This window comes from Arachis duranensis, chromosome 5, assembly GCF_000817695.3.
Source record: "Arachis duranensis cultivar V14167 chromosome 5, aradu.V14167.gnm2.J7QH, whole genome shotgun sequence".
Taxonomy (NCBI): domain Eukaryota; kingdom Viridiplantae; phylum Streptophyta; class Magnoliopsida; order Fabales; family Fabaceae; genus Arachis; species Arachis duranensis.
Window position 1 is genome coordinate 20,738,479 of NC_029776.3, and position 72,089 is coordinate 20,810,567.

General features: G+C 32.8%; 4 protein-coding genes across 9 annotated transcripts; 2 read left to right on the forward strand and 2 right to left on the reverse strand.

Annotated features, from left to right (window-relative positions):
• The first annotated feature begins 819 nt into the window (after nucleotides 1–819).
• LOC107488674 (pathogenesis-related homeodomain protein) lies at nucleotides 820–11,021 on the forward strand. 2 transcript variants are annotated; one of them, XM_016109437.3, is made up of 6 exons: nucleotides 820–1,241; nucleotides 1,428–2,284; nucleotides 9,615–9,780; nucleotides 9,875–9,998; nucleotides 10,112–10,224; nucleotides 10,326–11,021. In XM_016109437.3, the coding sequence occupies exons 2-6, from the start codon at nucleotides 1,437–1,439 to the stop codon at nucleotides 10,689–10,691; spliced, it is 1,617 nt and encodes a 538-aa protein (XP_015964923.1). In that variant the 5' UTR covers nucleotides 820–1,241; nucleotides 1,428–1,436; the 3' UTR covers nucleotides 10,692–11,021. The 2 variants fall into 2 exon arrangements, with proteins under 2 accessions (XP_015964923.1, XP_015964922.1); XM_016109436.3 differs by having other exon boundaries at nucleotides 821–1,241; nucleotides 1,410–2,284.
• Nucleotides 11,022–11,182: 161 nt separating this feature from the next.
• LOC107488675 (uncharacterized) lies at nucleotides 11,183–11,881 on the reverse strand. Its single transcript, XM_016109438.3, has one exon. The coding sequence runs from the start codon at nucleotides 11,879–11,881 to the stop codon at nucleotides 11,186–11,188; it is 696 nt and encodes a 231-aa protein (XP_015964924.1). The 3' UTR covers nucleotides 11,183–11,185.
• Nucleotides 11,882–38,818: 26,937 nt separating this feature from the next.
• On the reverse strand, nucleotides 38,819–51,214 carry LOC107488676 (DNA repair protein REV1). 5 transcript variants are annotated; one of them, XM_052262101.1, is made up of 23 exons: nucleotides 50,871–51,213; nucleotides 50,653–50,782; nucleotides 50,266–50,381; nucleotides 50,107–50,183; nucleotides 49,466–49,980; nucleotides 48,801–48,938; nucleotides 48,436–48,568; nucleotides 48,257–48,345; nucleotides 48,071–48,121; nucleotides 47,785–47,988; nucleotides 46,771–46,890; nucleotides 46,237–46,329; nucleotides 43,498–43,557; nucleotides 43,310–43,396; nucleotides 43,049–43,132; nucleotides 42,873–42,945; nucleotides 41,909–41,977; nucleotides 41,592–41,660; nucleotides 41,131–41,427; nucleotides 40,967–41,040; nucleotides 39,757–40,328; nucleotides 39,337–39,397; nucleotides 38,819–39,199 (listed from the first exon to the last, which is right to left on the reverse strand). In XM_052262101.1, exons 1-23 carry the CDS (start codon nucleotides 51,044–51,046, stop codon nucleotides 39,155–39,157), a joined length of 3,333 nt encoding a protein of 1,110 aa, XP_052118061.1. In that variant the 5' UTR covers nucleotides 51,047–51,213; the 3' UTR covers nucleotides 38,819–39,154. The 5 variants fall into 5 exon arrangements, with proteins under 5 accessions (XP_052118061.1, XP_052118060.1, XP_052118059.1 ...); XM_052262100.1 differs by having other exon boundaries at nucleotides 40,967–41,037; nucleotides 41,592–41,662; nucleotides 41,905–41,977; XM_052262099.1 differs by having other exon boundaries at nucleotides 41,592–41,662; nucleotides 41,905–41,977.
• On the forward strand, nucleotides 51,064–54,038 carry LOC107488613 (protein FAR1-RELATED SEQUENCE 5-like). The gene is made up of 4 exons (XM_016109370.1): nucleotides 51,064–51,096; nucleotides 52,803–53,014; nucleotides 53,133–53,551; nucleotides 53,677–54,038. The coding sequence occupies exons 1-4, from the start codon at nucleotides 51,064–51,066 to the stop codon at nucleotides 54,036–54,038; spliced, it is 1,026 nt and encodes a 341-aa protein (XP_015964856.1).
• Nucleotides 54,039–72,089: the final 18,051 nt, after the last annotated feature.

The following is a 72,089-nucleotide window of genomic DNA, read 5'->3' on the forward strand; positions in this document are numbered from 1 at the left end:
AGCTGCGAACGGTACGCCGGAATTGCTTCCAACAACTGGATATGCGCGGAGACTGAGCGCTGCAGCTCAGGTCGGAGGTAACGGCTGTTCCAGGTCGCGTGACAATGCACTGGTCGGATGTTCAGCGCCGACGGTGCGAATCTGCTGCTGCCAGCGACTGTGAACATTAGCGAAGACGGGTGGGCGAAGCAGTTCTCGTCAGAGCTGATGCACATTGCGGGACAGGCGGCGGCGCGGCAGGGGATTCTTGAGCAGCGACAGTGGCGTATTTTGAGATTAGAGTAATCGACGGTCAATAAAAGTGAAAGGGGATAATTTGAATTAGGAGTTGGAATTAAAGTAAACGAGGGTTCATTGTATTTTTAATTTAATTTGAGTGAGCCAAACAACTCATTCTATATATTGTATAAATATCTCATTGTCTCTCTAGCGGGAATCAAAATTTTTTTGTCTTAGAATTATGAAAGTCGATGTGACAATTGTATAGGACACTTCATCAATATAGAGTTGTTAACTTTTTTTTTCCCTTCCTTTGCTAACAGAAAGAAAAAGGAGAAAAAAAAAACAAGAATACTAAATAATGTTTTTTGTGAGATTATTTATTCCAACTAAAGATTTTAGTGATGTTCTAATCCAATTGTTGGAGAACACGTAAGCATCTAATCGTTCCACGTAAGATTCAGCCGTTAAAAGTTCACAGCAAACCTAACAGAAAAGCCTAGTTGTTTAACAAAAATGATTAAAGGTGGTATTGTTCTTATCATATAAAGGTGGATCCTCTTTTCATAAAATGAACAGAGTCGGGGCTCCTGTTAAAATGATTTTGGTGGTTTCAGTTTTTATATATTTATTATAAATAGCTAGATAAATATTCAATGTTCAATTATTAATTTTAATATTATGGCAATGTGTTACTGGTGGGATGAAGAGGATGAAGATGGGATTGAAGATGGGTTGTAAAAGAATGAAGAATGCCGGGGTAAAGTTTGGAGTGAATGGGTTGAGTGTTTGAGGGGCTTATTGGTCATTCTGAAGTTGAATCAGCTTAGACAATACAAAATAGAAAGAGCTCGAAGTAGAAGGAGTATTTGATCATCGGACTTGGAATTTGGCAACTGGCAAGCAAAGACAGTAAAGACACGCAACCGAAGGAATTGCTTCCGAGCATCGAGTTCAACGCATCTCAACTCGGTTCACTTCTCCAGATCCAGATCCAAATCCAATCATCTCTTCTTTTTCACGTAAGGAAGTACAGCCACATGCTTTACTACTTGCAACTAATCTCGTTCAGCTTCACTTTGTAACTATTGCTACTTTTAGTTTACTGATCTAAGTTGTATCTTGAAGACTATGGCTATTTATGTTACAATTTATTGTGGTATTTAGTTCTTTTGGATTTATTTGATTAGGGTGTTCGGGTGGTGTAGGCACATCATATGTCAGAACAGATGCACAAATTTGATCCAGGAAGTCAGCAGTTTGAATTCTCAGAAAATACAAATCAGATTGGTTCTTCATGTTTAGAAAGTGAACAAAAGGTGCTAATCACTATGAAGAATAGGACTGTCTTTGATGAAAAGTTACATCAAGGTTCTGATAATATGAGAGGGAATTCTCTTATTCAACTATCTGCTCCTCCTCAATATGTTTTGGTAAAGAGTTCTCAGATTGGAGAAGGTTCTTGCGATAAAAAAGTTACCGTCGGGCCAGAACTGGCCTTTCGAGATTTATCCGATTATAACTTACAAAGGAAATCTCAACCAGCCTCCCAAAATGTTCAAAATGGATCCGTAGAATCAACTAACTCAATAAGTAGCCTTTTTGTTCAGGATCAAATGCAGCCGAGTCCTTCACAAGAGAACATGAGCTCAGTGATTGAACACTTGGACCTGCCTACTGGGGATGTTGCAGGAAATGATGGTCCTAACTGTTTACAAAGAAAGTCTAAAAGGCTGACTCAAATGAGGTTAAAGTCGGAGGACAGCAGAACTCCAAAATTACTGAAGGGAAAATATACACTCAGGTCTTCGAGAAGCAGTGACAGAGCTTTGCAGTCGCAGACTCGAGAAAAATGTAAAGTACCTGAACTAAGTAGCGACTTGATTGATGTTAAAAATGTTGGAGAGAAGAAGAGAAGAGGGAGGAAGAGAAAACAATGGGGAGGAGAGGGAATTATTGATGAATTTTCAAGAATAAGGAGTCACTTACGATATTTATTGAACCGAGTAAGCTATGAGCAAAGCTTGATTGATGCTTATTCTGGCGAGGGCTGGAAAGGATACAGGTATGTAAATTGTACCATTACCTTGTGCTCTAGTTAACTTGAAGTATTAATCTGCATTAGGATATGATTTTTGGAGGCTGATCTAGTTTGATCTCCTTTAATTCAGAATACTATATTATTTTGTGGTCATTTAGAATTCAATGGCACATTTTAAAGGTTTCAGGCTGAGTTATCCTGTATATGTAGAATGCTACTTTTATGAGTTGAGTGACTGTAGAAGTCTATGCCTAGAACTTTATCTGTTGCACTTGGATAAATCAGTTCACTGAAGTCTTAAGTCCCTGGATTTGAAATCTGTATTCAAATTGCATCATTTTTTTTTATTCATCAAATTCCTTAAATGTAAATATTTAAATTAACAAGATATAAATTGAACAAAAGCATTATTAATAATATAATAACATCTAATAAATTAATAATAAATTAAATATTAATACTCATAATATGATTGAGTAATATGAATTTATATTGTAATTCAAAAGCTTGACAAAAATACAAAGGATGATTATTTGAAATATAAAGATTGCAACAAAAGTTTTAAAAGTATTTCAGTGTAGGAGAGATTGTGTGTAAATGCGGATGCGTTACAACTCCTTCTCCCTCCCCCTTTTATAGTGGACTATCCCCTTTAATCTCTTACAATTTAATTCCTGATTTTACAAATCTGTTTGCTCTTCTGTGGGCTGATTCAGGGGTTCTATCTTAAACTTGATGTGTTTTGTCCTAGTTGAGAAAACTAGTAGCAGGTTTTGTAGTTCTGCTGTGATTCTGTTAGTATTTCGCTGATGACTTTTGTTATTTTTTACATGCGATGCTTTTGTTGATTTCTGAGCTGTCTTGACACTTCTTTTTCTGATGTTGGATAAGTGTCTATTTTTCTGATGATTCTAGGACTTTTTTTTAATCAATCTCTAAATGGATTTTGGGTGTCTAGTATGTATAGTCCTAGATTGGATTGAACTTCTTCATCTTTATCTGTTGGTTCTGCTTTTATTGTTTTTAGAGAATTATGAATTTCTTCTTCTGAAGTGGCCACTGCAAGGGCAACCATCATCTATTTTTTATGAGCTAAGAAATGAGTCACTTTTTTCTATGATATTTTTTCAAACTCTGAACTGTGGCTCGGGGGTTCTGCTCTTTTTTAGGATATAGTCATCCAATTATTGATGGTCTTTTTACTGATTAAGTTAAGGTCAAATTTATTCCACCATTTTACTTTTATGTTTCGAATTAAATATTGCATGCTTGAAGTGTCTTCATATCCTGCGGAGTTATATTCCCAAGTCATTATCTAGCATATTCCTATAGTGGGAATGAAGGAATCAACTTATATCCATCTAAAAATGAGGTTTTGATTTTGAAATATTCATAAGCCATGCTAACCTCCTTCGAAAAAATAACTTCTATTGGTCTGAACTCTTAGAATCATACCTGAAACCATTTGGAAAATGGTAGAGAAATTCCCTTACGAAACCATATGAATAAGGAGTGTGAATGTAATCATAATAGGACTAATATTGAGGTTCGAATTTTCTACTAAAACTTTTACAGTGAAAGAGAGGTATTTTCCATTCCGATAGGGTTATTACTTTGCTAATCTTAATTTGGGAGTATATTATATCTTTTATGGTTGGGTCTTTATTGTGAGTTAATTCAATGGATCCTGTGTCAGCTAAAATAAATTTATAAAAAATTTGGGTTTTTTAAACACTCACGGGAGGATAATGAAAAGTATTTGAAAAAATTGTTTTGTAAATGGTTCTTCTATCCATCTTGAACCACTCTTTTTCTAAAGCCATTATTTTTATGGGTACAGATTTTTCATGATAAGGATGTTCTTCAGATAATGGTTTAGTTTTAAATTAGATCAGATAGTTGTAATAATGTATATCGGTTAACTGTAAGAACTTCATGTAAACTCTTAGTTGATGTAGATGATTTTTCGCTCTTAACAACCTGTGACATTGTCAAAGGTTTAATGGTTAATTGTTTAACTTGTATTGAAGTTGCTGGTTGGTCAAGTGGTTGACCATAATATTCACAACTTATTTGTTTCTTGTTCATTTTTTACCTTGCAAAAATTTTCTTGTTAGAAAATTAGGCAATGCATTTGATTTACTTTTAATGTGTTCAATAGTAAAATCAAAGCATGATAATATAGCTTGTCATCTAGTAAATATTTGTTTAGAAACTAAATTTTTAACATCATTTTTACAGCTTTACAATCATTTAATAAGGTCTTATTGAATAGGTCTTCTTGAAAACGTAAAACACACAAAACAATGGCTAATAATTTTTTTAATAGTGGCATAATTTTTCTAGGTTGAATTTCATATACCAGAATGATATTTAACTATTTGCTCTTTTGATGAGTTTGGAAGAATTTGTTCAAATATTCCTCCGTATCCTAATTCTGAGGCGTCCATCTTGATGATTAGACTTGCCTTAGGATCTAGTATACTCAAACAAGGAATTTCTTTTACTATAGTTTTAATTTTTTGAACTATTTTGAATATGTCTTCTGTCCAAGAAGGAGGTTGTTTTCTTAATCTTTTATATAAAAGTTCACATAAAATTCTTATTCATGGTAAAAATTCGGCTACATAATTAAGACATCCTAAAAATCTTTGTAGTTATTTTTTGTCAATAATTTCATCCGAAAATTCTTCTACAAATTCAACAAATCTTTTAATCAGAGTAATCGTTCCTTAGAAAATTTCATACCCTAAAAATCTTATTCTTGTTATAAATATTTTTATTTTCTTTTCAAATAAGACAAGACCGTTTTCCTTTATAATATTAATGAATTTTTTTAGGTGTTGAATATGTTGGTTTATTCCTTTAGAGTATACAAGTACGTCGTCTAAATAAACTATGGTAAAATCTACATATGAGTAAAAAATATTAATAATAATTTTTTGAAATTCACTTGGTACATTTTTTAATCCTTGAGACATTACATTTCATTTATAATGTTCAAAGAGTACTATAAAAACTGTTTTATATCTATATTCTTCTTTTACTGATATTTGATAATATTCAAATTTTAAATTAAATTTAGAAAAGATAGTAGTATTATTTAATCTTTTAATTAAGTCATTTTTGTTAGATAAAAAATATCTTATCCATTTTAAGGATTTATTTAGACACTTGTAATTAATTACTAACTTTGAAAGCTTCTTTTTCGATTTCTGAGACTTTCATTACATAAAATTCTGTACAATTTTAAGGAGACTTTGATGGCATGATTAATCATTTGTTTAAGTATTCTTAGATTTCTTTCTTACAATACGTCAAGAATTCTTTGTTCATTTGAATTGATTTTGTTTTAGTGGGAATATTTTTTTATTAAAATCATCTTCATATGGTAGGAATATTTCATGTAATTTTTTATAATGAAAAATTTTGGATTTAAATTGCACAAATCTTTTTTTATCCTATCTTCTAACATTTTTATTACGGTTTGAATTTTTTCATTTTCTAATTGCTGTTCTATTCTTTTATATAAATTTTTTTTGGTTTAGAAAATTAATATGTATTTTTTTATATTAAGTTGGGAGATAGTAATTTGTTGTAGTAAATTTAATTCTCTCCTCTTGAGTTTTTGTATAAATTCAAATAGAATAAGTTGGTTTGGTATACAATAGGTGGTTATTCCATCTACATCTACCATAAGAGGATATAATAAAATAATGAAGGTATTTCTTAATATAACTTGTTGGGATATTCTTTTTGTCAATAAAAAGTAGTTAAAAAGCATACTTTTCCTTTACAAATTTTTGCTTTAAAAATCTTATAGTTTATAGTCATTTTATTATTTTCTGCTTTGACAATAATTTCAGTTGTTTTTTTATAATACTTGGTAGGTATTAACCCTTCCTGTATACAGTTTACATCTACTCTTGGATCTACCATAGCTATAAATTCAAATTTCTCTTTTCTGATCATTATTATTATAGGAGTATACCATTTCTGGTTAAGTAGTAATAGAGTAAAGTATCATTTTTGTCCCTAACGTTTGGAATAAGATTCAAAATTATTCCTAATGTTTTAAAATTGACTCAATATTGTCATGCCGTTAGAGATCTGTTAACGGAATTGACGGCGGGACAAAATTGAGACGGTTTTAAAACGTTGAAGACTTAAATAGGACAAAAACGTTGGGGACAAAAACGATACATAGAAATAAATTTACGATACATAGTTATTCAATTCTTTTTTAATCACATATAAGTAAAACACTTAATCACATTATTTTGATTCTAAATAAATTTATATTTTTATAATTTTACTCTTAAAGATTTTTACTCATCATGAAAAATTTGTAGAATGACTAGAATCACATTACTTTATATGTATTATTTTTTTCTACAAGTTTATGTATTAGTCATTCTATAGACATTTTATGATGAGTAAAAATTTCTAAGAGTAAAATTATAAAAAATAAATTTATTTAGAACAAAAGCAATGTGATTAAGTATAATTTACTTAGATGTGATTAAAAAAATGAATAACTATGTACCGTAAAAAATTGATATTATTGAAGGATAAAATTAAAATTTATTTTTATGTATCATTTTTGTCCTCAACGTTTTTGTCCTATTTAAGTTCCTAACATTTTAAAATCATTTCAATTTTGTCCCGTCATCAATTCTGTTAACAGATCCCTAACAGCAGAACAGTATTGAGTCAAGTTTGAAACGTTAGGATTTAAATAGAACGATTTAAACATTAGGGACAACTTTGAGACTTACCGCAAACGTTGGAAACAAAACTACACTTTACTCTTAATAATATTAGTTCATTAATGTAATTTTGTGGGGTTATGACTTTTTCTTCTTCCTCCATTAATTCTAATCGTTTTTTTTCTTTTTTGTAACTTTACTATGTTTTCTCCTTCTAACTTCAGTATTCTATAGTCAAAGAGAGATATTTTGTTATTTTAATTCAAAAATTTCGAGTTTCAACATTTTTATTTCTTCTTATAAATGTTTTAAAGAAGTCTCTTCTTTAGAAGTTCTAAACATGTTATATATCTTTGGGAATGGATCCTTTCAATTGTTAAAAAAAATTAAGAGTGTAAGGTGTAATCTCTAACCTTTCATTGCTCTATCTTTTATATTTATTTTTGGTCTCACTTATAAAATTAATGATGGAAGATCACACTTTACTCCCTCAATTGTTAAAAAAAATTGAGAGGATCCATTTCCTATATCTCTTTAATTTCTATTGGCCTTATTTCTTCTTTGACTTTTTTTTCTAATCAGATCATTTAATTGGAATATGAGCTCATCTTTTAAGAGAAAATCTTCTAATTTATCTATTATAGATATTAAAGTGCTTGTTTGTTCTCTGATTAATGTGTTGATTGACTTTTCCTGAGTTCTCGTAATTATATTTAAAAATTTTATACAACTATCACAACTACATATTCCTGATCCCAAACTCGAGTCTTCTTCTTCTAATTCAGAAGAATCCGAGAAAAATGGTATATTTAACTATTATATAAAATTACCTGAATCATCAGAAGAATATTCTTTTTCTGTTTCGATTTTTGATTCACTGTCAATTAGTATAGCAGTTAAAGTTTTTTTACTTCTTCATTATTAATTTTGTTTATTTTTTCTTCTATTTTGCACTTATTAGTGTAATGACGTGACTTTTTACATTTTCAACAAACTATGTATTTTTGGTCACTTTTCTTTTTATTATTTCATTTTTTTTGTAATTTTTTTTGGCTTATTTCTTGATATATAAGGTTCTCTAGATTGATACTTATGCTTGTTCTCATAATTCTTTATATTTCTTTTTTTAATGATTATATTTTAGTTGTTAGGTGTCTTTTCAGTTATAATGCCATACTATTGACAAAAATTTTTAAATTCTCGCTTACTACTCATATTTTTTTCTTATTTTTTCTTGTAATCTGATGTCAGTACATATCTTTACTCCAGTTTGTACTACTATATTATGTATTTGGCCAAAAGTTAGACCTTCATATAGTATTTGAGTACCAAATAGAAATTGTAGTTTTTGTAAATTTTTTCTGAAAAGAGTTTGAGTAGAGATGCTGCATCATCTCTCATCATAACTTTAGAGATGAAAACATCTTTATACCACTTATGATATGGTGGGACATCGTAAGTTCATTAGTTGGGTTCCTATTCTATTTTTAAAAATATTTGGATCTTTTAAAATATTTTTTATGATTGTAAAGATTAAGGTTGCTGTGGCGTTTTGTGTTTGGTCTTCTAGTTTTACACTACTTAAAATTAAATCTTTTTCAAGTAAGGTTAGAAAGTTATCCTACCATCTTTTTAATTGTCCCGTGAACTCTTTGGTGATCATGACTGCTGCTTTTCTATCACTAACTTGTTTTGCCTTATAAGTAGTTGCTGCCATGGTCATATTATACATTAGATCTAGAATAGTTTGTTCACTTAATCCATCTAAATTCAATTCTACTAAATCAGATCCAATAAAACTATTTTATACTAACTGTGTTCTTTCTTCAAGGCTTACGCCAGCTAGAGTTGGTCTTAGATAATAATTTCTGAGTTTTGAATAATATTAATTTTTATGTGTCATCTTATTAATTTTTATTATATTAATAATTATTTTTTCTTGATTTATAGACTTAAGTTTTTTCTTTAGCTCATCAACGTCAGGTTCCACGTTTGTTAGTTTAATTATATGTATATACTATATATAACACTACTACTAGAGGTTTAATATGCTTTCTTCAGAAATTTTATTTTCTTGGTAGAGGTTGACTATATGGATTGAGCAATGCCATTGCATGCTATTCTGAATCATTTCAGAAGTCAACCCATTTATAAATATCCAGGAAAAGGTTAAATTATTGAATTTTAATGTTTTTAATATAAATTAGTTCTATAAGGTTTAGTGGAGCTTGGTTAGTGGATACTGGATAGTGTTAGCTTTATTACGTGTGTAGTAATGGTGGTTATAAGAACATTTTAGGAATTAGAAATTGGACACCAAATAGCAGTTATATATATTTGCCAGATTCTAACACCCCGATTTCCTTTGGGACATGTTGTATGTTTTACAGTATATTTACTTATATGACATAACTTTTTGGCTCTAAGGTGCTTTGTAGTTTGTAATATTATTTTAGTTTATAGCCCCTTTCTTTCCTTCTTATGTTTGTGAGGGGAGTGGGGGGATATCTAAATTGTTGGTGGAACTTATATAATACTGGTTGCTTATGAGATGCTTTGGTTTAACCTGAACCCGGCCTAGAAGCAGTAACTTGGTTTAAAACTGAAGACTTGTATGGCTGTTTGACTGCATTGTAATTTTGCAGCATTGAAAAATTAAAGCCTGAGAAGGAGCTTCAACGAGCTAAGTCTGAAATTCTTAGGAGAAAATTGAAAATCAGGGATCTATTTTGGAATTTGGGTTTATTGTGTGCTGAAGGAAAGCTTCCAGAGTCTTTGTTTGATTCGGAAGGAGCAATACGCAGTGACGATGTAGGTTGATTCTTGACATGTCAATCTTAGAAGATCTATCCTATTATTCATTGTTCTTTGGAATTATTCACTAACTTTAAATGTTCTGTGGCAGATTTTCTGTGCAAAATGCGGGTCCAAAGAGCTGACCACTGATAATGATATAATTCTCTGTGATGGTGCTTGTGACCGTGGATTTCACCAATGCTGTTTAAATCCTCCATTGTTAACTAAAGACAGTAATATACTAACTTTTTACTCTTTTTTATTTGTTTTATTTTTATTTTTAATTTTGTGTTGATTTGTGCTTTTGAGTTATCGATCATTTAAATATATCCTTTTTGGGTTACAGTTCCGCCGGGCCATGATATTTGGCTATGCCCAGGATGTAACTGCAAACTTGAATGCATTAAACTTCTTAATGACGTCTTAGGAACAAGTCTTTCTATTAGGGACACCTGGGAGGTCAGTGAGAAAATTCAGAAATTTTTTTTTTCTGCTACAGTTTAGTCTTCATGGTTTATTTATTGAGTTTTTCATTTCTCCTTTAATTTGTTACTGTGCAGCGGGTTTTTCCTGAAGCAACAGAGGCTGCTGGAACCAATGCGGGCCATAGCCTGGGACTTCCTTCAGTTGATTCTGATGACAACGATTACAAGCCTAAAGCTCCGGAAGATGAAGAGGTTGAAGGTGGAGAATCAAGCTCTGATGGATCTGATTATGCTTCTGATTCTGAGAAATTGAAAGATTTGCATTCAGAGGATGATGATTATGATCCAAATGCTCCAGATACTGATAGGGGAGCCTCTGAAGAAAATTCAAGCTCTGGTTTCATATCTGATGACACTGTGGACGAAGCTCAAATGCTTGCACCACAGGATGATATTATGAAGTGTAAAAGCTCTCGCAGTAAAAAGTTCAAAGTTGGTTAGAAGCCTTCTGCAGCTGATGAATTGTCATCTTTACCAAAGCCAAATCTTGGCCAAGAGAGTTCCGCTACTGTTGTCAGGAAAAGACATGTTGGTAGTGGTTTTTTCCCTCATTAAAATTTACAGGTCTATGTAATTGTAAATTGTATAACAAAAAATAATCAATGATACAGGTGTCGCAATAAATAGGTCGATAATGCAGCTTGAAGGATGTAAATTAGTACATGTACGTTCGTTGTGTGGTTCGATATGTCAAAGTATGGCATAACTGTACAAGTAGAAGAGCTAAGCTAGTTCAAGAAGCAATATGAAAATCAAATTTTGTTGAAGAAAGTGGCCATAGCACATAACATGATGATTGTTGGGGAAGCAGTGAATGGCAGAATAGAAATCTAGTCAAATTTTCTCCACCACCAAACCCTGAATCAAAGTGTTAGGATACATGTGTTATTCTTAATTATTATTACTATTATGATTATAAATGTAATCTAGTTCTGCTAGTTGTTGGTAGTAAACTTGGCCTTGTAGTCAATCCAGAGCTGCGTAACGGGCTTGCCAAGAATCTGAGTGAAATAATCATCGCTATAGCTGGTCTTCATCCTGTCGTTTAAGTCGGCAACAAAACCATTCTTTATGGTATTGCAGTAGTCTAAGAAGCGAGCAGTGACGTCGTAGCCTTGGAACCAGTTATCTCCACGGCCCGGGGGAGCCCAGCCCGGTGCAGCATAGCCAGCCTTGAGCCTCACGAAATCCGCAATGCCTTCAATGAGACCGGAGGGAGCCTGGCCGTTAGCATTCCACTGCAAGAGATGAGTCATCTCGTGATATAGCACTCCTGTCAGATCCTTCTTTATGTCTCCCTGGAACCTCTCTATGTAGCCTGCACTCACATGGATCGCGTTGTTGTCGGCATATGCCACGCCATCGATGTTTTCGACTACCATGGTCACTTTCTGGACATTCTTCACATCATAATCAGTGTTTTGCGGATGGAAGAGCTTGTGTATGAAGTCAGCAGCATCGCTCAGAGTTTGCTTGGCGTAATCCGAGCCTACGTCTTTTTCGAAGCGGCGGCTGCCAACGCTGGATTCAGCATTGTTGGACACTGCATAATCCACTGCCTTAGTGCCATACACGCTAGCTGCCAGGGTCAGCAACAAGCATAGAACCTGCTTATTATGGTATCTAGCCATTGAATTATATTGAGGATGAGTTGCTTTAATAACTTCGTTGGGTTTTTAATTTGCGCAATTTCGATGGTTTACAACTACTTCCTTTATAGGAGGAATTTGGCGTCAAAACAGCTAGTAATACGGAGGTGTTGGATACATGACATTTATTGGTTAGTCTTTTCTTTGGTAATGGTTCCTAAATATTACTGCATATTGTTGTTTGGATTTATGTATAAAAATACTAATGTTGGTTGATTGATAGTCTAAAGTATTAAAATTTGCTAGTTCTGTAGTAATATAGTGATATTATGTTATTCACAATATGCATGTGGCCTTATTTGATGCCTATACTTCATGATCAAAAACAACTAGACTAAAAAAAAGTGGTGAACATGTAATAACTCATTTAAAACTTGTAAGTGACCAAAGCATAAGGCAAACTTGAGGTATCTGATTCAAGTACTGTTCACACATTTTTTTTTTTTAAACTTCAGTGTGAAGAAAACGGAAAGGTATTTTCGATCTTACAGTTATGACTTAAGAGTGAAAAGTGAAAACTATACAGACAAAGGGAAAAAAAGAAATTGATTAATATAGAGTTGTGAATGTAATGCACGACTCCTGTGACACCATTTTCAATTTTCAATGACCGCGTCCTCTGTGGCTAGGCCCAGAATAAGCCCCGCTTATTGAACCCATGAAGGTGAGGTTAGGAGCTGATGATGATTCATCTTTGAGAGGTCTCATGGCCACGGCATTCAAGGAGCTGCTCCAGAGCAGCAACATCATGAAGACACAAATAATGGTATTGAATGCCACCGCAACAGAACAAGAATAACCCTTCTTCATTTTGATCTTTCTTGCTGCTAGAGAAACTGTTATATTTTAGAATTGTGTGTATGTAGCACCATTAGCATTGTCACCTTTGCAATATATTGCTGAAATTTGCAGAAATTTGTGTTCTTTGACTTTGACTTTCGGATGATCATGTAGTTGTAGGGTTAGTGGCACAATTTTTCTTTCAAGTTTCAATGCCGAACAAATGAAAATTTGTATTTAAAAAACGTAAAGAGCACGGTTTATTGACTATGGAGGGATTTATGACTTGCACGAGATAAAATATTAAGAGTTAGTGGATTACCAGAAATGTGTGTGTATATAAGTAAGTGGATATTGGACGGAATTGAATAGAGCTAAGCCTCAGAGTGGTCCCTGAAGTTACACTCGTGCTTTAAAGTAGTCCCTAAAATTATTAATTACCCAAATTGGTACCTGAAGTTAGACGCCGGGACTCAGTGTTGTCCTTCCGGCACATTTCCTCCAGGTGGCGTCATCGGAAAGCTGATGTGGCTAATTTGGTGACACGCGGGCAAGGCTAAAACGACGTAGTTTTGATGGTGGCGCGTAAATGGCCGAAACGACGTCGTTTCACTTCAAAAGTTGGTTTTGAAGACTCCCCCATCAAACGTTAACGTAACGCATTGTCTTCCCTCCCTCAAAATACAACACAAACCCATCCTCCCCTGTACTCGTCAATGGCGGTGGTTGGATTGTGGTAACTGTTGCGATTTCTGTGGAGCACGACTGCTATATAGGATCAGATATCATCATCTGCCTCAAACGAAGACTGTATCGAAGGCCAGTCTCTCTGAAAAAGGTAAGGAAAAAAGGAAAAATATAATGTGATATAAGGAATGCTCTGTTTTTTGTTAAGGTTGTTAGTTTAATCTCTTCAGTAGTTAGAAACGATTTTTTGGAGTGTTATCTGTGGGTATGCATGTTTGTGTTTCGCAATATTTAGCTAGGGTTTGATCGCAACTAGTTTTCAGAGTGGTTAGGCTAATGAAAGTGTTGACTGTATAAGGGCTGTTTGTCATGGAGAAATGCTATTTCTTATCTATTATGCTTTGCTGCATTTACAGTTAATGTGGTTTCCAACTTGTTAATATGGTTGAAGATGATGAGGTTGATCATGAAATTTTGTTTCTAAATTGCAGATGGGAGATCCTTGGATTACCATCATATTTCACCATGGAGGCTTATTCGTCACAGAGCGTGATGGAACTGTGAATTACAGTGGTGGATAGATTTTTGAGTTGCCGAGAGTTGACGTAGACACTGTGGATGTATTTTTTATCCGAGACTACTATAAGACACTTGGGTATGACAATGTGACTCACTGTTGGTGGCTGGTGCCTAATAGGCCATTGCAAAGAGGGCTTAGAGCTTTGACACATGACAAAGAGCTCATGGAGATGTGTTATGCTGCTCAGACCAACAAGGGAGTTGTCCATGTGTATTATGAACATGGGGTCTCTGAACCTGTGTTTGATGAGAAAACAAGACTAGCATCATCCAAAGGCAAGGAGTTGATAGTGCTACCAGACCCTATTCCACATACATACCCCAGCATCAATGTGACAGCCAATACAATTTCCACCACATCACCACCGATTCCAACCTCAGAACCAATGAACACCACAATTCCTACTCCAACAACAATCCCCCCAACTATGCCTACTGGTAAAGGTATTTCAGGACCAAAGCATAAGAGTCACACCACTGCAACTTCTGTTAGTTATTCCAAATCACCACCCAAAGAAATGGCAGCACCCACAGCTGCTGCTCCCAGTGTTAAGCCCACCCCACCACAAAAAACAATGGCCAAAGCCACAGTTGCCACTACTTCTAAGCCCAACCCACGACCAAAAAGAATGGGCCAGTCCACTGCTGCTCCTACTACGAAGCCCAACCCACCATCAAAGTCAACGGCCCAGCCCACTTCAAAACCTGTAAAAAGATCAACATCACAAAAATCAAGGAGGTCTGATATACCAAAGAAAGGCCCTCAGAAAGTAAAGAATGCAGCATTACATGCTAGGAGGCCTTTAACAAGATCAGCTGCAACTGGAACTTTTGGATGAGCATCTGTTAAGGAAAAGGATCCTGAGACTGTGTTTGTTAGCTTGTCTAGTGAGGAAGAATCTTCAGACTCCCATGACAGTTATGACAGTGTAGAGGACGAACCGTATAGGCCTGCTGCTGATGATGTCTCTAGTGTGGAAGAAGACGTGGTTGGGAAGAGATCAACTGGAAAGAAGAGTGATGCTAAAAAGAGGACTACAACAGATAATAAAGAAGTTAATGAAAAGAGTTCAGTTATGCTTGAGGATGATGGGATTGTGTGTGCAGAGTCAGGGTCTGAAGATGATGAATTCTTCTTTGGGCCGATTCCGAAGGTTGGTGAAAAGGGAGCATATTATGATGCTCAAGATGGAGCTTATGATGACTCTGATGGTGAAGAGTCTTGGCACTCTGAGAAAATGAAGACTCCACCGAACTCTGAGGATGAGTTAGACGAGGTTGAGTCAAATGAAGTGTTTTCGGTATTTAGGGAAGGAGGAAGGTTTGGTGAGCTTAAACTAAAGGTTGGGATGAAATTTAATTCTAAGATGGAATTCAAGGAAGTTGTTCGTGAGTATTGTATCCAGGAGGGAAGGCGGATCTGGTGGAAGAAGAATGACAATTTAAGGATGAGGGCTGTTTGTAAGGGAGAGGAGTGTGGCTGGGTAGTATATGCTTCCATGGACAATGAGGGTAACTGCTGGCAGATCAAGACATTTATAGACGATCACACTTGTCCTAGAGAGACTAAGAACAGGCTAGCTAATAGGAAGTGGCTGGGTTGCAAACTGGTTAGGAAATTAAGGAAATATCCCAACCTTAGACATTGTGAAGCTGCCCAGTACTTTAAGAGCAAGTGCGACTTGGACCTCAACAAGTCTTCACTGACAAGGGCTCTAGGGGATGCTAGGGCCATAGTTTATGGAGATGCTACTGCCCAGTATGGTATGGTTAGGGATTACGGGTTGACATTACTGAAAACTAATCCTGGCTCCACTGTGCGTATTGGTGTTACACCTCATCCCAATCCTGATGAAGATCCAACCTTTGATAGGATGTACATTTGCCTTGATGAGTGTAAAAGAGAGTTCAAGGCTGGCTGCAGACCACTTATAGGGTTGGATGGGGCATTTCTAAAAACAAAACATGGTGGTCAAATCCTCTCTGCAATTGGTCAAGACGCAAACAATCACATTTATGTGATTGCTTATGCAATAGTGTCCATTGAAAACACGGAGAATTGGCGATGGTTTCTGGAATTGCTGCACCAAGACTTAGGTGACTACAAGCAACATGGTTGGTGTTTTATTTCAGACATGCAAAGGGTATACATATCTATTGCTAGTTATCCTAAGTAACAGTTGTGATTCTTAGATATACCTGCTGCTGAGTAGTGAATAATAGTAGTATAAATTGAATAATTGTTGTGTAAATTAAATAATTGTTGAATTGAATATCTGCTGGTTTATAAACACAAATCTATTTACTTAGATTGAGTAATTGTTGTATGCTGCATAGTTGATGGTTGCATTATAGGAGGTAGTATCTGTGTACTCAACTAAGCTAAGGTCCAAGTTGTGTAAATTAAATAATTGTTGAATTGAATATTTGCTGGTTTATAAACACAAATCTATTTACTTAGATTGAGTAATTGTTGTATGCTGCATAGTTGATGGTTGCATTATAGGAGGTAGTATCTGTGTACTCAACTAAGCTAAGGTCCAAGTTGTGTAAATTAAATAATTGTTGAATTGAATATCTGCTGGTTTATAAACACAAATCTGTTTACTTAGATTGAGTAATTGTTGTATGCTACATAGTTGATGGTTGCATTATAGGAGGTAGTATCTGTGTACTCAACTAAGCTAAGGTCCAAGTTGTGTAAATTAAATAATTGTTGAATTGAATATCTGCTGGTTTATGAACACAAATCTCTTTACTTAGATTGAGTAATTGTTGTATGTTGCATAGTTGATGGTTGCATTATAGGGGGTACTATTTGTGTACTCAGCTAAGCTAAGGTCCAAGTTGTGTAAATTAAATAATTGTTGAATTGAATATCTGCTGATTTATGAACACAAATCTCTTTACTTAGATTGAGTAATTGTTGTATGCTGCGTAGTTGATGGTTGCATTATAGGGGTAGTATCTGTGTAATCAGCTAACCCAAGGACCATGTTGATGTCACTTACACAACTTTAGGGACCACTCTGAGTTCATTAAAATAAAATTAGGGACCTTTTTGAGACTCGATTTGAACCTTTGTGACTGGCTTGTTGAATTTGCAGGGTCTAATTCATGCAGTTCAGGATGTGTTCCCAAATGTCCATCACAGATTCTGTGTATGGCATTTATGGAGGAACTTCAACAAACAGTGGAAGGATAATCAGCTTAGAGGTTTGCTTTGGGAGTGTGCACGGTCTACGACTCAAGAGGGATTTGTGGAAGGGATGAAAAAATTGGAAAGGCTAAATAAGGATGCTTGGAGTTATCTATGCAAATGGCCAAAGAATTCATGGAGCAGGACATTCTTCAGCATTGCACCAAAAATGGACAATATCTGCAATAATGCATGTGAGGTTTTCAACTCACGGATCAAGGACCCTAGAGCCAAGCCTATTATCACACTGTTGGAGGAGGTCAGGATGTACATCATGAGATCTATAGCCAGGAACAAGGTGAAGTTGAGGAACAATGACGGGATTTTACCTCCAATACAGAGAAGTAGGTTGGAAAAGATAAGAAAGGAATAAAAAAAATGGGTTCCCATGTGGTCTGGTGATGCAGATTACGAAATATTTGAAGTTCATGGGTGGCCTACAAATATGGCTGTGGACTTAGGCAAGAGATCATGCACCTGTGGTTTTTGGCAACTAAGTGGTATGAATTTTTTATGCATATTTTTTAATTTTTTTATTTTCGATTTGCAGTTCAAATTATGTTTATGTATGGCTGTGATGTTCTATGTAGGGATGCCATGTGTGCATGCATGTGCCGCTTTGGCCCGGGCTGGTAGAAGGCCAGATGAATTCTGTCATAGCTGGTTGACCATGGAAGCATACAACAACACCTATGGCTTCCATATAAATCCAATTACTGGCCAGGCACTGTGGGAAAAATCACCTTATAATAGACCTCAAGCACCAAAATTCAAGAAGAAGCCAGGGCCAATCAAGAAGAAAAGAAGAAAGGATGCTGATGAGGAGCCAAGTAAAGGCAAGAAGCAGAAAACCTCAATGAAAAGAGTTCATAAAAAAGGACATTGTCGCTATTGTGGTGAATCTGGTCATACAAAGAGGAACTGTCATAAGAGGGCCGTTGATGAAGAATCAGCTGCTGTGGCGGCGGCTGCTGCTGCTGTTAATTCTGATGCTAATGGAGGTGAGGTCAACAATTCTGCTCCAACTGCTGCTGTAAATGGTGGTGATGCCCCAGCTGTGTCACAGGATCAGGTTGAGATCAGCTTGATCTTAGTCAGCCTATTATGTCAGAAACTGATGACTCACAACAGGTGGGTAATATTATTTACCCATATATATACATGTATTGTGGTCATACATTAATTTTTATTAGTCACATTAAATTTTTGGTGTTTCATACATAGGTGCAACAACCTCCTGTTCGGCCATCGAAACTGCCTCCTAAGAGAAAGTTATCCACACCCAGTGCTACCACCCAACCATCCAGCACCCCATCTGCAAGCACTCCATCTCTTCCATCTGCAAGTACTCCATCTGCAACTACTCCATCTGCAAGCACTCTCCCAACAAGTAGTCAGCCTGCAAGCACTGAAACAGCAACGAATCTACCAGCAATGCGATTTGTGCCTAATCCGGGATTCAAGCCACCCAGAACCAAGAATTAGTGACTTAGTTTTTTATATTTAGGGACAGTATGGTGTCTTTATTTCTCTGTTTTGCTGAAGTAATGTACTGTGTATGCTTTCTTGCTTACAATTCCAGTGTTGGAGATTGAAACTTATGACACTTAGGTTTTGAAAACTCTAATATAGTTGGTGACTATTGTTCTGGCTTTATAATGCCTTATTTTGGATGTAATCACTACCATATGAAATATGAATTATGACTTTCTTGAAGAGATCTGTGACAAATTTTTGGTTTTATTTTGCACTCTCATATGCAATTAAGATGCTTTCCAAACACTATAAACTCCTATTATTCTGCTCCAACATATACAAGCACACTAGTCTCAATCACTTTAATTTTCATTTCTTTCAAACAAACTGACAGGTACAACTACAGCAACAACATGCATAATTCATGTGTTTCTTCCCAGATACAATTGGCCAAACTGCCTATCTAACTTTAAGACAAGAATAGCTACTGTAACCAGCAGCATAAATACAAACACCAAAACTCCACCCACTTTTAGAACTCTAACTTCAGACTCTAATCTTCCAAGTTTCCAAGCAAACTTCATCTTCCACTCTTCATTGTCAATTGAAGGGCTTGCTCTACCATCACATGTGATCACATCTTCTTCAAGAATTTTATCAATCCACATAAATAAACCACACCACTTCTTGCCTACAGTCTGCACCAAGGTAAAAGAATCAACCAAATTTATATCCAAAATTACAGCAAACAACAACAACAACAACCACTTACATTGTAGTTTGGGCAACCCACGAAGGGTCTCCCTGGATTAGAATCCGTCATTGACCATCGCAGCACTGGTCTCAAACCGCATCTGCACCATTCTGGCAAACGTGAATCCCTGTTCCTGTTCATTCTTCTCATGATGCTTCCAAACGATCGTGGGTTGTTCGAGCTTCCAACAGCATTGCTCGCGCTAGCCATTGTCGTCTGGGTATCAAGATACTGCAGAGAAACCAACGGAAGAGACCAAAAGAGAAGAGAAGGGCACTGGAGGTTGATCTTCAGATTTGGGAATTAGGGATTTTAAACTTCGAATTAGGGACCAAATTGGGTCAATAAAATTCGTTCTTCCACCTCAGCTAGCCGTTATGATTGCCCGCGTGTCACCAAATTAGCCACATCAGCTTTCCGATGACGCCACCTGGAGGAAATATGCCGGAAGGACAACACTGAGTCCCGGCGTCTAACTTCAGGTACCAATTTGGGTAATTAATAATTTTAGGGACTACTTTAAAGCACGAGTGTAACTTCAGGGACACTCTGAGGCTTAGCTCGAATTGAATAGCATGACTTTGGAACCTAGGCTATCAAGTTCTTTAATGTACCGGAATAGTGTAATTGATAGGGGTGGCAAAATGGGTCAAGCCCGCCGGACCGATCCGCAAAACCCGCTAAAAAAGACGGGTCGGGCTAGGATTTCGAACCCGCCAAATTAAAAAAACCCGCCAAATCCGCACCGCCAAATTGGCGGGTTTTGGCGGGGCGGGTGGGCCGGTCCGCCAGGCCGAAGCTTTATATTTTTCTTTTTTTTATTAAATAAAATAGTAGTTACTATTATAAAATTAATAATTATAGAATTTTTAAACACTTTTTTTTCATTTTTTGTTTTTATTCTTCTTTTAGTTATTAACTTTATTTATTTTATTTTACAATTTCGTATATATGCTCAAATTATGTGACTTATTTTTTAAAATAAAGATGATTCTATTGATAAATATTATTTTGAACAATTTTATTGAAGTTAAAAATTAAAAGGCGGGCCTAGGCGGGACGGGGCGGGTTGGGGCGGGCCAGCCCGCTTTGCCACCCCTAGTAATTGAGTAGAAGAGAAGACTCGTTTCTCTTTAAAACGGTAGAAATTTTTATTTTCGGAAGCTGTTTTCCATACTCAAGAAAAATAAAAACCTGAGTTAGATGTTTTTAAGAGAAATACTCAAAAGCCAACAGAATTTATTGTTTTGGCTAGCACTTTAGCTGTAATCTAATAATATACTTTTAATCCACACTTTAAACATTGATGACTGACTGCGGGCTAAAAAAAATCTATTAGCTTTCTATCATTTCTCAAATCAAATTATAAAACTATTAAAATAGCTATTATAATTTGATTTTTAGTGAGAAAGCACTATATCAACGCTCAATCATATACTGAGAAACTATTTGTAACTTTTGAGTTTTGATTCTTAATGTAACCTTAGAAACAATTCAGCAATCATATATGAAGTATGATAGACTAATTAAAATGAAACTTCTTACGTAGATATGTTGTGCTATTCGAAAACATATATTCAGGGACAGAAGGTGTCTCAGTTTACAGTTTTGGAGTCATCCAAATCGAATTGGAATTTAGTTTTTTAGGAATAATTTCTTTGCTTCTGTTGAATCTGTATTTAGAATGTATCATGCTCTAATTGCTATCCAGAGAGGTCAATAACCTCATGCAATAACTCCCATGAAGGATATTGTTTGGAGTGGCACAAACGTGGAAGTCAGAAACAAAACTAAATTGGCTGATTTTTTTGGTTATGGAAGACCTGGGTGTGTTGTGCTGGGTTATACGTGATGGAGGAGCTAGACCAGTATGTGGGACAGGTTTTTTGCTCATAGTTGGTGATAAGAAATCGGACCAAACGATTTTTTTTTTAAATTTCTTTGAGCAAATTGGAGGGTCCGTTTTGCTTGGAGAGAAGATCTGATGATGACATAAAGGAGATCGGACCCTGCAAGTTGTCCATGAAAAAATTTATTTTTTATTTTCCCTAAAGGAAATCGCATGGTCTATTTTCATTGTTAATGAATATTTCGAATTAGGTGGAGCAACTCGCTGGGTCCGAGTTGTGGAGGAATACAAATTTTTTATTTTTCCATAAATGAAATCGGATGGTCCGTTTTCATTATTATATAGTTTTTTTAATTAGGTTACACTACTCGCTTAGTCCGATTTGTGTGTGCAAGGTGTGTAAATCTCAATCCGCCGACCAGATCTAACATTCTGCATCTTCTTCGAATTCTCTTCTTCTTCCTCATGGTCTGCTGTTGAGCTGGTTGGCTTGGATAAAAAAAATGATAGTAAAGTATTTGTGTCTATTTAACTGAGTAAGAAGAATGGATGATAGAGTCCTTTTGAAAGTGTATTATTTTGGACAGATTTTGTTGCAGACGCCTGAAGGAGTAAAATTTGTTTGTGAAGATCCGTTAGATGTTGTTATTCCCTTCACAATTTCATTTGAAGAGTTTAAAGGTGTGATTTGTGAGAAGATAGATTCGGAGATGTCAAGAAAAATATCATGTATTTTATACAGATATCCTATACCAGTATTTAGTGGATTCGTTCAATTTCAGACAAAATATATAACGGACAAAGCGAGCATGCAAGAGATGTTTTCAATGTATATTGAAAGTCGTGCTCAAATCTCGTTCATCGAGTTGTACATTGAATTCGAACAATTTGAGGTCGACCGAAATATTTTACGGAAAGACTACAATAGTGACAGTGAAAAAGAGTTCGAAAGCAATTACGAAGTTGTTGGTCCAGAAGGAGATGAAGATCAAGGCGACGGCAGTGTGGCTCCAAATGTTACAGACGTTGCAAATGCACTCGTGAACGAAGTGCCATTTGAGAAGCCATCTTTCATGCGAGTTTTAGATTTGGAAGCCATGCATGCTCCGGAGTTTCCAGACTATATGAGTGCAGGTACTCGTTTAGCATTTGTAAAAGAATTTATTTAGATAAGTTTAAGATAAAAATAATTTGAGTTAATTAGTATTTAGGGTCCAATATTCATTTAGTTATTTAGTTAATTAGGATTTATTAATAAGTATTTATTAGAGTATTTATGAAGTTATTTAGGCCATTGGTATTTATTTTTAGTTATTTAGTTAATTTGTATTTATTTAGTTACTTGGTTAATTAGAGTTTATTTATTAATGAGTATTTATATAGTATTTATGAAGTTATTTAAGCGATTAGTATTTATTTTCAGTTATTTAGTTAATTTGTATTTATTTAGCTGATTAGGGTTTATTAATGAGCATTTGTTATAGTATTTATTTTTAGTTGTTTAGGTGATTACTATTTATTTTTATTTTTAGTTATTTAGTTAATTTGTATTTATTTAGCATTTTAGTTAATTAGGGTTTATTACTGAGTGTTTATTATAGTATTTATGAAGTTATTTGAAAAATTAGTATTTATTTTTAGGTATTATTTAATTTGTATTAATAAACAGTATGTATTAATGTGTTTGATTTTTATTTAATTGAGATTTAGATAATAACGTAATGTAAATCTTATTTATATCATTATTGATGTTGTGAGTACTGATTTAATATTTAATTTTGGTCATTAAACAATCGTGTATTAAATACTTATGGTATGGCTGTCTTCCTGGCAGAAGTTCCTTTTGTCGCAGATGGTGAATTCGTCGTGGGGATGGAATTCAGTTCTAGGAAAACTGTTATTAAGGCAATGAAGGAGTATATCCTCCGAAGATCTGTAGACTACCGTGTGTATGAGTCGGAGCCGTTGACATTTTATGCAAAGTGTACACAGTACGGGTCAGGGTGTGATTGGCTTATCAGAGTTAGCATGATCAGCAGAAAGCACTGTTAGGTTATTAGGAGGTACAATGGCAGTCACACTTGTACCAGAGCAACTATTTCTCAGGATCATTCGAAACTGGATTCAAATACAATTACAAAAGCTATAAAGCCGTTGATTGAGGCTGACCCCTCTTTAAAGGTAAAATCAGTTATTGCAAAAGTGCAGTCGAAGTTCAACTACACCGTCAGCTATCGGAAAGTATGGTTGGCTAAGCAAAAGTCAGTTGAGAAGTGTTAACGACCCATCGATACGGTAGACGAATCTATGGCCAATACAGTAGAAGTGTTAGCGGCCTATTGATTTCCTTACAGTTAAACCGTGATGCCCTGCATAAACTCCTGTATAGGTGTGCTAGACATGCTGATCTCCAACTGTACTGTCCAATACTAGCAAAATTACTGAGTAGAGGCAGAAACTTCCAGTGGACAGATGCCCCAGACTTGTCTCCAAATAAGATGGTACCTATCAACAACATGATGTGGCACTTAACGTAGACCTATATACTGTTCTCATCTGTCAACTGTATCTGTTCTTTTAAATCCCGTAGCCACGTAAGTTTTATGCCGCTTCCTCGACAATCCGACTTTCTCGGTGCGACCCCAAATTGGTGCAGACACTCCGCCTCTAAGGTTTGAAAATTACTCAAAGTCATCCCTGTCACTGGAAGACCGTCGGTCGAAAGACCGAAGATCATAGCCACGTCTTCCAGTGTCATGGCACATTCACCAAGCGAAAGGTAAAAGGTATGTGTGTCCGAGTGCCACCGTTCTACTAAAGCATTTACCAGTGCTTTCTGACATTGAACAACTCCAATCTGGGCAACATGGTAAAAACCAGTGGATCGTAAATGCTCCTCCACCCTCTCACTATACCGATCCGGAGGAATAGGGTGATCACATGTCAACATCTGTAAACCCTGCAAAAGCATAGCAAAATTACGACTCAAATTACACAACTATCATACATAATGTAAAAAAATCTACTTAAAACATATAATTTTACTGATAATACTAAAACCTATCCTAAAATAACATATTTCTGTCAACATTATTCCAAAAAAATTAATCCAAAAAAATTATAGAACAAAATTATAACAGTTAACAAATTAATTATTATTATTAAAATTATTATACAAAATTATAAACAAGTCATTTTTATTACTAATCTATTATATTAAAAAAAATTTTCCACAACAATTAATTACATTTAAGCACACATATTCCTAACTAATATTTAAACATATAACCCTAAATTTTTAAAATTAATTATAACAGGTAACTACTACTTAACTCTAATTTATAATATTATTACAAAAATTTATAAACAAGTCATTTTTAATACTAATCTATTATATTGGAAAAGATTTGTAAGCAAGTTAATTATACTTAAACATAAGATTTGTAAGAAAGAATTATTATACTTAAACATACTTATCTGAGTATCATTTAAATATGTATTCCTAAATTTTTAAAATTAATTACAATAGTTAACTAATTAACTATAATTTCTACTATTATTACAAAAAAATCTCAAAAATTATTTTTTATTTCTAATCTATTATATTTACAAAAAAAAATCAGCCACAAGAATAACTATTTTTAAACATATATATTTTTAACTATTATTTAAACATATATTCCTAAATTTCTACAATTAACTATAACTACTTAATTATAACTTCTAATATTACTCCAAAATTTTTTTAAAACGTCTGTTTTATTTATAACATATTATATTATAAACCATTTTAAACAAGAATCAACTACATTTATACCTTTCTTAAATATTTATTTCTAAATTTATATCAATAAAATTATGAACTCAGTCATTCTCAGTTCAAGTTCTAACAACAATAAAGTTAACTAAATTTCAAAAATAATAATCAGAACTCTAAAATATAAAAAAATTTTAACACATAAACTTATATAATCAGAATAGTTGAGATATTTTACAATGTGAAATTCCAGACGATCAACATTTCTGAATTTTGATTTTCTGGACATTTTCAAAATTTTCTCCTTAGCCCACAGATGAAGCAGCAAGCTTTCAGGTTTCAGGGAGGAAGAAGATGGCTACTAACTCGCTGGGTGGAGAAGGAAGGGGAAAGTGAGGATACGAAGTGTAGTTGTGGGGTTAAAGGGAACACCGTCGCTGGGAAGCCATGGGCGTGCAACACGTGGACTTGGATTCCACAACTCGGACGGTCCGTGTTGTGCACGGTACTCGCACGGTCTGATTTTCTTTGACATCTCGCTCGGTCTGATTTCTGGATGCACTGACACTATAGGCATGTAAAACTCTCCTCCTCTCCATAGCGCCGTCCAACTCAAACTCCCTTTCCATAATAAAATTAATTTCCGAACTAAATTGGTAAGATCATTTTTCAAACACGATATGGAAGAACTCCTTTGTGGACATAGCCAAAATCATCTTGATCAAGAAAATTTGGGCCAAAGAACCCATTTGTTGCCATTGCTAACTCATCATATATAAAAGTATTCTAAGACAGATAACAAATGTTGATATAATAATAATAACTCATTAATAAAATAAAAATATATAACAAATTAAATATATTATAAGTAAAACTTTTAAATTTAATAATTAAAAAATAATAAAATCTTACAATATATAATCTTTTATAAGAAAATCACAATGAAAAAATAGGCTTAATGTATTAAGTTCATAAAAAGAAAGTTATGTATAAAATCATACGTGTGTGCTTATCTCTAGAGAAATATTATGAGCCAATATTTTGGATCGATGCTTTATTTTTATATTACTAAGATTTTATAACGAGTACTTAGCATTTAGAGTGTTAGTCAAGTATTAAGAAAAAAAATGATAAATTTTATGGGTCATTATAGTGTAGAGATTTAAATTCATACAGATATACAGATATTTTTTTTTCTGTTTATCTTATGTTGACACGTATAAAGAACTAAATTGGTACAAAAATAGAGGTGGGGCAAGCACATTACACATGTTTTTGGTGTGTGACTTCAGGGAACAAGATCTGACACTGGTCAGTTCTCCTGGTTTGGTTTAGCCGAGCCATCTAATTCCAAAGAAGAAGGGTGGTGGATGAAAGTGGGCTCCGTTATTATGTTGGTGTTAATATTGGATTGTTTTTTTTTTTGTAAATCTAATGCTAAAATTTTTTTTTATAGGAGAACAGAATTAAACTGAACAATGTGATAAATTTATTAATTATAGGGATCACAGTTTTAATTGCTTTTTAAATAATTTTTTAGATAACTCGGATAATAATAAATAAGTTTTATTTTATAATTAGGTCTAACATAACTTATATAATACTTCAAATAAAAAATTATATCATAAAATATTTTATAATATAGCATAATGATATAATATATACTCATCTCCTTTTTAACTTTTAAAAAATCTCATATTTAATCATTTAATTTTTTTGTGTTAACCAACATTAACTTTACCTATTTTTTAAGAAAAAATAAGTTATGTTTTACAAAAATATCTTTTAGTAAATTTTTTTTAATTAAATTTTGTCTACCAAAATATCTTTTAACAATTTATTTTTTTACTGATTAATTGTACTTTTACCAAAATATTCTTTAAAAAATTTTTTAATGATTAATTTTTTTTTCTTAAGATACCCTTCAATAACTTTTTAAATTATTAAGGAACTTGTTTTGTAAATATGCGAAGGAATGAGATATTAATTTTTTAAATTTGAGATTTATCTATTTTGATTTGTTTTTAAATTTTGATAAAGTTATTAATAATTTTTAATAGTTTAATGAATTAAATTATTTATTAATATTAATTATTATACATATTAACAGTGGTAAGATTTTTTTAATTTAATATTAAATAATGCACATTAATATCAAAAAATTAATAGTAAAGGTTAAAAGTAATTGTTAATGAAAATTTTGGAAAAATCATAATTTAATAATTAAAAAATTATTAACTATTAAAAAATTTTTAAAAAATATTTTGGTAAAAATACAATTTAATGAACAAAAAAATAATTTGTTAAAAGGTATTTTGATAAACAAAATTTAATCAAAAAAATAAAATTTTTGCTAAAGATTTTTTTTGTAAAAAAATCATTTTTTATTGAGAAAGTTAGTAAAGTTAAATATATTAAACATATTAAACACTAAACACATTAAAATCCAAACATGTTGAACACCAAACACATTAAAAACTAAATGAAAAAGTATGAGGAATCTATAATGCATACAATGGGGGTTTAATTGAAATTAAAAATAAATCATGGGTTATTAATTAATTTTGTATTATTTTTAATTTGAAATTTGAAATTAATAGAATTACTCTTAATTATAGAAACAAATCAAATAATTAGGTTAGAACGAGAATCTCTCCCCCCGCGTCATCTCCTCCTTGATCAAGCGGCTGCCCCATACGTATCTGTCCAGCTCCCAGAGCAGTCCACTGTCCAGCACTGCGTCCTGTTGATCGGCTTCCTCCTTTGTCTACCATCGAACAGTCCACCGCTAATAACAACTAACCAACCAGCGCCGCCCTCTCCTTCGCACAGAACGCAGCCGATTTTGACTCCTTCAGAATGGCAAAATCGCAAGAAGAACGTGTTTCAAGCGAGGGTCCTCTTTTATGCACATCACCTTGCCGAAATTCATTAATGGAGGTCGATATAGTTGAACCGTTAGTTTGTGTAGCCTCTGACGTTTCAGAAAATTTACCAGACGAACTAGAAAATTTAGCCAGCGATGTCGCAGGCCACAGTCACAAGTCGAACAAGGTGAGCAATTAGAATCTTCAAATTCTGCCATGGATGTTTATTTTGCGTGTAATTTTTATGTTTAGTCACAATGTTAATGAGTTCTTTAATTGTATGTTTATTGAAACATGCAAGTGTAATCGATGAGTTGAGATGCAAATAAATTTATGTTTGTTTTATATTTAATGGTATCATTACATGTATTAAGGATTAGATGAAATTAATTAATTATTTCATGTTTATATGATTATATCCAGGAAGCATATTTTCGTATGTGTTTTTCTATATGAATGTATGTTGTCTTCATGTTAAATGGGATCTTTATTTGCTAATCATCCTATCTGGGACTTATGTGCTTATATGGATGATGGGATATCATAATTTAATTTTTGTATGCTTATATGAATTCATTTTTATCTATGGTGTGCGTATATTATCCCTACATGATGATCATGCAAGTATATAAAATAGATAACCATAGGGTGATACAGTGGCTGAATTTGTTTACTGAATTGAAGTGAATGCTACTTGTATTTGCAACATGCTAACCATGGAATGCTTATATGAGTGTTGTAATCATGTAATGGTATGGTTATATGCTCATTGTATATTTTTTAGTTATATACTCATATGATTCCTGCATGTTATTTTAATTTTTTTCATGCTTATGGGATTATATGGTTATTTGTATCCTACATTTGCATAGATTAACCAATTATGAAGTTATTTAAGTGGTTTATAATGAATGATGTGCTTATGTTTTTCCTGCATCCGAAGAAAAGAGTGTGTGTATGTAAATATACATGAAAATAATTTTGTTCATGGAGTGAAAAAAGAAGCCACTAAAGGGTAATTAAAGTCCTTAAATAATAGCCAAAATGGAGTAAATAATTCTTCATGATTTTTATTGAATGAAAAAAAAATAAATAAAGGGTGAAAATTAATTAAATAATACATGAAATGAAAAAATAATTCTCTTAGCTGTATTTGTAGTTGTTGATGTGTTTTCGGTGATTGTTTTAGAGATTTTATTGAAATGAGTTTTGATAAGGATCTTCCTCCTTTTGGTTATTCTGTTTGTTTTAAAATTTTAGGCCACGCAGTTGTCGGATGTTACAGATGTTGAAAGTGAAGAGAAGGAGCTTGGTGATGACGTATTGTAGTCTAGCTTACTTTTGTGTAGTCATAATGTTCATGTTTGATTTGATAACTAATGGTAATTAATTTTTCGTTCGGATTAATATAAAATACAGTTACCAGATCATGGACAAGGTTGTGATAGTGTATATTTTCTCATCTCTATGTTTAAAGGATTCATGTTAGTTTCAAGGTTCTAAGGCAGCTGTTGCAAAGGTCCACGTGTTATTAATTGCAAGAACAATTTTTTCATTTGTTAGAATGAACCATTTTACTATTATATTTCGTGCAGACTTAATGCATAACGTGTATATTTGATGGTTATTTTGTAATTTACGAGATAGTTTAATAAAGTTGTACCTGATTTATACATGCTTTACTATATAGTTTTTCTACATGCCATTGTGTTAGAAGCGAGAGAATTTTATTTTATTTCTTTTCCTTTAAGTTATTACGTATTTTTAATGAACTAAAGTGGATGTTCATTTCCATACGTTATCAGATGTTCATTTTTACTCTAAGTAAGGATGGTTAGCCATTATTATTCGTGTGTGTAGCACTTAGTTGTTATGTTTTGATTTAGACCTGTTTAAATGGGATGTTCATTATTGTATGGTGTAGGATGTTCAGTTTAACTATATTGGTGGATGGTTAGTGGTCACCTATTTCAACATGCACAAATATGACAACTTTACCAGAAAACCTTGATAAATCCCGGATTCTAACATAAAAAGACATAGATAGTTTTTAGGTAACATAATCAATAACTCATTGTACTGTAGAAAAACAAAATATGTCCTGGAATCAAGTCTTTCTAATGTGACAAAAACAAATCCTTAAGCATGTCAGCAGTAAGTAAACTCAGTATAATCTGATAGTTCAATTCATTGTAACTAATCCTAAGTAAGCAACTTCTTCATCCCTTTGCGCATTGTCCCCTTCGGTAATTCCTCCACACGTTCAATCAATGACCGTGTGCTAGATGCAGTGTATGGTGAACTAACGTCCTTCTTCTTGTGCAAGGTGAGCAACGCGTCTCGACTAGTTTCTGTTGAGCAAAACAAATATGTATCAGCAGAAGGTGGTAAATAATACCCAGATATTTTTATTTACTCATGTAAACAATGGCATACCTTTTTACCCATCTGGTATTATCTTTGACCGGTTTAGAGATAGGTTTGTCTTCTGCGTAGTTTGTTGTTGTTGCTGTTTTCAACTAGCTGCATTATTGCAAGTACTAATTACTTAAAAAAAAGAAATAAAATAAAATCCGCTCACTTCTAACACCCGACTCTCATTCTACCCTCAATTCCATTAACAATCCAAGATGGTCTCAAAATCAATTTTAGGGCAGTTAACAATAAAAAATGGTCTGATAGCATATATAGTGACATAAAGAATTCAAAACAACCACTCAATTATTTTATGGACTAATTGATATTAAAAATTCAACATGTTTTATAAGAATAAAGGTCCACAATCGATAGAATTCCATCAGAAAAAATTCTACCAAAATCGCCATGTAATAAAATCACACATGAATGTTCATCCAAAGTGAGTATGAAAGTGAGCCATATTAATTTTATTTAATGTTAATAGTGTAAGAAAATTAAAATGTTGTAAATGACATTCAAATTGCTAAAAACAAGCTAACGAAAAAATTCTGAAATTCTATAATGTTAATTTTGTTATGAATTTTTTTAGCAGTATTAGTAGAATTTATGGATACAAATAATTGTTTCTTCTGAAAAAAAGAGAAACAGACACAAATCTTGAAAATGATGTGCAAGCCCTATACATATGTTCTAATAAACAGGACCAATGAAGATGAAAAAATAAATAAACTAAATAGATAAGAGCTCCAACAGACAAAATGATCATAGGAAAAAAATAGATAATATGAAGAAGCAACTATGCACTAAACATATACACCACAGAATTATTAATAGTCAATCACAGGATCAAATAATGACTCTCAATTGTTGGATTCTCTAGATATAAGACTAGTATATGGCACACCATTTTATTTATTTAGAAACTAGAGATAAAATGATACAGATCAGCTAGATAAAGAACAAAGAGGGCAAAATAATCAAAGTGGGTTAAGTCTAATAAATTGGGATCAAATTTTTGAAAACCTGGAGATGAAGCTAAAACATAACAGCTCCAAAATACTGCTCTAATTCAGATCACATGTTAAAAAGATTGGTATAACTAGAGATATAATTATTCTAATTGAAATGAACTGTAATGGTTTTTCAGTAATAAATTTATAACTAGGAAGAATGAGTGCATCAATTATTATACAAACCTCTGCGTTGACCACTACTGGTCATATCAGTGAGATACATAAAAATAGTTGCAACATGGTGTCCACCTCGAACTATATTAACTTTGTCAGGGAAGTAGCATAATGTGGATCATATTTCTGCCCATGCTCATACCTCAATACTCGAATGTCTTTTCCATTTCCTAAAAATTAATAACAATATTACAAAAAACTAATCAATACTTAACTGCTGTAGTATAACAATGTCCTCTAATGAAATCATTTAAACAAAAATAAATGAAAAAATTAAAAATACTGCTTTAGTTAACTGCTCTAAAATACTGCTCCTTGTAACAATAATAATCACTCCATCCGAAAAACAATAACACTCACTAATCTGCAAGGAAACACAAACTTAAAAATAAAAAACACCCCCAATTTAATCAATTAACACAAAACTAACTAATCTATGAACACCATTACCAAAAAAACATAGTAGATACAATTTGTATTCTTCATCGCAAATATCTTTTTTCCTAAATGCAATTTTGCCGTCCGGATTTAAAAATCATTACGGTCCAGCCCTGATATGAAGTTAATTTTAAATTTATTACAAATCAATAACAACTAGTTCATGTAACTATTTGGCTGCAGTGGCAAGAGCAACATAGCAGGAATTAGAAATTGTTAAAACTTGAGAAAATTCGCAAAACTAACCATCCAATATCCTACTAAAGTAATCATCCAAAAAATATCAACCAATTTTCAATGATGGTCAGTCATTATACGTCACGTTGCATGCACATGGTCCACACGGAAATAGACAAAAAAATTTTAAACTTAACTCATATATAAACACGATCCCAAACTTTTTCGATCTTTCCCGCGCTAAAATAAAATCATGAAGAACTTCAACAACCTAAACTAACTACAAAAATGGCTCCTGCTGCTATTTCACCATGGCTAATCGCGCATTTCATCAACAAAATCTATCTACAATCAAACATGCAAACGCGATTACCAATCAAAAACTGAACAACCTCACCCACTTACCTTGGATGGTTATGATTCTTCCGGTCAAGATGTTCGTTGTCTTCCCGGTGAACCGTTGACTAGCAGGCAGCTATTCCTTCAAGGTCGGCTACTTCTATGCTCAGAGACAACGGGGCCCACTTGCAGAATACTCGGAAGATGTTCAGTTCGGCAGTGAGATCTCCCTTGCGGCAGTTCTGATCGGCGGCTTCTCGTCCGGTGGCTGGGTTGCAGCGAATGCCGGATGTTCAGCGACGGCGCCGTGCTTGAAGGCAATGAACAGGTCGCTTGCGTTCACCTATGACCTTCCTTGGTTGCAGGTTGCGGGGCTGAGGGTTCTAGCGCTCTCACGGGTCTCTGCAAGGAATTGGGAGGGTTTGAATAGGAGGAGGAGAAACGGCGAAACAAAAGGGATTGGGGATTTGGGGAAACAAACAGCGAAACAAAAGGGATTGGAGATTTGGGGAAAAATTGTAAATAGTAAAAATATGGTGATGTGTTCAAGTAAACAACCATAATAGGATTAGGGTTAATTTTCTGCTTTAATTTTAATTTGGGCCTAATAAAGAGCCCATTGTAGCTATTGTATACATATTTCATTATTTCCCTAGCGGGATCCAAACTAAATACAAAAGTGCATTAGAGAGAAACTCAAAATCATTAAGGTCCAGTTTGGAAAAACAGCTTAATTAAGTTGTTTTTGAAAAAATAACTTAAACAATAAATGACTATATTAAAAGTAGCTTATAAATAAGTTATTTTGTGTTTGAAGTTTTAGTTCTAAAAATACTTATTTTATAGAAATGTGATAAAAAGTAATAGGATTATGAGAGAAGTCATTTTTTTTAACTTCTCTATAAATTCCTAAATAGCTTCTTAGAAAGCTGCAATTTGGTTTTGAAAATTTTACCAGACATTAATGCCACTACTTTTGATAAGTCAAAAGTTCAAAAAAGTTACTTTTGACACTTCCTAAACGGGCTCTAAAAGTCACATATATATATATTTTTTAATTTTTTATTTAATTAATATATGGTCGGGTCCACGGGTTGGTTCGGGTTCCCCATTCCCAAAATCGTTACCCGAGCCAATGACTAGAAAGAGTAATTGGATTGGTTCGGATCGAACCCGATTACCCGTTGCCCGTTGGTTTCTAAATCAATTTAATTGGTTCGGTTCGGGTTTGAACGAGTAATTGGATATCCGCTGCCTGTACTCACCTCTACCACTACTGCCCTCAACACTAATTTTCACCACTATCACCGTCTTTATTACTAAGTTTTCATCCTCAATGACTCAAATTATCAAAATTAACAACTCTAATTCAAACATCAGTTAAATAATTCAAATTAAAAAATAAAATAATTTTTTCTAATTCTTTAAAAAAATAGAAACAAAAGTGAGAAGGAGGATGAAATTAAAGTTGTAGTCGTGGATACAAAGACAGACAACAGGCAGGTGAAATTGATATAGACTCATAGATCTAGAAAGGTGAAGCTGAAGAATGACAGAGACAAGGTAAAACTGAGATGATGACGATGATGTTGACGCGAAAGGTGACACAAAGGAGAGAAGACAAAGGTAGAAGGCAACATGAAGAGAATGAGGAGATGCACATGAAGGAAGAGGGAGATGTAGAAGAAGGAAGGAAGAGTGGGAGAAGAGAAGAAGGAAGAAAGGAGGGTGGAGAGAAACGATAGTGGCAAAGGAAGAGGGAAAAAGGAAGAGAAAAGGAAGAGGAGGATGGAAGCTCTAAATAGAGAATGAAAAAAGAGGAGAAAAAGAAAATTAGGGTTAAGGATAAAAGTGATATTCTAAAAAATAAGGGTTAAGTACGATTTTAGTTCCTAACGTAGAGGCTGAAAATTTTTTTCATTTTCGGCCTTTTTTTGCCTACAAAATGGTCTCGAAGGTTTAACTCAATTTTAAAATCGTCCTTCAGACGAAAATACCCTTCCTCCTTCTTCTCTAAAACCAACCAGAAGCAGAGGCACAGAGACACAAACAAAAGCAGAAACAGAAGCAGGCAGAAGCAGAATCAACAACAATGAAACAATAAAAACCAAAAGAACAATAACAATGGAATAAACATTAAAAAAATGGATAATGGATCAACAAATTTGTATAATAAAACAATGAAACAATATAATCAAGCAGGAGTAGAAGCAAGAGCAGGAGCAGGAGTAGAACAACAACAACAACAATGAAACAATATAATCAACCATAAGCAGAAGCAACTAGAAGCAACAATAATAAAAAATCAACAACATAATAGAAGTCGAAGCAGAAGAAAAATGGAAACAGAAGCAGAAGAAGAATGGAAGTAGAAGTAGAAGCCAACGAGCCATCCGAACCATCCTCCTTTCTCTTTTCTTCTTCCTCTCCTCTTTTCTCTTCTCCTCTGTTCACTATCCCCTGGACGATCAGTCATCACAGCACTGCCACCCTTTTCTTCTTTTCTCTTTGCGCTACCCTAGCGCCACCGTCACAGTGCGAAGCTCTCTTTTCCTCCCTCGACTCACCTCTGGTTCGCACCATTTTCTTTGAGCTCCACCGTCACCGTCGGCCTCTCCTCCACCCACCATCATAAAACCTCCGAAACCTTTCCCTGCTCTTGCCTCGAACCAGCGGAGCAGCGACGAGATCAAGCAGAAGCAGAGGAGCAATGGCGAGATCCAGCGACCGAACGACGACGAGCAGCGATAGTGGATTCGCTTTCCCTTTCCTTCTCCACCTTTCCTTTCCTCTCTTTTTTCCTGAACCCCTGTGTGAAGAGCTTCCCCTATTCCTCAGCCCTTTAACCCATTTGTTTTCTTTTATATTTTTTTAATTTGAGATAATTAGGTAATAAACATAAAAATTTTGGTCAAAAGGACGATTTTAAAATTAAGTTAAATCTTCGAGACCATTTTGTAGACAAAAAAAAGGCCGAAGACAAAAAAAATTTTGCCTCTACGTTAGGGACCAAAATCGTACTTAACCCAAAAAATAACTATAAATAAAAATATAAAAATTGTGTCTTATTAAATTAAATGTGTATTAATATCTCGTCTTTTTTAAAAGACACTAAATATACGAATTCTATGTATACTTGTGTATAATCACATCCTTCAAAAATTAATATCTCATTAACCAAACAATATACATGTGTAATTGTGTCTATGTCTCCTATGAACATAGACATGAAACAATATTAGTGTAACTAATTTATAGATTTTTATCTTCATTTTATCACACACAACAATAACATATTGATGTTTTTTCTTTTTTGAGCAATAACAATGTGTTGATTTTTAATTATACTTAATTTAAGGGTTTATCCCTAAATCGATTTATGAAGAACTAACAAAAACAGGATATTGCCCCACCTTGCAAACAATTTAAGGCCCATTATTGTTTTTTTGCCGCAACCATTGTTACATACCCAATAAAATGCTAACCCAAGCAGAACAAGGCTCATGATCCAGGTCCACCCTTCAAACTAACATGGAAGCTTCACGGCTCACAACCACCAAGCCGCCCACTGCCGACAAATTACTGCTCTATCTCACGTCAATAGCAGTTCCACAGCCATAGTGTCAGTTCCTCAGTGCATCAATCTCTCCCTATATCAACTTGATTCGTACCATATAATTTACCAAATTTTATTAGTAACATTACTTTTTACACTTGGAACAATAAAAAATAGTTAATTCCACTTTTATATAAAAACAAATTCATATACTTTAATGGTGCACATGCGTGGGTAAAATCGGATTTGCTTTGACTCAGATTTGGTCCTAAATAATAATCAGATCTATTTTTGAGATTTTTACCTGATTCTAGATTCAACGAAATTATACTACTTTCAAGTCATACTAAAATCGAGTCTAGGCTGGGTGAAGTCCAGATTTTGATAAATTTTATATTAAAAAAATTATGATACACTTATTTATAAAAAAAAATATATTTGTTACCAAGAAGTTGATATCTATACTTGAACTTGAATTTATCCATAAAATTTAATTTATACTTTTTTTATCTATTTTTTAATTCAACAAATGTAATTAAAAACAAAATAATAAATTTATAATTAATATAACATAATATTTAAATTAATTTAAAACATATATATCCTTTTAGTCTCTCTAAAATGCATATAGACCGAGTAAAACTGGGTTTATCTTGATCTAGACCCGATCCTAAATAATGATTGGTATATTTTTAATATTCTTATCCAATATTAAATCCGGTAAAATCACACCAAATTAATTCTAAAGTATTCGTGTCCAAGCTGGGTCTTTAGGCCCGTCCAAATCATATACATTCCTAATATACTTATTTATTTTTATAAATTTAATTAAAATATTCTCTAAAATTACTAATTAAAAGATATTAAAAAAATACAAATAAAATATTAACTATTACTAAAGGATATTAACTATTTTAAATTTTATAGATTAATTTTTTATAACTAAATTAAACATCAACATAACAAAAGATTAATTACCCAATTAATGTATATAATAATTAAATTAATTCTTTTAACAGATATACAATGATCTTTTTGTAAATAAATGATACCAGAATATCAGAGTAGATTAATCACATGACCTACACATATGCGGGCCATACCCTAATAAGCTTAATAGTCTAATAAGTGTCACTTTAGTCAAATTTTTATTTTGGAGTACGATCTTCTAAAATAAAAAAAATTAGTTAAATAATAAAATAAAGAATTAATCATTCTTAAATTAAAATAGCGAGACACATATTTTATAGAAGTTATAAAATTAATAATAATTATCTTTTTATTTTACTATTTTACCAATTCTCTCATTTTATAGAATAGATATTTTTTACATCCAAACAATTTTAGGTCACACACTTTTCTTGTTTTCTTCTTTCGTTACATTCTTCTTCTCGTCTTCTTCTCTTCGCATTCTTCTTCACGTTCCTCTTCTTCCTCATTCTCCTCTTTTTATTTCGTGTTCTTTCTTCTTCACATGTTTTCTTTTTATCGTCATTCTTTTGGTAAAGAAGCAGTAGAAAGCGAGGAGGAAGAGTTTTGAATTGTGCAGAACAGAAATAAACCGAACATATTATTATGGTAAAACAATTGTATAGTATTGAATGAACGAAACATAATCCATTATATAAAATCAAATTCAAACAGCATTCTGCATAATGAACCGAACACGTACTCATGGTGAAACAATTGTATAGTACTGATTGAACGAAACATAATCCGTTATATAAAATCAAATTCAAACAGCTTTCTGCATAATGAACCGAGTCAAACAACTTTCTTTATAATGAACTAAACACATACTCATGGTGAAACAATTGTATACTGAGTGAACGAAACATAATCTATTATATAAAATGAAATTCAAACAGCTTTCTGCATAATGAATCGAACACGTATTCATGGTGAAACAATTGTATAATACTGAGTGAACGAAACATAATCCATTATATAAAATATAATCCATTATATAAAATCAAATTCAAACAGCTTTCTGCATAATGAACCGAATACGTACTCATGGTGAAACAATTGTATAGTACTGAATGAATGAAACATAATCTATTATATAAAATCAAATTCAAAACACATCTTTCTACAATTTAGAGATCATCAACTCAATTCAGATTCAGAACCCTTACATCCATTCAATTCAATTCGATTAAAAAAATAATCCATTAGCAAAATGGTGGTGTTGTTGGTGATGATGATAACGAAAAAGGAGAAGAAGAGGAGAAAGAAGAGAAGCAGAAGAAGAATTTGCGTGCGCGAAGAAGGAGGAAGTATATACGTGAATTTGAAAGAAGATGACGTATGCATATATTTGAAAGAAGAGGAAGAAGCAGGGAAGAAAAAGAACGGAGAGAAAAAGATAAAGCACATGTAATGACACTTTTTTAATGAAAGTAATTTTTGTTAGTGTTGGACCTACTTGAATAAAATTTGGATGAAAAAATACTTAGATGTGTAACGTAACCCTTTATAGAATCCATATTCATTAAAGTAATTTATTAAAACTAGTTTTTAAAATATACTAACTAACTTAAACGTTTTTTTAAAAACTACAAATACCAACACATAATTTTTTAATTTACCAAACTAAAACCCAATTCTAACAGTGACACTAAATTACTAAATACTAATAATTTGTAAACCGATAAAAAGGACAAACACAGCATGGCAAGAAACATCCATCTATTTTACCAGAGAAAAAATACTCTTAAGTAAACAGTGCAAATGCAAATACCTGTCAATTATAAAATACAAAGAATGAAGTGGCAGGCTGTTTTCCTACAAATAAAAAGGCTAATATGACAGGTTTAATATCAAAGCAAAAGTCTAGGGAATGACACAGAAGGATTCACACTTTTTGAGCAAAAAAATATATACAACTGTTCACTGCTGATGGGAACAAAGCAACGTGAAATTACAAATTTGTTAATAAGAATGTTTAATTAACTAACTAGAACTTAAATAGTTAAATGCAACATCCAATAAAATAAGTACATAGCACCACAGACCATGTTTAGCGATCACATCGCATACATCAAAAGTACTCCACACATCAGCTGCAGATAGCAACTGTTGGTTTGTGATCTGACCTCTTACTCTTAAGCTCATAAAGCTAAACCAGTGAATTGCTGGGAAGTTTCTGAGAGTAATAAGAGGTGATAGACCATTTGGGTGTTGCTACTATTATGGCATAAACAAGCTTCCTCCGTAATTGTCATCTACGGCTGCCTACAAAATTAGAGCATGACATATGAAATATACGTTTTGATATGCACGAAACAGACTATCACTGAACTTCTATTAGATGGCCATCCATCATCTCAACACCCCCAATTTACATGCACAAGTTGCCTTGTAAACTATACCTGAAGGAATGGAAATATATCATTATATACACGGGAGAAAAATTGGGATTTCACTGCAAACCTGAAACCAAATTGTAAGTTACTGCAAATATTCTCAACAAAATAATAATCCAAAAAATATGAAGAGTAAAATGACTTTGGCTGCACAACCATTGCCTTTACATTATGCTTTTTACCAAATACTAATTTACCCACACAAATACCAAGCTGACATGGATATGATCCTGAAGATGGTTTCCACAGACAAGAAATTATATCAACAACAAACTCTACTCCTTTTTAGTCCAAAAATCAACAGAATTGATACTCAATAAATTTGTATAATGTATACGGAGAATGTGAGAGAAGGCATAAATAAATATGAAAAGATAAGAATCTTTTTCAATACAGTATTGCTACCAAATTGCAAAATTAACATACCTTTTCAGAAGCCGAAAACAAATATAAATCTCTTCAATATCTCTCTCTATCTTCACTTTGACATATTGCTTCAGTAGCTCACACATGATGTTAACAGTTTCATCGTAAATCTCTTGGGTAAGATCTAGGTGGTGAAACTCAGATAAAAATTGGGGTAAAACTGAAGATAACTGGCTATTAAACCCAGATCTATGATAGATTTCTCTGAGCTTCCTTAAGCAACTGCTGTCTTTAAACTTGTCCATCCAACTTGGAAGATTACCGGCCCGAAGACTGTCATTCAAAGCATGATTAACTGTTCCAGGACAATTCTTTGAAGTATCAACACCTACTGAATCCTGATTGATTCTACCAGGGCAAATGGCAGGAGTAGAGCAGAAAGCTTGCGCCCTGTGTGCAGGAAGATGCTCAAGAATAACAGCTTTCAAATCCTCAGGAATTTGCTGTAACACTGAAGCATCAATTTGGCTTAAAGAAGAAGGCAATAAATCATCTCTTTCAATGTTCGAATTATGAGTAACTTGGGAACAGGATCCATGTCCTGAGCCAAGTACTCTTTCATGCTGCATTGCCTGTCAATAGATGATAATATATGTAACTAAATACAATACTTCTAGAAAAATCTTAAAATACTGCAAACAAAAATAACCAAGACTAAGATTGCTTCCCTTTCTAATAACTGTAATTGGTATTTAATTGCAATAAGCCACAATATGGATTCAACTCAATCACATGTAAGTCTCCCCTTTTCAAAAAGGAATTAATACGAACTGCTGAATTAATTAGCAACTGAAGAAAACAGCTAAAAACCTAATAAAATTTTCAAACTGATCATCTTGGTTCCAAAAAGCTAGAGAAAAAACCATGTGGACTAAATAGCTAACCTACAAGTTTTGTAAAACTGATATGTTAGAGCAAGTTTTATTTATTTTTTCCTTAAAAGAATCTAATACATACGAAATTAAATAGAAGTTAATTGGCTAATGAACATGTGTCGGTAAAATGAACAGGTAAACAAATCTATCGAAAAAACTTGGATCCATCAAACCAAAATAATAAGAATAATAAAAATCAATAAGCCTTGGGAACATGAAAGATGGGTAGAAGCATATGAAAGATAGGTAGAAGCGAGCTTAATGAAGTAATTTTTAAAGCAAACCAGACACTCATCCAGTCTAGTATCAAACAGGTTGAAAAGAGAAAACCATACCTTATTTTCTGAAAAGATTTGATTTAGAGGAATAGGATCAGAATATGGAAGGTCCTCTTCTTTACATATAGCTGCTAACAGAAACAATTTGAATGCATGTATGACAAGTTTAACATTTGACCAACTTTAAAAGAGAAACGCTAACAAAATACAGAAAAGTTTACCATCGTCCTCCAATGAGTTTCCTAGAGAGCTAGAACTCTCACATTTGCCTTTTCCTTTAGCAATAAAATCAATTAACTTCCCTCCATAAATTTCATTTAGTTCTGAAAATACTTCAGAGGGAAGATTTCTAATAACTTCCACATCAAGCTGACATAAAGGAGGTGGTGTTGAAATCGGATCACCACTAACATGGATATTTAGTATTTTATTGTCAATTTGAAATGAAGAGCCTTGTGAATGAATGCATCCATGACTTGAAGCACAATTCGCACAATCTGAATTGTGTTTGTTATGACCTGAAGAAAGAGAAACAAACAGAAGCTGTCTTCACAAATTCCACCACTAGTAAAATTCATAATGAAAATAAGAAATAAGAAATATATTATAATATGAATCAATAATCATGTTCTAAAGATTAGTATGCAATAAGTTAACTCTGTTTGGCAGCAATTTCAATTACCCATATGATATTTCTGTTTTTTCACACTTGCAGATCCTGAAGTAAGCCATGATTTCAAAGTATACTTCTCTGTACCTTCATGAAATAAGTAATGTTATACAACCCAAAAAGAGGAAAACAAAAACAAAGTTCAAAGCCCAGGAAAAGGACAAAATTCCCTATGCGCAGGGAAATGGAGAAAGATGGACATGCCAAGGTTAGAGATCTCATAAAAACATGAGTTTTCATTCAGTTCAGCAACTGGCATACCCTGCAACTGTGTTATATACAACCAAATCATGCATTTTTACAGCAAAGTTAAGTTACACTGCAGGTACCTTGCTTAGACGTATCTGCATTTTCAAGTCTGGAAACATGCAATCCAATACCGCGAATCTCTTTAACATCTATGTGAAATCAACGAAAGAAGAAAATGAATATGTTTGGATATCTAATTAGATCTTTATTGAACAGACCCTGATCCCCTACTAAAAGTATTCAACTGACACCAATTAACGTTTTGAGGAAGATAAACCAACATAACTTAGCACGTGAAGATCTTTAAACATAAGCAACATTATAATGCCAGCATCAGATTTGTTATTTGATGCCAGCATCTGCACTTAAAATTCAGATTACAAGTTTACAACCATTTAAAAGTAATAGCTCAAACTAAAAGATAAGAGCTTATATGAACTTAAGTGCTTGCATGCAAGCATTTAGTTTAGAATATGATAAAAAGATGAAGGTCAGTGTCAAGGAGCTTTGAGTATAAAACCAAGACCAAGGGCTGTCATCAGCAATGCAAGTAAAACTGCATAACTTCTTGGTTAACATCCTTACTACATAGCTATGTTAAGCACCACAGGTGTGCTTTAGTTCTTGACTCTCATTTACCAAAATTAAGGAGTGAAAGAATGAGTGTAAGTGAAAGAATGATTTTATATCTCTGATACAGCCACTCATGCTGAAACACTTTGGACTTGAACCACGGACAAAGCAGTGATATAAATGTGACTGTAAAGTTGAACTTAAGTAGATTACATTATTCTGAATCTCTCCATCTCCATAATATTTTATCCTCAATATCTATCTCCACTACCTTAACTTTCACTGCCTTCACTAAAAGCCGGTTTCGACCCCTAAAAAGAATGGTGCCAATTGATCCATGTAGCTACTGAACCAAAGAGGATTGTTTTTAAAGATAAAGGAACAAGTCCCTGACTTGCTAGTTATATATTTCAAAAAATAAAATGGTGGAAAACAATGCCAACGAAAGATTAAGCAGGCCAGAGTCCTTACCTATGTAAAAGCATCCAAGAAGTTGCTTTACTATTCGTTGAAGTATTTCCACATTTTCAGTTGCAAGAGGAATCTATCATGAGAAAATCACACAAAATCAGATATTAGAATAATTGAAAACCCTTAAAGAAAACAATAATATAGAGTATAGACATAAAATATGATTCAAGATTTACCGTTACAGAGTGAGTCAAGTTTTCACAGTCCCCACAGCCCATAAACTTTGCAGGTTCATCAGCATCTTTTCTTCTCTTTTTTATCTAAATCATAGATCCAAAAATATTTATAAAGTTCAATTAGAATTAAAGAAGGTATAAATAAATATCATGCATGATAGTTTAAGAAATTAACCTGGACATTCAAAGCAGTTTACCAGTTGAAACAGATTATAACAGAATAATCCAAAAATTAAATCTCACAAGCTAATTGTATAGTACCTTTAGAGTGAAAGTGCGCCCCTGTACTCCACAACATTGCAAACGCAACGAAACTTCCTTGCATAGGTTTATTAGGAAGTGTTCACACTGGAATATATTTTACGTTAATGTTGGGACAGATTCAGTTTTCCAAGGTTGTAAGATAAAAAGAAACTTAAGACTACAATACACGGTATAAGAGTACTAACATCTTTCATATCTCTGAACCTCACACCCCAATTAACATCCGCACCGATAGACTTACATTCCTACAGAATGGCAGATGATATCATTAAGAACCTTTAAACTGATATTAGACATCAGCTTATTAGAAAGACAGATAAACTTCCATAGGATAAAATGAGTAAGATGCCAAACATGAGTTGCCAAGTTAAAAGTGCTGCAGGCCCCTGATAAATCCATAATTTATGATCATTTTTTGGCATTGGAAGGAGTGGAATTTATCAACTTAACCTACACTTAGTCTATAAAAATGCATACTTTTTGTGAGTTTTCTCCTAATTGTGCTTAATTGATTGAAACATGCTTTTTAGGCCTTTAAAATTATTAAATTAATTTCACTTTTATACCATTCGATACCTTAATATGTTTGTTAAGTTGTTTAAGGGTTTAGGAGGCAATGATGGCTTAGAAAGATGGAAGAAAAGCATGCAAAAGTGGAGATTTTGTGAAGAAATGGAGGTTTGGAAAACCTGCAGTGGTGCATACACACCAAACCCATCTCGTGCCTCACTAATAAAGGCACGTGACTCGTGATTTCAAGGCCATTTTTGGCCCAATTCAGTCCATTTCTGATGCCTTTTGAGGGGAGAATGAAGGGGGATACACACAACAACATACACTCTTCAATTTTTCTTTTTTTTTTTTTAGGTTTATAGACCTTGAATTCTAGAGAGAAAAGCTCCAACTTCTCTCTAGAATTTAAAAGGGTTTCTTATGAATTTTCTTTCTATTTTTAGGTTTTAGTTTTGTTAATTGTAGTTTTTAGTTTACAGTTTCTTGTTTTGCTACTCTACTTTGCTTAGAATCTTTTGTTTGTTTTTTTTAGATTGCTATTTTAGTTTATATATCTTTGTTGAATTCTCATTTTCCTTTAATGCAAGTTTATGTTTTTATGTTTAATTCATGCTTAATTGAGTTGTTATTATTGCTTTCTTGAATTGGATAGTTGTAGATTTTACTAATTCTTGCAATTTTTGAAGTTCTATGTTTATGCACTCTAGGTGTTTGATAAAATGCTTAAGTTAGTTATAGAGTAGATTTTTACATTCTTGGCTTGGGTTGAGAAATTGGGTGACCTGGACTCACTAATATCCAAGTTGATTGATAATTTAAAGATATTAATTAATCTTGTTTCCACTAATGCTAATCTTTTACAAATTCAATTAGTAAGTTGGTTAGTACCTAAGGATTAGGATTAATTAAGCCTAATTGACTTTCCTCGATTTGTAGATGTTGACGAATTGGGTTTGCTCTTTATAATTATCATGTTGTAGTTAGTGACAAGGATAGTGATCCTTAACTCTCAACCCTTGCCAAACCCTTTATAGCATTTGATATTCGCTTTCCTATTCTTAGTTAATTTCTTTAATTGCTCCTAATTTAATTCATTTTGATATTTACTTATTGCTTGCTCTTTTAATTTCTTTCTTTTTAAATTTCCGTTAATTGTGATCCAAATCCCAAGTTCCCCCATAGCCAATTATATGAACTCGATTGTGATTCCTAGGGAGAACGACCCGGAATTAAACTCCCGGTTATTGATTTGAATTTGTGACATTTTTAGTAAACTTTGAAGAGTGATAAATTCCGGTTTAGAGCTACGATGAATCTTGAGCTTTAAACTTGAGAATTTTCTAAACCGGTGTTTAGTGCTCGTCAACCCACACTAGGGCCGGAAGTGAATCAAGTCTATTCCTGAGCTGCTTTGCGTTCAACTTGTTAACAACTTGATAAGGTAAGTTCATGAGCTTGTGAGCCGAATTTGAGCCTAAGATTCGTGCTCATATATTAAATTTGTGTGTGTGGGAATATGAAACAGGTTAGTGCACAACTTTCTTTTTTAAAATAAGTGCACAACTTACTTTTTTAAAATACTCTGATATATAATTCGTAAAAATAAAAAAAATTTAAAACAAAAACATTTTTTGCTGTTTCCAAGACAACCAAGGCCTTTTAGTTAAGTTATAAGTCCTTTGTCATCTTAACTAATTCCAATTTTATTATTTTTACACACATTTAATAAATAAATGAGTGAATCATATCGATACACTAGTATATATAATATTCATGCTACCTGGTATGTGATGTTATTATATAAACTATACTTCAAATAATTGTATTCTTATATAAAAGAAACTCAACCTACAGCTTCAACTAGCTTGTTAGTCTTTGGCAATAGAACCGTGATTTCACGCCATATGTGCATATCACATCTTGTTAACTAGACAGTTATATCCTTTTAGTCATAGTCCAAGACCATTCTTACAGTTGTTAATCAAACCTAGACTACCATTAAAGAAAAGTTTGCACAGTAGGTCCTAAAATGAAAGAAAATAAAAGTTTATGACTTATAACACTTTGATCATAACTCGTGAACCATCTATCCCAGAAACTTAAACTTTTAGCTAAAGCATAGGAATGATTTTATATCCAATACGTCAAGCCTCTTTTGGGCTTGAAGTATGAACAAGGCACATGCTTATCATCCTTGTACTAAAATTCAATTTTTATTTAGAAGAGAGAGGCAAACAAGGATCGATTCTAAGGCTCTGAAACCATGTTTACCATCTACCCCAAAAGCTTAAGCTTTTATGTTGAGGCACAAATGGTTTTATGTCTAATAAGAAGTTAAGGAGATCTAACCTACCTCAAATCTGATGACAAATCAAGTTTGGATTTTAAAGCAAAGTATTAAGGAAAAATACCTGAATGATCCCTACTGATCGATAATCAATTCCTCTGCTATAATTCCACAGCATTTCCCCTGTTTTCATTCCATATTCCTTCTGCAGTGAGTTCTGTAAAAAAAAGAAAGCAGGGATACAATCTTGAATTTACAGATGTCAATGCCTTTAAATTATATAAACCAAAAGGAATGTTGAACATAGCTATGGAGTATAGAGGTACATGAACTAAGCTGCAAGAATACACAAGTTTGTGCAATGACTATATTCTTGAATAAAGAAGGGCTGCAACTTCTTTTTTTTATTTTCTTTGCTCGAAAGAACTTATCGCATCATATTATTATTATCTTCAATATAATTTCCAAAGTTTCTGACGAAATTAGTTATTTCAACAGAGCATATATATTCACTTATGATAAGCCTTATAAATTCATGTGCCTTCCTAAACTCGAGGAATGAGAAAAATAGCTAAGACCACGGGGAATTGATTGATGACAGACAGAAAGCAGTACAAATTGACGTTATTAGGGAAGAATCAACAGAAATCTGTAGAACCTTGGAAATCATTCGCAACTGTCCACAAGTATGAACACTCTGCTTCTTTAATTTCTCTTGTAAAACATACCCTATACCAGGAAGAGCATCAACTGGAAGTTGATTTAAATGATCATCAACCTGAAAATGTAAAACTAAATAAGAGATAAGGTAATATTGATAATTTGATATATACCACACCTCAACTATAATATCAAAATACTTAAGCTGAATGTAAGAAGTAGATTCTCTTGTTCAAAGTGAACTACAACAGCTAGAAATCACAAATGATAATATGATGTTAGTTAATGTCACAAATAAAGAGTATAGAAGGGATGTAGCCTGTTATATTCTGTTATAGGAGATGATAACTGCCTAGTTGTTACTTGTTAGTGACAACTATAACTGCTTTAGTGATCGATAGGACTAATCTACCCCTATGCAACCCACTATATATTCTGTTGTATCAATGATTCTCACACAGAATGATAATATCACAGATTAACACATATTCTCTAATTCTCCAGATTCTCTCCTCCCTTTAAAAAATGCACAACATCAGCAGTATATAGAGAAACAAGGGAATAAGTTGATCTTTAAAATTTTCTGAAAGCCAGATAAGATATATTGAAAACATTGAACATAAACTATCATAAGCTCTTCCTAGTGAACCATAAAGAGTCACTTCCAATAATACACAATATAAGTGAAACTTAGAATTATCATTTTTGAGCAAAATCTAAATACGTAATGGAACTTAATAGGAAGATAATCTCTACAACTACCAATTGCCATCAAGAGAGCTATTTGTCATTTAAATGTTATAAATAAAGAATAATAGACAACAATAAAAAAAGAGAATAACAAGAGCACCAAGTACATCGATACTATGATCTGTAAATATACAAGGATACGAGATTCAGCATAAAATTCATGGCACAAACACTATTATCGCTAAATGAGATAAGTAAAATTTGCTTACGAACAAGAAAGAAAGATATAAGGTTGTGAATCACATAATACTCCAAAACATACTCTCTCTGGAGTTATGTAACATTGACCATTTGGTTTTGCAGTCCTAGTAGCAATACGAGCCATAAGCATATTCCCCCCTATACCAGCACTTGCTGTACACCTAGTGGTTTCATAGATCTCTTTTCTAATTGATGAAGCCAAAAGTTCAGGATCTTCAACCATAGCATCTGTGAAGTCCAAAAATGCTTCATCACAGCTTACAGCCTACATCAAGTAGCAGTTAAAGGACTAAAGAGATATCAACTAACTACTTTATGCTATGCACTTTGAGAACACCCAACAAGACCTGCACTTTGTTGCAATGCCGATGCAATATACTATAAAATTGATCAGCTACCTGCAAGTTATCCAAATAAGAGAGATGGTGGTAAAAATCAACTGTAAAGGGGGAAAGGGAGCACAGAATGATACGCCATAAAGCATAATATTCTGCTCTGTGAGTTATTCAACTATGCAACCTGTAACTGCTTACTTCCTCATAAGCTTCAAAGTTGTATGGAAAGGTAACAAGATGGGGACAAAGAGCCTTGGCATCTCGAACAAACATACCAGCTCTGATACCTAGCAGCAACATAGAGCATAGTTTGATACCAAAAAACTGAGCAAACAATATGGCTGATTGAGTTATATATAAATTGGTATATATCCAACCATAACTACGAGCTGGGTAATTTGCAGAGGAAATCTCAGATGTTCCCTTCGAATTATTTGAGTGACATACAGCTACAGGCTTGTCCAACAACGCAGGTTTGTCTCTGATAACCACAGAAACGAAAAAGCAGTCCTGGGGCAGCACACACAGTATTCAAACACAACATTATTAAAGTTTAAGCCCATAATGCAGGTATTAGTAAGAAAAAAAGGCAAAAAAATAAAACTGGGATGGGAGTGCTAATTTTTAAAAGTCAAACTTACATATCTTCGTATGATACAGTTGACATATTTATTCAAAATCCAAATCAAAAGTAAAATGACAACAATAATTTATATTCAACAACCTCAAATGTAAAGCTTACCATGTCAACATGAAGAATAACCGAATTAATATCGGATTTATTACTGTTAGAAATTCCATTATTCAGACCAGTAGACAACGTTGGGAACCGTTTTCGATAGCGTTGTCTCCAGGTTCCTATAAAGTGAAGTCGTGAATTCTACATATACCAAACTTCAATCAGGATGTTACAACATAAAATCACCAATAATAATAATAATAATAATAATAATAATAATAATAATAATAATAATAATAATAATAATAATAATAATGGCAACGGCAAGATTATGACGATGTAAGACAAGAAAATCAAGGAAATAAAGTGAGAAGCAAGTCAATATCATATCAGTACATCACATGTGCATCCTTCCTTATATATGAGAGAAAGGGGCCATTGATTCATTGTCCACCCTCAACCCAAACCGAAAAACAAAAATCAGCTTTTCATTCACCTTATCTATTGAAATTGAAGACATTATATTTTGATGTAATAAACAACTTTATCATTGGAGCTTATGTTCGAGTTTCCTGATAAATTTTGCATAATATTATATATCCAAATGGTTAACATATGGTATATCGAGCATATAAGATAACAAATGAATGGGCCCGGAAAATTTGCCAACAAAGTCATCATTTTTCCAAGCAATATACAAAGATCCAAACTTCTTCCAAAATCAATACCTTGAAATAATTTTCTACAAAATTAGGGTCTGTAAGAGTTGAATGACATTGTTTAGAGGATCCAGTGGCTTCAGAACTTGGAAATTGATGTACATTCTGGTTATCTGAGCAGGGAATACTAACTGATGTAGAAGGTTCTTGATAAGTAGGATCAAGCTCCCCTTCAGTGTTTCTTTCATTATTAGTTTCTGAACTGTTTGCTTCTGCAAGCTTTTCTTCATCACATATAACTCTTTCACTGATAGGCTCTTCCATCATAAATACATCAGTTTTCTTGGAGGAAATATCATTTGATTCATTACTGATTTGCCTGCAAACTTCAACCATCTCCCCAGCTTCAGATGGGTGTCTCTCCTTCAGTTGGCCAACCCTTGGGAATGAATCTTCAACGTCTGGTTCCACTTGACAAAGGGCATTTGTAGAAGTGTCCTCTGACATCTTGCTACTTTTCAATGTGAAGAATGCTGACAGTTTTGGTTGGTTACTAGCAACCTGCTCAAGTTGATAAGGCACCCCTGGAAAAGCAAAATGAAGGTTTAGTCACTCTCAGTCCATTTTCGCTCCCGTAAAAATATATGGCAGAATTTATTTGCTGATGAAGATGAAATCAATATAGGTGCATGAAAAATGCAAGAACATACAGCTTAAGAGTCTGTTAGCAGCAATTGAATCTAAAATCCAAGTGGGTTTTACTACTGGCAGTCCTGCACTGAAGGCTCTGCATTGGACCAGCCAATAATTAAAATCACGGATAAGAAAGAGCAGGATTAAACCTCAAAATTGAAATGACTTGATCAAACCTGATGTTCTTAACTTTACTGTCAGGAAGATTGCTGCAGATGATATGTGTGACACAATGTCTTGAGAAATAATTCTCGAACCTTCCACCATACTTTAACATGTAGCCCCGCAGCTCCTATAACATGTTGGTTATTAACGTCAAGTCATCCCTTTGTTTTACCGAACCAAAACAAACTACAACTGAACCAAACTTAGAATTTCATTCTGCACTAAGCCCAAAAGAAGGAAAGCTAATCTCAACCATATTGTTATTTGATATTTAAATTTAACAGAGACCCCCCTCCCCCCGGGGTCTCTCTCTCCCCACCCCCAAAATTGAAATTTCAAGAATCAGGTACATGGATAAACAGAATAAAAAACACAAAAGGAAAAAAAAAGGCACTAACCTGGCTGGAAGGGACCGTGAAACCATCAACAAATATAGAAACTCCACTGAAAATTGTATTCCGAGCAGCAGATGCGGAAGCTTCGGAGTCGAACTGGTTCTGAAGTTTGCAATTCTTGTGTGCCATGTAACTGCATATATATATATAGCGGGAGATAGCAAAAGGCCGAAGAGCATGGAAGGATGTTGGGAATGATAAATGAATGAGTCCGGAAATACCTGCTGAAATCAGAGAACGGGGATTTTCGAGAGGAGCAGGAGGCAGAGAGGGACTTTGAGCCCCAAGCGACGCCTAGGGTTTTCTGGTTGGCGTTGTTGGCGGTGGCATTCTTCTTCCTTTTCTTAGAATTAGAGTGATGATTGGAAGAAGAGGAATTGGAGAGACGCGAGTCCATATTCACTGTGGTCTGCAATGGGAAATGAGCTGCGGAAGGAAGAGCGCTTCGTTTGCTTCTTCTATAAACCAACAACAACAACGCCGCCTCCTTTTCAAATCAAACTTAGCGCCAGACAGCGCGACAACCACTTTACCATTGTTTACTGGTGGATGATACAATACTCCTAAATTGTTATTGTATGGATTATTAATATTATAATTAATAATTATTTTATTTTAATCAGTTTTTCTTTTTTGATATGGGCAAAGTCCAAGAAAAAAGTTTAAACTCACTGGACTTAGATATAATAAAAAATTTAGACAGTGAATCAACTTCTTTTTCAGTTATTATGATGAAATTGAAAATAGAGCTGTCTCTTCAATAATCTCAAGGTTTAAAAATGTTGCCACCCTATTAGGAGTTTTAAGTTGCCGCCTGTCACTCCACGCAACTCTTCGAGGACATCATCAGTTCCTGACCACTGCTGTGCCGCTACAATACCTGGCGCGCTATCCTCTCCAATCGTAATACTTCCATGGTCATTCAGAAACACTGTTAATCGTCTTTTCGCCGTCATAGGTACAAAATTAGGATCCATATCCGCCGTTTTGAATCTCGAAGACCTGGTGAACTAGCATATATTTCTCTTCTGACTTTCGTTGTTGTCCCCACCACAGATGACTTCTTCTGTATGCTATTACTACCACAGGTAAACACTAGCCTCCATAGCTTTCCCTTGCTTTTGATTCACCGAAAAAATTTGAATTTTACCTTCTTTTATTTAAAAAAATGTAATAATTTTTTAACGGTTTATCTTCTTTTTTATTTTTAAATATCATTAAATCATTGCAATATCCATTTACTCGTTTTATACTTATTTTAGTTTGGGATTTAACAATTTATCTTAGTTAATACTAGTTCATAGTATTTTACTAGTAATGCATGTTAAGATTTTTTCTTACTTGCAAATTGATGCTACTTTAAATGTGATATTCCTATTGATTTGTGATTATTATATGTTCATATTTGTGCTGTTGAATTTTGTTCTCTTAGTATGTAAATAAAAGTTAAAACTTAAAATAATTTTTAATTGGCATATAATCGATTGTTGTTGTAAGCTATTGTGATGATATGATATTTATTCATGATCGCTAAATTTGTAAGTTTGTTAATTAAATAAACATAAAATTGTTTAAAATCTGCATTCTTTTTGTATTAAATTTTTTTTTTATTGTTTTTCTTTGAGTTTGAGATATGTAATTTTTTCTATAGTAATTTTTAGCGATTTGATAAATAATGTTTGTCTGTAAAGATAATGTTTGTAGACTGATGAAAGTTATTATTAAGTTTTGTTAATAATTTACGTCTAATTATCATTGTGTAGTGTTTAATTTAGGTTTAATTATTTGTTGGTCTTTATAGTTTCGCGAAATTTTCAATTAGGTCCCTATACTTTTTTTTCTTTTAATTGGATCCCTGCACCAATTTTTTTTTCAATTGAGTCTCTATACTTTTTTTCTTTTTATTTGAGTTTCTGTACCAATTTTTTTTTTTAGTTTGGTCCCTATATAATTAAGCCAATTACTACCAAGAGGGACCTAATTGAAAAAAATTTGGTGCATGGACCCAATTAAAAGGAAAAAAAGTATAAGGGCCTAATTGAAAATTTCGCGAAACTATAAGGACTAATAGAGTAATTAAACCCTTAATTTATTAGGCAAAAAATAAATAACATATATATTTTGGTGTTGTTTGATTTCTTCATTTGCAAGAGCAAGAAGAAGGGTTGGGTGATGAGTTAGACGGTGAGGAGATATTGGAAGAATTGACAGATTATGATTATGATGATGCATATGGATTGGATTCAATTGATGATTTATTGAAACTTGACTTTTTAAGCATTGACGAGGTTGAAGTTGACAAGTTTCACTTTGGAACCCTACCCATTGCTTTTGAATTTTACAACAGATTTGTAAAAGAGTCAAGGTTTCAGTGCAAGAAAAGACAAAAACTGGAAGAACTCAAATGACGAGATCTACATGCAGGGATTTGTGTGTTTTCGGCAAGGATATCGATTAGAGAAGTGATACACTTTGCCAAACAGAAAAAAGGAACCAAAGACTGAGACAAGAACTGAGTGTGGAGCACAATTCCAAGTCAAGTTTGTAGGGGTAACTGGAAGATGGCATGTGACCCGATTTTCAAATGTTCATAATCACGAACTATTGGAAGGACGGTTGAGCAGGTTATTGCCAGGTCATCGGAGTATGTCCAAAGCCGAAATTGCACTCATAAACAATATGCGCAAGTCGAAAATTAGCACATCCCAGGTTTATGCTTTGCTAGCAAGTCAAAGTGGTGGTTTTGACAAGTTGAACTATGGTGTTAGAGACATGTCCAATCAAATAGCTAAGGTGAGGCGTGAGATTCCAGAGAATGTAGGTAGAGCATTAAATTTTTGGAGGAGATGGCTGCAAAGGATAAATCTTTATACTATCAAGAGTTTCGGGGGATGGATAGAAGGTTACTAAATCTCTTTTAGTGTGACGGTTTATGTAGAGAGGACTATTAATTGTTTGGAGATGTTGTTGCGTTTGATGCTACATACAACAAGAATAAATACAAGTGTCCTTTTGTTGTGTTCACAGGTGTCAACCATCACAACCAAACTGTTGTCTTTGCTGCATGCATTGTAATAGATGAGACTGATGAGACTTATATATGGGTGTTACAACAGTTTTTGGAGACAATGAATGGTAGAGCCCCATCTTCTGTATTCCCTGGTGCTCACCACAGATTGTGTGCTTGGCATCTCCTGCGTAATGCAACGACAAATATGTGTAGTCTTCGTTTTACATCTAAGTTTAAGGATTGTATGTTAGGAGATTACGAAATTCCATTATTCCGTAGCAAGTGGCAAACATTGGTAGAAGAATTTGGGGTTGAGAAAAAGGAATGGCTAAATGAAATTTACGAGAAATGTCGATCATGGACAACATGTTACATCTGAGGAAAGTTATTTGCTGAATTTAGGATTACATCGCGCTGCGAGGGTTTGCATTCGTTGATTGGGAAGTATACTAAGCCTCATTATAACTTGTCCGAGTTCATTGAGCACTTCCAACGAATGTTGGGCCATATGCGATTTAGAGAATTTTATCCTGAATATGAATCTGCGCGTGGAGTTCCAGTTATGCAAACTTGTATTGAACTCCTTGAAATGTGTGCTACTGATACTTACACAAGGGAGGTATTCTTTTTATTTAGGCATATTCTTGTTCAGTCGGGTGCAATGAGAGTCGTGGATTACCAAACAAGAGACAATAGTATAACTTATTATGTTTGTAGGTATGCCAAACCAACAAATGTGTGGGAGGTTAAGTGGGTGGATAATGGTAACGTAGTCACTTGTTCATCCATGCGTATGGAATCATTCGACATTCTCTGTGAACGCATTATCTCTGTATTAGTTCGTAGGGATGTGCGCGAAATCCCTCCTGGTCATAATAAAACTTCTTTTTCAAAGTACAATGAAAATGCTTTCAATACACAAGATAGCTCTGCCCCTCAAACTAATGTAAGTGGACAAAAATGATATATAATTTTTTATTCACTCACTGGATATTGGAACTGCTCCACAATGCTAATTTAAAGTGTCATTGACGTACAAAATTTTGGTGGTTGTAGGCAATTTATGATGGTGAAGGCATGGATAATGTGAAATATGAAAATTAGAGTGGTGGTAAACCTTGAGATTAGATGTAGTTTTGTTCGTGATTAATTTTGAGAGTTGATTAGGAGAATATGCTGTTACTATCTAAATTCTAAATTATATTGTTTCTTTTGTTTATTCTTAATGGTAAATTTTAATTTAGTGCAATCAATTAAATTGTTATGGGAAGACTTATTATTATTATTATTATTATTATTATTATTATTATTATTATTATGAGAATTATATATGGAGAGTAGGTTATGGATTTCTTTTTTTGGCTTTGCTTTGTTATTCGAGATCGGTGCGTTCTACTATTGTAGTCCACTCGAATATGACTTGGCTTAGGAGTATGATATTTACAATTATGAAAAGGGTTGGCATATACAAAACTATTTGTTACTATCATGTATGATGTGCCAAATTTGGCTAAATATGTATATAGATAGATAAACGATAATTTATTATAAATCCTGATATAATGTTGCATAAACCTGTTGCAGAAAACTGATTTAACCGCATGAAATCAGCTGCAAACTAAAATAAATAAACATATACAGAATCCATGATAGATAATACCTACGAGAACCAAAGAAGCATAAAATAAGAGCTATATGATTCTATTCATATAATCATAGTTGGTAACATCAGCTAACTACATTCATAATAGCGTATTGAAAATTGTGTTCTGTGACTGTAACTATAAGTTATGTTCTTCTATACGCATGATAAGAAAAATTGAATTTGGAGTTTCGATCTGCTAGTCCTAAATCGGCAGCTAAGTTACGATATCCATCCTAAATGTCCTTAACGTTGACCATATGTGAGCAAAGACCTGCAGCATTTTGGAGAGCCTTCTCAAATTTTGCATTAATGTTCATCTTAAATTTCAAAACAAGGTTTAAATAAAAAATACAAAACAAAAATTCAAACATTACTCAACGGAAAGAAGAAGAAGAGAGATGTGCACTGATGTTGTAGGGAGAAGAATCGGAAGCTATGGCTGTTTTTCTTTTTTTCTTTTTCCCTTGCTTCCTGACCTATTTTCTTTGTCGTTTCATCTGACATCTGGGCACTCGGGTTTTCTAGTTTGTTAACAAACCATAAATAAAAAAGAAAGGCTGAGTCGGAAATAAAAAAATCAACATTTAGAATTTACATAGATATCCAAATCTATTAAACATATTTTCTGAGAGGACTGCAGAAACAAAAAAATTAACATTTAGAAAAATTTTACTTTAAAAAAAATTCTATGTAATAATTTTTTAGTGTATAAGATCTATTTTAGCTAAAAAATAATGCTTACTAATATTTCATATGAATAAAAAAAATAATTGAATACTCATATTATATGACCTAATATCAGAGAATACTGCCAAAATATGTTAAATTGTTATATTATCTATAAAACATGAATAAAACTATATAAGTAGTCAACGGAAAAAAATATTTCATTTATACTCACCAATTATATATATATGTGTGTGTATTGATGAAATTAGAATTTTAATATTAGAGAGTCCACAATTACTCTTTATAATTATTCTTAATTCATTACTCACCAAGGATCACCCATTACTGGAAGGCTTGAATTCAGTACAAAGGAAAGACTACATGTGACCAAAGAGGAGCTGAGATAATTGCGAAACTAGAGCGTTGGAGAACAAACTATATCAAAACTTTTTCTGCCGATCCCAATCTTGCTTCAAGGGTGCACGAACTGCAGTGACGAAAGAGATGGTATTAGGCTTTGGATGACTGGCCTTGACAAAAAAAGTTTAACATTTTAATTTTTATTAAATAACATTAATACTAAAAATTTTTTTGATCTTTTTAAAATTAATCTTAAACATGATATTTTAATTTTTTTAACATTAAATTTAAATTTTTAAATTTAAATATATTTAAACAACATTAATATTAAAAAAATATTTTTGTCTTTTTAATTAAATTTTAAATGGATATGATAACAGTTTAAACTAAAAATTCAAAAGAGATAATTTTATCTTTTTACATTCAAACAATTTTTTTTATTTTTTGAAAATCAAACAACTCTAATCCTAAAAAAATATTTTTATCTTTTTGAAATTAATTAAAACATATTATATTTTTTAAAGTTTCTAATTTTTTTTTGGGTTAAGAAGTTTTTAATTTTTGTTTTTATCATAATTTTGTAATGATCCAATAGCAATTTAAAAATAAATGAAGCCTAAAACACGCCCAAGTAAAAATTTTCTATAAAAAAGTATTTTGTCTTTTTAATTTTTTTTATTTTCTCTTGGGGTAAGAAATTTTTTATTTTTGTTTTTATTATAATTTTGTAATGATTAATTTAAAAATAAACAAAGCCTAAAACAGGCTCAAGCTCATAAAAACAAAAAAATTAATGCTAGCCCAAATATCATGTAAATTAGGAGTGTGCATGACCGGGTGAAATTGGGTTTGATGTGACTTAGATTCGACCCAAAATATATATCGAGTCTATTTATTAGACCCGAACCCGACCCTAAACTCGATGAAACTTATACACTTTTGGGCCATAATTATATTGGGTGAAAATCGGGTCATTAACATTACATTACTTTGATACCTTATTATAAGCTAGCATGTGAAAATATCCAAATTTTCAAGACTCCAACTATTATTTGACATGGTAAAACTCACTTAGAAAAATATAACAAGAACCAACTTTTCTCTAAAATTAAAGTATAACCATAATCAATACTAATATTGTCTAATAATACCAAATATTTAAATTAATACAAATAATGCAATATTATGCATTAATTAGTTTAAAATCTTATGTATTTTAAACATAAAACATTAACTTATAGTCTTATAATAACTAATATACAAAATATTAAAGTTTACAATACTTAAATTTCACATAAGAATAGTCATCATCCATCACTAATACACAATATATTAATTGTGTATGATGACCGGGCCGATTTCGGGTGACCCAAACCATGACCCGGACCTGACTCGAAATAATGATCGAATCTATTTTTGAGATCCTTCTCCAATCCTAAATCCGGTAAAATTACACCAAATTAACCTCTAAAGTGTTCAAAACCGAACCAAATTTTTAAGACGGGTCAGATCATACACACTCCTAATATAAACTACAAAACTTTAACTTATTTCTAACTTTTTAAAAGGAGTTTTAATACTCCAAACAATTTGAGACCATCAAATCGCGTCCCTGATGTCATGAGACTAAAAACCAGAAATTTAAAGCATCACATGGACATGAATTTGTCTTATTTATAGGGGTTGGATAGGGGTGATTTAAGGCTGCGTTTGTTTATTGTCTTTCAAATACATGGACATAGACACAAATACACAAAGAGACATATACACAAAGATACACAAATTTTTTATTGTGTTTGGTGATATTGGACAAGACACACAATATAAACAAAATATTAATTTTACCCTTATATTATCACCAATGGAATAAGGACAAGAGTAAATTACTAAGGATAAAAGAGTAAATATTTGTGTCTCATCAATGTGTCTCCGTGTCTCATCTTTTTTGAAAGACATCAAATACATGTATTTTATGTATGTTTGTGTGTCACCGTGTCCTTCAAAAATCTGTGTCTTAGCAAACAAACGATGGACGTGTACCACTGTGTCTATGTATTAGTATCTGTGTCTCATCAAACAAACGCAGCATAAAGGACCTTGTTGGTAGCTGAAAGAAAGTAGCTTCTAGTACTAATGTACTATTGAAATATTTTTTTCATATTTTATTTATACAATTAAAATTAAAGTTAATACATTTTTAATTTTATTTATACTTAATATTATTAGTATCTTTATTCAATTTTTTGAAATATTTTATTTTAAAATATTTTAATGATATTTTATCTATATTTCAATAAGATATATTAAATTTATATTCTTCAAATAATAAAAAACTTGGTATATCGCTATTTTGATCCTTTAAAGCAAATGATACATGTGAAAGTTTTTCTACAGTTTATTTAGATATGTGTTGCTTAGCTTTTACATCTCTTTACGAGGCAATATTATAATATAAACATATAAATAAAATTGATTATAATATTATAACAATTATTTAAACAACGTATAATATATAAAAGATGTAAAATACCACCGCAAACCTAACATTATTGTTATCTCCACCGAAAAATAAAATATTTAATAATATTTCACCAATGCAAGGAATACTTGTCTTTATATATAACGAAGCAAGGCTACTCAATGATTTGGGATATTTGGATGGATTTGGGTTGTTAACGGTTATATAGTTGAATAAATATATAGATGGACTAATATTTTTTTTAAAGAATTGTTTTATAAAGGTGTTATTTTAATAAAGTATGCTTTATAAAGGTGTTATTTTTTAACAGCACAATAAGAAATTGCTTTAATTGATTTGTGATGAGATTAATTAGTTTTGGTGGAGTTAAAATTGTCTTAGTTTATTTATGTTATAGTTGTCTTTTTATATTTTTTTTAATAAATTATTTACCTCTTGGAATCAAGGCAATCCAAAAGAGCCATATCTTTATAAATTATAAAGAAGACCCAACTCTTCAAAATAAAGACATTGTTGTGGAGAAAGAAAAGGGAAAGTCTCTTTCAGAAAACAAACAAAAGAAAATTTTAGGATGTTTAGTTTGCATTTTTATTTTTAGTATTTTTTATTAAAAAAATAAAAAATAAGATAATCATAAAAAATATTTTATTTTTTTATTGTTTTTATTTTTTTTATAAAATTTAAAAAATAAAAAAATAAAAAATAAAAATAAAAACTAAATATATTCGCATTATTCCATCTAACGAACTATTATCATACAAACCTTTAATCATTTTTTGTAATAAATTTTCATTAACTTTTCCTCCATCATTGACTTCTATTTTTAGGTTCGACAATAAAAACGGATTTAACAAATACTGTTGTTAACCACGAATTGGACCCCTGCATAATACAGTTTTACATTTTAGGTCGTAATTTTTGTGGAGAATAATCCAATTATTTATTACAATCTATGTATCACTTTGTAAAAATATAAAACTTTCATTACGCTAACGTATAATTATAGGGTATAATCCAAAAGCATTACTACATATACATATAATTATTGTGGTTTATAACTGTGCCTTTGCTTTTTACTCCATAAAAAAGGATTCTGCATAGTATATCCAAATTCAAGATATCTTATTCGCTATTTTTATACACGAGTTGGACCCATTCAAACCTAAGTTCCATATTTTAGGTCGTAATTTCTGCGGGGTAGAACCCAATAATTTATTACAATATATGGTCACTTTTTGAAAATGTAAAACTTTCATGGTGCCAACGTATAATTATAGGGTACAACCCAAAAGCATTACTATATATGCATATAGTTATTATAGTTTATAGTTGTGCCTTTACTTTTTGCTTCATAAAAAGGGGTTCTACATAATATATACAAATTCAGAATATCTTGTTCGATATTTTTAATCATGAATTGGATCCCTCCAAAGTTCAGTTCCATATTTTAGACCGCAATTTCTGCGGGTTACAACTCAATAATTTATTACAACCTATGTGTCACTTTTCGAAAATGTAAAAATTTCATAGCGCCAATGTATAATTATGGGGTACAACCCAATAGCATTACAATATATACATATAATTATTATGGTTTATAGCTGTGCCTTTACTTTTTACTTCATAAAAAGGGTTCTGCATAGTACATATAAATTTAGGATACTTTCTTCAGTATTTTAACCACGAATTGGACCCTCCAAAATTCAGTTCCACATTTTAGGCCACAATTTCTGTGGGGAACAACTCAATTATTTATTACAATCTATGTGTCACTTTTTTAAAATGTAAAACTTTCATGGCGCCAACGTATAATGATAGGGTACAGCCCAAAAGCAATACTATATATGCATATAGTTATTGTGGTTTATAGTTGCGCCTTTACTTTTTGCTTCATAAAAAGGAGTTCTGCATAATACATACAAATTCAGGATATCATATTCGCTATTTTTAAACACGAATTGGACTCCTCCAAAGCTCAATTTCACATTTTGAGCCGCAATATCTGTGTGGTACAACCCAATAATTTATTACAACCTATGGCTCACCTTTCGAAAATATAAAACTTTCATGATGCCAACATAAAATTATAGGGTACAACCCAATGAAAAGTCTATAATACATATAATTATTGTGGTTTATAATTGTGCCTTTACTTTTTACTTCATAAAAGGGGTTCTGCATAGTATATACAAATTCAGGAAATCTTATTTGCTATTTTTAACCACGAATTGGACCCTTCAAAACTCAGTTCCACATTTTGGATCGCAATTTCTGCGGATTACAACACAATAATTTATTACAACCAATGAGTCACTTTTCGAAAATGTAAAACTTTCATGGTGCCAACGTATAGTTATGGGGTACAGCCCAATAGCATACTATATATACATATAATTATTGTGGTTTATAGCTGTGCCTTTACTTTTTGCTTCATAAAAAGGGGTTCTGCACAGTACATATAAATTTAGGATATCTTTTTACGTATTTTAACCACGAATTGGACCCTTCCAAAACTCATCTCCACATTTAGGCCGCAATTTACGCATGAATAACCCAATTATTTATTACAATCTATGTGTCACTTTTTAAAAATATAAAACTTTTATGGCGCCAACGTATAATTATAGGGTACAACCCAATAACATTACTATATATGCATATCGTTATTGTAGTTTATAGCTGTGCCTTTACTTTTTGCTTCATAAAAAGAAATTATACATAGTACATACAAATTTAGGATATCTTATTCGCTATTTTTAATCACGAATTAGACCCTTCCAACGCTCAATTCCACATTTTGGGCTGCAATATCTGTGGGGTACAACCCGATAATTTATTACAGCCTATGGGTTACTTTTCGAAAATATAAAATTTTCATGGCGCCAACAGATTATTATAAGGTAAAACTCAATAGAATTACTATATATACATATAATTATTGTGGTTTATAACTGTGCCTTTACTTTTTACTTCATAAAAGGGGTTCTGCATAGTATATACAAATTCAAAAAATTTTGTTCGTTATTTTTAAACACGAATTTGACCCCTCCAAAGCTCAGTTCCACATTTTGGACCGCAATTTTTGCAAGTTACAACCCAATAATTATTACAACCAATGGGTCACTTTTCGAAAATATAAAACTTTCATGGTGCCAACGTATAATTATGGGATACAGCCTAATAGCATTACTATATATACATATAATTATTGTGGTTTACAGCTGTGCTTTTGCTTTTTCCTTCATAAAAAGGGGTTTGGTATAGTAGATATAAATTTAGGATATCTTCTTCGGTATTTTAACCACGAATTGGACCCCTCTAAAACTCAGTTCCAGATTTTAGGCCACAATTTCTGCCGTGAACAACCCAATTATTTATTACATTCTATGTGTCACTTTTCGAAAATATAAAATTTTCATAGCGCCAACGTATAATTATAGGGTACAGTCCAATAGCATTACTATATATGCATATAGTTATCGTGGTTTATAGCTGTGCATTTACTTTTTGCTTCATGAAAAGGAGTTCTGCATAGTACATACAAATTCAAGATATCTTGTTCGCTATTTTTAATCACGAATTGGACCCCTCTAAAACTCAGTTCCAAATTTTGTGTCGCAATTTCTGCGGGGTATAACCCAATAATTTATTACAATCTTTGGGTCACTTTTTTAAAATGTAAAACTTTCATGACGCCAACGTGTAATTATAGGATACAACCTAATATCATTACTATATATGCATATAGTTATTGTGGTTTAAAGATGTGCCTTTACTTTTTACTTCATAAAAAGGAGTTCTGCATAGTACATATAAATTCTGGATATTTTATTCGCTATTTTTAATCACAAATTGGATCCCTCCAAAGCTGTTTCACATTTTGGGTCTGTGGGGTACATCCCAATAATTTATTACAATCTATGTGTCACTTTACGAAAATATAAATGTTCAATGGCGCCAACATATAATTATAGGGTATAACTCAATAGCATTACTATATATACATATTATTATTGTAGTTTATAACGGTGCCTTTGCTTTTTGCTTCATAAAAATGGGTTCTATATAGTACATACAAATTCAGGATATCTTCTTCGCTATTTTTAACTACGAATTGGACCCCTCCAAAGCTCAGTTCCATATTTTAGGTTGCAATTTCTGCTGAGAACAACCCAATTATTTATTACAATCTATGTGTCACTTTTCGAAAATATAAAACTTTTATGGCGCCAACATATAATTATAGGGTAGAATCTCATAGCATTACTATATATGCATATAGTTATTGTGGTTTATAGTTGTGTCTTTGCTTTATGCTTCAAAAAAAAGGGTTCTGCACAGTACATTCAAATTCAGGATATCTTGTTCACTATTTTTAACCATGAATTGGACCCCTCCAAAGCTTAGTTTCACATTTCGGGTCGCAATTTCTGCAGGGTATAACCCAATAATTTATTACAACTATGGGTCATTTTTCGAAAATGTGAAACTTTCAATGTGGCAACATATAATTATAAGGTACAATCCAATAGCATTACTAAATATGCATATAGTTATTATGGTTTATAGTTATGCCTTAGCTTTTTGCTTCATAAAAAGAGGTTTTGCATGGTACACTCAAATTCAGGATATATTGTTTGCCATTTCAAACCATGAATTGGAGACCTCCAAAACTCACTTCCACATTTTGGGCCATAACTTAGGCAGCGTATAACTCAATAATTTAGTACAACTATGTGTCACTTTTCGAAAATGTTAAACTTTTATGGCGTCAACGTATATTTATAGGGTATAACCTAATAGCATTACTATATATTCATATAGTTATTGTGGTTTATAGCTGTGACTTTACTCTTTGCTTCATAAAAAAAGGGTTCTATATAGTACATATAAATTTAGGATACCTTATTTGGTATTTTAACCATGAATTGGATCCCTCCAAAACTCAGTTCCACATTTTAGGCCGTAATTTCTACGGGAAACAACCCAATTATTTATTAAAATCTATGTGTCACTTTACGAAAATATAAAATTTTCATGGCGCCAACGTATAATTATAGGGTACAGCCCAATAGCAATACTATATATGCATGGGAATGTCTAAGGTGGGGAAAGTATCTTCTGGACCTTGATGAACCAAGTAAAAATATTCCAAACATGTGGCTCAAATTAATTCTAGATATAAGTTTTCTATAATATTACATGTGCCCAATACTTACTCTAATTATGAACCGGTATATTGTGGTCTGGTTAGACCAATGGCATAATGACTGGGTTCCGTGTGAGAGAGAGTGGTGGCTTTGTAGGGAAGATGAAGATGGAGATGAAAATGAAGGTGAGGCCTCACTTTGTTGGGGACTAGTGTTTCCCTTTGTTGTTATTTCTTTTTACGCCGTTTTCGCCGAATGGAATGGGGACGGCTGCACATAACCTGTTCGATGGAATGTTTATGAATGGGAGGTATTGGGCTGCCGAAAGAGAGGTGGAGGATCTTTCAGGATTTGAATGTCGGGATTTATCACACTCTACAGACTATCATGGCCTGCTGCATACTGCATAACCTGTGTCAGATTGCGAGGGAGCCAGAACTAGAGTTGTGGAAGGAGCCGGATGAGAATGGAGGGATCACAGTAGCCGAGGGTGATGGACAGTGAGAAGTCATTGTACTTCTTTGGGAAGAGCTTGAGGCAAGCTCTTGCTGATGACATGCACCAAAAGCTTTCATCAAGATAATTTTCATTGAATTGATAAGATGATCATTATTACCACTCACTGAAGCAAAGCTAATTTAAACTCTACAATACATATCTTAACTTATTGATCTGGTAAACTGTACTATTTTACAATTTTAGCACCTTCAAAAGAATCATTAACTGTAGTGGGGTTGTTCTCTTAAGAGCATGTGCTACAGATTTAAATATGATTTGATTGATTGAGCCATCCCAGGAATTGCAAATTTGTATATTTTTTGCAGCACACTTTGATACAAATTCAAATATAATTTGTTTGATTTGATTGAACCGTCCCACAAATAAGCATATAGGAAATTCAATATATTCAAATGGCTTTGATTTCAATCTTTTTTACTGAACCTTTGCAAGACTGCTGCTAGATACACCATGTAATGTATCCAGTCATGAAGAACCACATGAACAGGGATAGAAGGACCGAGCTCAAGTTTGTAAAACAGCATTTTGAAGAAATATTATTGTGGTGATTAGCAGGTAACCTAATATGAGAAATTCTACAATTGTTGGATTGCAAGTTAACCTAATAGAATTGAAGTTTTTCTTTTTAACTTACCGATGCAAGTTCTTCAATAAGGATAGTCCTGTTTCCATCTTTCTCAAAGAGCTCGTAAGCACATCGGGCATGTTGTTCCCAGCGATCCAGAGCTTCGAGCTAATGTACGCTTAATGCAGCAGCACATAATTCAAATCGTTGGTGATGGAATTCACCAGAAGTGACCGTTTATTGTCGGAGATCTTCTTGGTCGACGATTTTTTGGGGAGGCCATTGAAACCCTACATTTAAATTTGGTCCACATATTAATGAAAATTTATTTGTAAATTTTTATTATTTGTAAACCATCCCTATATTTTTTGTTAATTGCATTTATTACTTGGTCCTTCAAGAACCAGAAAATACTTTTCCCACGGAAGAAAGCTCCTATATGCATATAGTTATTGTGGTTTATAGTTGTGCCTTTGTTTCTTGCTTCATAAAAAGAGTTTTGCATAGTACATACAAATTCAGAATATCATATTTGCTATTTCTAATCACGAATTGGACTCCTCCAAAGCTCAGTTTTACATTTTGGGATGCAATATCTGCGGAATACAACCCAATAATTTATTACTACCTATGGGTGACTTTTCAAAAATATAAAACTTTAATGGCGCCAACATAAAATTATAGAGTACAACACAATAGAAATTCTATAATACATATAATTATTGTGGTTTATAACTGTGCCTTTATTTTTTACTTCATAAAAAGGGGTTGTGCATAGTATATACAAATTCAAAAAATCTTGTTTGCTATTTTTAACCACGAATTGGACCCTCCAAAGCTCAGTTCCACATTTTGGACCGCAATTTCTGCGGGTTACAACCTAATAATTTATTACAACCAATGGGTCACTATTCGAAAATGTAAAACTTTCATGGTACCATCGTATAGTTATAGGGTACAGTCCAATAGCGTTACTTTATCTGCATATAATTATTGTGATTTATAGCTGTGCCTTTGCTTTTTGCTTCATAAAAAGGGGTTTTGCATAGTACATATAAATTTAGGATATCTTCTATGGTATTTTAACCACGAATTGGACCCTTTCAAAGTTCAGTTTCATATTTTAGATCGCAATATCTGTGGGAAACAACCCAATTATTTATTACAACCTATGGGTCACTTTTAAAAAATATAAAACTTTCATGGCGCTAACATAAAATTATAGGGTATAACCCAATAAAAATTCTATAATACATATAATTAAAATGGTTTATAGCTGTGCCTTTACTTTTTGCTTCATAAAAATAGGTTCTGCATAGTATATACAAAGTTAGGAAATCTTATTTGCTAGTTTTAACCACGAATTGGACCCTCCAAAACTCAGTTCCACATTTTGGACCGTAATTTCTGCGGGTTACAACCCAATCATTTATTACAACCAATGGGTCACTCTTCGAAAATGAAAAACTTTCATGGTGCCAATGTATAATTATTGGGTACACTCTAATAGCATTACTATATATACATATAATTATTGTGGTTTATAGCGGTGCCTTTGTTTTTTCTTCTTAAAAAGGGGGTTTGGTATAGTACATATAAATTTAGGATATTTTTTTCGATATTCTAACCACGAATTGGACCACTCCAAAACTCAGTTCCAGATTTTAGGCCGCAATTTGTGCGGAGAACAACCCAATTATTTATTACAATCTATGTGTCACTTTTCGAAAATATAAAACTTTCATAGCACCAACGTATAATGATACGATACAGTCCAATAGCATTACTATATATGCATATAGTTATTGTGGTTTATAGCTGTGCCTTTATTTTTTGCTTCATGAAAAGGGGTTCTGCATAGTACATATAAATTCAAGATATCTTATTCGCTATTTTTAATCACGAATTGGAGCCCTCCAAAGCTTAGTTCCAAATTTTGTGTCACAATTTCTGCGGGGTATAATTCAATAATTTATTACAATCTATGGGTCACTTTTCAAAAATGTAAAACTTTCATGACGCCAACGTGTAATTATAGGGTACAACCTAATAGCATTACTATATATGCATATAGTTATTGTAGTTTAAAGATGTGCCTTTACTTTTTACTTCATAAAAAGGAGTTCCGCATAGTACATACAAATTTCGGATATTTTGTTCGCTATTTTTAATCACGAATTGGATCCCTCAAAAGCTCAGTTTCACATTTTGGGTTTTGCGGGGTACATCCCAATAATTTATTACAACCTATGTGTCAATTTACGAAAATATAAAATTTCAATGGCGCCAACATATAATTATAGGGTATAACCCAATAGCATTACTATATATACATATAATTATTGTGGTTTATAACTGTGGCTTTGTTTTTTGCCTCGTAAAAAAGAGTTCTATATAGTATATACAAATTCAGGATATCTTCTTTGCTAATTTTAACCACGAATTGGACTTCTCCAAAGCTCAGTTCTATATTTTAGGTTGCAATTTCTGCTGAAAATAACCCAATTATTTATTACAATGTATGTGTCATTTTTCGAAAATATAAAACTTTCATGGCGCCAACGTTTAATTATAGAATACAACCCAATAGCAATACTATATATGCATATAGTTATTGTGGTTTATAGTTGTGCCTTTGCTTTTTGCTTCATAAAAAGGAGTTCTGTATAGTACATACAAATTCAGGATGTTATATTCGCTAATTTTGACTCCTCCAAAGTTCAGATTCACATTTTGGGCCGCAATATCTGCGAGGTACAACCCAATAATTTTTTACAACCTATGGGTCACTTTTCAAAAATATAAAACTTTCATGGCGCTAACATAAAATTATAGGGTATAACCCAATAGAAATTCTATAATACATATAATTATTGTGGTTTATAGTTGTGCGTTTGCTTTTTGCTTCATAAAAAGGGGTTCTGCATAGTATATACAAATTTAGAAAATCTTATTTGTTAGTTTTAACCATGAATTGGATCCTCCAAAGCTCAGTTCCATATTTTGGATCGCAATTTCTGCGGATTACAACCCAATAATTTATTACAACCAATGGGTCACTCTTCGAAAATGTAAAATTTTCATGGTGCCAACTTATAATTATTGGGTACACCCTAATAGCATTATTATATATACATATAATTATTGTGGTTTATAACTGTGCCTTTACTTTTTCTTTCATAAAAATGGGTTTAGTAAAGTACATATAAATTTAGGATATCTTCTTCGATATTCTAACAACGAATTAGTCTCCTCCAAAACTCAATTCTAGATTTTAGGCCGCAATTTCTGCAGGGAACAACCCAATTATTTATTACAATCTATGTGTCACTTTTCGAAAATATAAAACTTTCATGGCGCCAATGTATAATGATAGGGTACAGCCCAATAGCATTATTATATATGCATATAGTTATTGTGGTTTATAACTATGCCTTTCATTTTTGATTCATTAAAAGAGGTTCTGCATAATACATACAAATTCAAGATATTTTTTTCGCTATTTTTAATCACGAATTGGACCCCTCCAAAGCTCAGTTTCACATTTTGGGTCGCAATTTCTGCGGGGTATAACCCAATTATTTATTACACTCTATGAGTCACTTTTTGAAAATGTAAAACTTTCATGACGCCAATATTTAATTATAGGGTACAACCTAATAACATTACTATATATGCATATAGGTATTGTGGTTTATAGATATGCCTTTACTTTTTGTTTCATAAAAAGGGGTTTTGCATAGTACATATGAATTCCGGATATTTTGTTCGATATTTTTAATCACAAATTGGATCTCTCTAAAGCTCAGTTCCATATTTTGGATCGCAATATCTGTGGGGTACATCCCAATAATTTATTACAACCTATATGCTCTTTACGAAAATATAAAAGTTCAATGGCGCCAACATATAATTATAGGGTACACCCCAATAGAATTATTATATATACATATAATTATTGTGATTTATAACTGTGTCTTTGCTTTTTGTTTCATAAAAAGAGGTTCTACATAGTACATACAAATTCAGGATATCTTCTTCGTTATTTTTAACCACAAATTGGACCCCTTCAAACCTCAGTTCCATATTTTAGGTTGCAATTTCTGCTGGGAACAACCCAATTATTCATTACAATCTATGTGTCACTTTTCGAAAATATAAAACTTTCATGGCGCGCTAATGTATAATTATAAGGTACAACCCCAAAGCATTACTATATATGTGGTTTATAGTGGTGCCTTTGCTTTATGCTTCAAAAAAAGGAGTTCTACACAGTACATACAAATTTAGGATATATTGTTCGCTATTTTTAATCACGAAATGGACCCCTCCAAAGCTTAGTTCCATATTTTGGATCGCAATATTTACAGCGTATAACCCAATAATTTATTACAACTATGGGTCACTTTTCGAAAATGTAGAACTTTCAATGCGGCAACATGTAATTATAGTGTACAACCCTATAGTATTACTTTATATGCATATAGTTATTAGGTTTATAGTTGTCTTTGCTTTTTGCTTCATAAAAAGAGGTTCTACATAGTACATTCAAATTCAAGATATCTTGTTTGTCATTTTAAACCACGAATTGGAGCCCTCCAAAGCTCAGTTTCACATTTTGGACCGTAACTTCTATGGCGTATAACCCAATAATTTAGTACAACTATGGGTCACTTTTCGAAAATATAAAACTTTCATAGCGTCAATGTATATTTATACGGAATAACCTAATAGTGTTACTATATATGCATAAAGTTATTGTGGTTTATAACTGTGCCTTTTCTTTTTGCTTCATAAAAAGGAATTCTGTATAGTATATATAAAGTTAGGATATCTTGTTTATCATTTTTAACCACGAATTGGACCCCTCCAAACCTTAGTTCTACATTTTGGGCCGCAATTTCTGCGTGTTACAACCCAATAATTTATTACAATCTATGGGTCACTTTATGAAATGTAAAACTTTCGTGGTGCCAATGTATAATTATAGTGTACAGTCCAATAGCATTACTATATATACATATAATTATTGTAGTTTATAGCTATGTCTTTGATTTTGGCTTCATCAAGAAAGATTCTGCATAGTACATATACATTTAGGATATCTTATTAGTTATTTTAAACCACGAATTGAACCCTCCAAAGCTTAGTTCCACATTTTGGACCACAATTTTTGCTGGGTATAACCCAATAATTTATTACAACTTATGGGTCACTTTTCAAAAATATAAAACTTTCATAGCGGCAACGTATAATTATAGGGTACAGTCCAATAGCATTATATATATATATATTGTGGTTTATAGCCGTCCCTTTGCTTTTTACTTCATAAAAAGAGGTTCTGCATAGTATATACAAATTCATAATATCTTGTTCACTTTTTTTAACCACAAATTGGACTCCTCCAAAGCTCAATTCCACATTTTGGACCGCAATTTCTACGAGTTACAACTCAATAATTTATTACAACCTTTGAGTCACTTTTCAAAAATGTAAAACTTTCATGGTGCCCACGTGTTATTATAGGGTACAACCCAATAGCATTATGCATATAGTTATTGTAATTTATAGCTATGTCTTTGCTTTTTGCTTCATAAAAAAGAGTTCTACATAATACATACAAATTCAGGATATCTTGTTCGCTATTTTTAATCACGAAATGGACCCTCCAAAGTTCAGTTCCACATTTTGAGCCGCAATATCTGCGGGGTGCAACCCAATAGTTTATTACAATTTATGAGTCACTTTTCGAAAATATAAAACTTTTTTGGCGCCAACATATAATTATAGATTACAACCCAATAGAATTATTATATATACATACAATTATTGTGATTTGTAGATGTGCCTTTGCTTTTTGGTTCCTAGATAGGGATTTTGCATAATTCATATAAATTCAAGATATCTTGTTCGCTATTTTTAACCACGAATTGGACCTTTCCAGAGCTCAGTTCCACATTTTAGGCTGTAATTTTTGCGAGGAACAACCCAATTATTTATTACAATCTATATGTCACTTTTCGAAAATATAAAACTTTCATTGCGCCAACATATAATTATAGGGTACAACCCAATAGAATTACTATATATACATATAATTATTGTGGTTTATAGTTGTGCCTTTGCTTTTTACTTCATAAAAAGTGGTTCTATGTAGTACATACAAATTTAGAATATCTTGTTCGCTATTTTTAACCACGAATTGGATCTCTTGAAATCTTAGTTTCACATTTTAGGCTGCAATTTCTACTGAGAACAACCCAATTATTTATTATATCAATGTATCACTTTTTGAAAATAAAAAACTTTTATAGCGCCAACGAATAACTATAGGGTACAGTCTAATAGCATTATTAAATATACATATAATTATCATGGTATAACTGTGCCTTTACTTTTTGCTACATAAAAAGGGATTCTGCATAGTACATACAAATTCAAGATATCTTGTTCGCTATTTTTAAACCCGAATTAGACCCTCCAAAGCTCAGTTCCACACTTTGAGTCGCAATTTTCGTGGCGTATAACCTAATATATTACATTCTATGGGGCACTTTTCGAAAATATAAAACTTTCATGGCGCCAACATATAATTATAGGGTACAACCCAATAGCATTACTATATATGCATATAGTTATTGTTGTTTATAACTGTGCCTTTACTTTTTGCTTCATAAAAAGGAGTTCTGCATATTACATATAAATTTAGGATATCTTACTCGCTATTTTTAACCACAAACTCGGTCCCTCCAAAGCTCAGTTCCACATTTTGGGTCACAATTTTGCGCGTATAACCCAATAATTTATTACAACTTTAGGTCATTTTTCGAAAATGTAAAACTTTCAGGTGCCAACATATAATTATAGGGTACAACCCAATAGCATTACTATATATGCATATAGTTATTGTGGTTTATAGTTATGCCTTTGCTTTTTGCTTCATAAAAAGAGGTTATGAATAGTACATTCAAATTCAGGATATCTTGTTTGACATTTTAAACCACACATGGGAGCCCTCCAAAGTTCAGTCCCACAATTTAGGC

Excerpts from the sequence above, each read along its gene's own strand:
- LOC107488676 (XM_052262099.1), bottom strand. The coding sequence starts at position 51,046 with ATGGACTCGCGTCTCTCCAATTCCTCTTCTTCCAATCATCACTCTAAT. Across the intron at positions 41,428-41,591 it reads AAAACAGAAATATCATATGG|GTCATAACAAACACAATTCA; the intron begins GTAATTGAAATT and ends CTCTTTCTTCAG. Across the intron at positions 41,041-41,130 it reads AAACTCATTGGAGGACGATG|CAGCTATATGTAAAGAAGAG; the intron begins GTAAACTTTTCT and ends TGTTTCTGTTAG.
- LOC107488613 (XM_016109370.1), top strand. The coding sequence starts at position 51,064 with ATGGGAAATGAGCTGCGGAAGGAAGAGCGCTTC. Across the intron at positions 51,097-52,802 it reads TGCGGAAGGAAGAGCGCTTC|CAAGAAGAAGGGTTGGGTGA; the intron begins GTTTGCTTCTTC and ends CATTTGCAAGAG. Across the intron at positions 53,552-53,676 it reads TTTCGGGGGATGGATAGAAG|GTGTCAACCATCACAACCAA; the intron begins GTTACTAAATCT and ends TTGTGTTCACAG.
- LOC107488675 (XM_016109438.3), bottom strand. The coding sequence starts at position 11,881 with ATGGCTAGATACCATAATAAGCAGGTTCTATGCTTGTTGCTGACCCTG.
- LOC107488674 (XM_016109437.3), top strand. The coding sequence starts at position 1,437 with ATGTCAGAACAGATGCACAAATTTGATCCAGGAAGTCAGCAGTTTGAA. Across the intron at positions 2,285-9,614 it reads GAGGGCTGGAAAGGATACAG|CATTGAAAAATTAAAGCCTG; the intron begins GTATGTAAATTG and ends GTAATTTTGCAG. Across the intron at positions 10,225-10,325 it reads CTATTAGGGACACCTGGGAG|CGGGTTTTTCCTGAAGCAAC; the intron begins GTCAGTGAGAAA and ends GTTACTGTGCAG.